Raw genomic sequence first — 71,778 nt, 5'->3', positions numbered from 1 at the left:
GCTGACGGCCATGCTGATATCTACAAAAACAAACGTTTGATAATAGGCGTAAGTCGAAATTCTGAAAATACCAACGAAACATTGAGAAACTCCGCTGTGTGCATAGAAATATCAGCAACTTTGCCCACAATTGGGTTTGTGTATTTTTCGATCGATCCGAGATTTCCTTCATAAAGAGAATGGGCACATGTCCTGGCTATGAAGGTCTGAAATTTAAAGAAAGATTATTCTGATATTATATAATCTGCTTTCCTATTATTTCATTTTCACATTGATATAATTTTTCATTCGACGAAAATCTCAAACGTAATAATGTTCGCTCTTAAAATGGTTTGTAACCATGGCAAAATAAAAATCCATTCTTAGAAAACACTTTTTGGTATCCATGGTGGCAGTGATAATAAGAATTTTTCAACTTGCCAGTTCAGTCAATTGATTTATCAGATTAGATGCATATGCTTCAATGTGGGAATATTTGAAAAACGACGCCAAAATCTTTGCTCGTAGAGGACACCTGAATATCGAAGGAATACAAATAAACAAGAATATTCTGCTTACGGATCCGCTACTATTGAAATCGATGCTCGCGTTTCAAGCTCTTTGAAAAATGCTCGAACGGCTTTTTCGTAACTTGGAAACGTGCGTTGGTAAACATCCAGATCTTCATTCAGAACGTCTCTTCTTGATTCACCGAGAAGTTCATATGCTACAAAAAACTCTGCAAAAAACCTAGTTTGGCTGAAACAGTTATTCCTGATGACCTTCTAAGTAGAGGCCGGGCTCTGGAATAAGCTCATTTTCCACCTGTAACCGAGTAAATAGCCGCATCAAATACGTGCGATGGTCTGCAATATCCTGAACCTCCGTAGGTGTGACAAAGTTTCTACAGCTTCGTACAAACATCAAGTGCATACTCTGAAAATTAGTTTGAAATTACCATACACATCAGAGGCCTCATACCGTCAGAATCGATTCCGGAGAACTGAAATATTCATTTGAAAAGAAAAATATATTTAACGTCTCAATAAAAAAACTTACTTTTCGTCCCATCCCTCACATGAACTTCTAAATGTTTGGTTGAACTCTTCAGATTTGTATTGCTCCGGGTCAAAATACTTTTTTATCATAGTTTTCATGTTTTTTAATGGCTTGTCCACTTCCTGAAACGTAATAACTCAACCGGACTTGTCGGGCGTTTCGGGGCAAGAAAACACCAAGTGGCTACAAAAATACCTCAGTCAGTATTGAAGAGCGGATAGGTTCCACGTCGTCATGGTATTGGTGCTGGCTATCAAATGAGTTCTTAGAAAAAACACTCCGTTTTTTAGAATTTCTTGGCTTGGTTTTCTCTGTTCGCATTGTATCAACAGGGATTTTATCGATTGGAAACCCATTTTTAATCAATAACGATGCTCGAGGTCCTAATTGGCTCAACTCCAACAGCACGTCATCTACTGCAGATGCAGATGGTTAATGAATATTTATGAAAACATACCTTTTGCAAATGTTGTGGAACATTGTGAGAATAACACGATGCACAGAAAGGTCGAGAGTCGTATCATTTATTATGTTCTGAAAAAGAAAATTATCAATCAAACGTTTTTCTCAAAGGTGTAATTCATAATTCCAAGATAGCAATTATACATAGAAGAAAAGTAGAAACAAAGAGAAAATTTTATGAAAATAGATGGAACCGAGAGCAATCCCACGTGATGAGTTACATCAAGTAGAGACCAAGACAACAGAAAGAGAGATAAAAGAGTGAGAGAAACCATGACATGAGAAGACAAATGAGAAGATAAATCAACGCCATGGGGGTCCATTGTAAAATTAGGAACAGAAACTGATTCTACTATGAAACTGGGTTCAGCTCATGCAACATGTTCGTTTGGAATCGGGTAACCATTCAGTTATAGTGTCTCAACTTAAACAACAATTGATAAGTTCCGGTGTAAAGAGTAATAAACAATCAAAACAGAACAGAAAAAAATTAAAAAATTACGCAAAGAATACAAATTGAAACTTATCACCATCGTGAGTGGTACTTGTATAGTTCAGAGTTCTGATGGTGACTGAGTCAATAACATCATAGTACTTTGTCCAAGAATTGATTGCGGGATGCGGGCCGTATAAAATTGAAGCGTATTCTCGCACGATTGCCCAACAATGAAATTTATTCTCAGTGATGAACTTTTTGCCAATTTTCTTTTTCAACTTTTCAGCAATCAATGGTAGAGTTGGTAGGTCATCCAAGGTACTGAAATTTTTACACTTTTTATTTTTCGAAACAAAACAGAAATAAGTCCGAGCAACTTACTTCATTTCAGACCAAATCTTATTTTTCAATTCACTGTAGTCATTGATTAAGCCGAAACTTCTATGCTTAGCTGTAATTATGCATGTATTTGATTATTGTGGGACAGGTTTATTACATGTTTGACTTGCAGAACCACGATGTATCCGTCCGATAACCGTATCAAAATCAAATGAACCTTTATTGAGTGAGCAATGATTATCAATTCCCTCGAAATATAGTTCGTATTCAGGTTCAACACCTTTGGCGATGAACAACTTGTAGGAGTAGCTGAAAACATTGACATCTGTATTAAAATGTACAAATTAAACATAAACTGATAGTTGACGAACTTGGGTAATCCCGTTCTGAGGAGAATGGGTACGACAATAACAGCCGATATTTCCAGGCTTCGCTTGCCAACATATCCTGGTTTGCCCGCGTTGCGCATAATCTGTTCTTTCAGAATCTGATTATGCGCGGACGGCCACGATGCGATCTATAATAAATAAAACTTAACCATCGTCAATTAGTAAGTTTAATAAATTAACATACCAGTGATTCATTAACCCATTTTGCTGTATGTGATGAAATTCGAGTTACTGTGTCTACGATTTCTTTATTCAAACTGTTGATGAACTCAGCGTTTCCATCGAACACTACATTAGCACAAATCCCTGCTGTGAAGGTCTGCAGTTCGTTATAATTCATACTTGTACAGTTATTGAAAATTAAAATTTACCAAATCAATCAATTGGTTCTTCAACAACAGTCCAAATGCCTCAGCGTATTCATTATTGAAAAATGTTGAATAAGCCATTGCACGTAGAAGACAACTAAATATACGAAACCGATTCAGAATATTTTTTAATTTAAAAAACACACCTTGTTTCATTATTCTTTACTTTGATTGATGCTCGACCATTGAGTTCTTTGAAAAGTGCCGGAATAGCTTCCTCGTTACTCGTGAAAGAACGACTGAAAACGTCCAGTTTCTCATTGAGAACTTCTTTCTCATGCTTCTCAAAAACAGCTAGGAGCTCTGCAATATATTGTTCACTCGAACCATCTATAACTGTTTTTTCATTACCCGGTAAATCGATTTCGGGGTCCGAAAATTCCTTATTTTCCACTTGCAATCGTCGGAAAGCCATCATAAAAGCATCGCGATAGTCAACAAATTCTTTTACCTGTGCTGGCGTCATTGTATCATTGCAGTTTTTCACCAAACGAAGATTCAAATACTAAAAAATCTAATTGTAGCAATAAAAATTAGTAAACTCCTACGTTCAGTGTTGATTGCGCCGATCTGAAACATTTGTTTTTTTTTCAATTAATTGAGTATTGACTTTAGATAATCTTACTTTATATCAAACCTGCATGATTTCTTAAAGTTTTCAATAAATACTTTAGATCTCTGCCCATCCGGGTGAATAAAGTTTTCTGCCCGATTAGTGATTTTTCTGACAAAAATATCCAGTTTCTGAAATATAATGTTTCTTCTGTTTTACAGCTATTGGTCCTACCTCAGCAAATTCCGCAATTATTTTATTGGATCTGATTGATGCTCTACCGAGATCAATTCTTGTCTGGATACTCTCCCATAGTTTTTCTGTTCGATTCTTGAAATCTATTAACGCCTTACTTTGCAAATCTAACTTCTCTTCTTCCGATTTTTCAGTAACAAGTGAACCAATAGAAACGAAAGCTTTCATTAAAGTAGGCACTTGCTTTCCTAATAAATCTAAATCAAGCAAACCACCGTCGTTTAATTCAACGGCGTTTTGTAGGGCCTTCACAGCAGTATCAACAAGTTCAGCTTAAAAAATTAAAGTTATAAATTCTAAGTTTGGAACATGATCGTTTTACTTGTTTTAGTGGATTTTGACGTAGAGTATGGACAACATAAGAGTATGAATAAAAACACTGAAGGGAGTAACATATTATGTAGTTGTTAATAGGACTTATTTTTCAATTGATGGTTGGCTGAAAATGGCTGAATTGAGGAGAAGAAACGAATCGAAGAGATGAGTTACATTGAGAAGAAATCGATTAGACAATTACAACGGCAGATGTCACATGAGGGTCCGGAGGGCAGGCCAACCCATTGTGTCCGGATGTATTGAGACAATAAACAGCACAGAGGTTTGATCTGGTAGTAAGCGGGAAAGAGTTTTCGTGGTAGACTAAAAAACTTGAAGGAATGCAAAAAGCAGGAAAGTGGATAGGTCAGAAAGAAACATCAATAAAGAGTTTTAGAAATGAGTAACAATGAGTGGACACCAAGTATGAGGTAACAAGAAAAAGATATAGAGAAATGCTTCACCATTCTAGAAAATCCTGAACGTCTTCACTTGCTTGTTCGAAAATTTTACTTGAAAATTGATGATAGAGGGTTGTCCTCTATGTATTGAACTTCATCTAACAATATTAAAAAAACCGTATGTGAATTACAATTGTCGTTTTTACGTCATTCCAGCGTACAATGTTTTGGCGTACTTTTAAAATTCTTAAGCCCTATGGTGGCTGAATAATATTTTATTTTTTCTTAGATTGTTGGGTTCACTGCTCTGGATTGATCTGATCAATGTAAACATTTGATAAAGAACTTTTATGTTATGTTAGTTACTGTTTCACGTAGTCATTGTGGGCCGGTTCAGCGACTTGCTGATGTGATCTTGAACTTTGTGTAATTTTTTCTCAAAATGTTTAAATTCTGCATTATTCAAAACAAAATATGCAACGTAATAATTACGCAAATCCTAAACAAACAATAAAACGAACGCACGTTTATTCTGTCATCCCATGCGATATTCGGTAATTCAGTGATAGAATGAAAAGATATACACAGAAAAGGGCAAATAAGAATTGAATGTGTCAAATACCTGCGAATCGGCTCATTTTGTCGCTTGATGCTTCATTATTTTATATTCGAATCAAGTCATGGCTTCGGTTTTCATCAGTGCTGCTAAATTGATATTCGTATTTGTTACTTCTGCTACAGTCAACGCGCAGAAAGATGATAGTGATCAGTTGGTAAGAAGTTTACCAAATATGCAGATACTGAATCTTGGATATTATGTTCAGATGATGAATAGAATGTCAAATATTGCTGAGAAATACAGTAATTGGGCTCTAGGAAAATCAGATTATCAAGTTCGAACTCCTAACAGTTACCAGATAACTCAAGTGCAGACACCACCAAGGAGTTATAATACAGGTTTCCAAAATTATTTTTTCCCAATGATTTTTGAACTTCAGCGCCAGTCAAACGGTTTTTTCATCACGTGAGAATCCAACCCCCACCTCCTCAGGCGAAACCAATCAGCTACTCACCAGCTCAACAAGAATCATATTCCCAACATCCGATTGATCATCCAATTTACACTACAACTAGTCCTCCTACTATATTCACCACTCCTTATTCAAATATCCCAAATCCATATACATTGCATTCTCCAAATGTTACCCAATCTCCATATTACTACCAACAAGTTCCACCACCCTCTAGAATTTCTCAACTCCCACCTGAGCACCGTCAAGTATTTCGAACTCCTATCAGGATCCAACCACAGAGAGAAATGATTTCGATGAATCCAAATTTTCCAAGACTGATGGAAACTGAAGTACCGATTCCATCACCTCCGATGTTTCCAACGAACTCGTCCAATTTTCCAAATCATATGACTCATAATTTTGGACCATCGATTTTAAGTCAGCTCCTGAATCCAATTCTACAAGAACCTACTACACCATCTCCACTTATTCAAACTGCTCCCCAAATCTACACAAATCCAAATTTTCCAACCCTGTCACCATTACCATTACCGCCGGTTCAGGAACGAGAACCAACAAAAGAAGAGGTGATGAAAGTGGCAGCGAAGAAACGGTTATTTGGAACGCCACGGTTCCCGATGGACTATCATAGAGGATTCTATCAGGTTTTTGATACAAAACAAGATTAGAAGTTTTCACTTTCTGTTTTCAGGTCTCAGGAATGAGTTGTATGTCGGGCTGGTGTGGAAATGAGTGTTGTGAGGTAAGAAGGCAGTTCTCACCTCCAACAACTACAATTCAGGCGACTGCAATACCAGGTATAGGAACATTTGTTTTGATAGGTTACCAGAGACAAAAGAGGTGTCTATTTTAGGCTCACCAGGACCACCACACCCACTAGTCTTAGTCGTTCATCCATCTCCTCCAGTTCAACAACAATGTTCACCCGCCTGTCAACCACACTGCAACCAACAATGTGTTGCAAGATTACAGTATATGCATGAGACCAACTACTACAATCATATCCTGGAACCAACTTGTCGACCTGATTGGTAAGCTAATGAATGTTAAATCAAACTGACATTTTTGTTATAGCATGCCTTCTTGCCATGTTGACTGTCTCATAATTCCACCTCAACAAGTCAGATGCAATAGTTTCAATTGTCAATGCCTAGCAGGATACGTGCAATGTGCAGCTTTTACTTGTTGTATGAGATATCCAGTGAGAAGTTTTTAGATTTGAGATATCCATAACAAGCATTTTTCGTTTCAGAATCTTGCTGCCAGAATGAGAACCAACGTAATGACGAAGTCATCTGAAGAAGAGGTAAACTTCAAAAACTTTCAATGGGAGATCGAAAAAATTAGAAATACACCATTTTTAGGATACTACAACAAGTGATGAAGAGAACGTGATCAATGAAAAAAGAATGTACACTCCAAATCGAGTACGAGCTGAAAAACGGAAACACGGTTGGGGTTATCACGAGAACATCCTCTCGAATCAGATGTTTTCAGACATTGAACATGTCACTCAGTCGCCCAAACCATCATATTGGACGAAGAAACGAGTTGTGGAAGGAAGACCCGTAAGGAAACCCACTACTAATACGACTCTGACTCCATGTCCAACTACAACAACTTCCACAACGACTACGCCAACGCCCACGACTACAACAACAACACCATCAACTACAACTACAACTACAACAACAACTACGACTCCTGTTCCGACAACTGTTCAAACTACAACCACTTCTCCTCCTCCGACAACATCAACAACAACAACATCTACAACAACTACAACACAACTTCCGCCAACGACATCCACCCAAAAAATCATAATGAACTTGACACCAATCTACCCTGATATGTTCATGAAAGCCAATAAGGTTCCGATGATTCCGGCGTATGGAATGTGGGCGATTCCACAAACTTCTCAAGTCACAGAAAGTCCCAGCGATGGTTTTGACAACTCCTTGGCTGGCAAGAAGACATCCTCTACTGAAAAAAGAAATTCAGTCGGTGATATCAGAGGAAGACATGTCATCCGATCAGAGAACTTTTTGGATGTTCTCAGTGAGCTGGCGCAGGTAAAGTATCATATAAGCCACGAGATCTATTTTTTATTCCAGGTAAAAATCAAGGAAGACATCACCGACGACTTCTCACATGCAGCAAACTTCATTGAATTCATGACGGATAGTATCCGTAAACTATGAATCTCAATACATCAACAGCTTCTCTCACTCTTCATCCCGATCGCCTACTTGATTATGCAAACTGTGACCCAGTCACCAGTTGATTCCCACATCTTCTTCTTCATTCAATATTCAGTCGCATGGTCTCTTCGCAATTCATTCGTTTATTTATCTATTAATTCGTTTGCTTTCGGGATTTTTTTTGTTTCTTGTGTCTTGTAGCCTTTGATTAGAATAATAAACTAATTCATAATACTGGTTCATTAATTGGGAGATGTGATTCATTGACTGGAAGCATGCGAAACTTGTACAATTTTTTCGGAACTTGAGTAGAGTGGGCGACGGGATCACAGGATGCAACGTTGCTCTTAGAATATTTTCAGATGTGTGCCATAAAAACTTGATGCATCATGAAGCATTTGATGCAAAATGAAAAGTTGTTTAGCACTCTTTTCTCTTTCTTTTCATATAACTTTTTTACCACCTCCAGTACGGTAGAATACAATAGCCGTTTTACCTCGACATCTGAAAACTCGATTCTTTAGCTGACATTCTTTGCTTCTCTCACTGTTTTTTTTGTTTTCCGTTTGGTTATGAGATTTATTGTAAACAGTAGTTTATAGCTGTTTTTCTTTACTCATTTACCAGATGCCCGTTTTATTTCGAGATACTCTCTTCTTCTTCAAAAAACATCCGAGATCCTAAAATAACAATTACAATTTTTTTCCGCCCAATGTTGCGAGAGTATCACACACTCGTATCTCTTTATCTACTACTCCTGAGACAATTGTCAAAATGAAAAAGCAAAATGAAACGCTCACCGCTGGTGGTCCCTCGCGTACTCGCTCTTCCTCTACATTTTCATTATAGTGCACATACACGATTTGATTTCTGTCTGTGTCTACTTGAAGATGCGTGTGAACAGACGTTCTTTCGTCTCCACTCCTCACTGCTCCACTTCTCGTCCTATCTCATATCTCTTATCAGATAATCGGACACTACTCATCACCTCCTCTCTTCTCGTGGTCCCGTGTCCCTCCGTCCCCATCTCGGATCAGTCTGAGACCTGACCTGACATTTTGAAAAAAGAAGATACTTAGATCTTCATTCATTTCAAAAGTTTGCAACACTTCCTACCAAATGACTTATTATTACTATTTGTTCGCACAAGAAGATGAATGATGAATGAGGAGAGGAAACGGCGATTCATTTATTTAGTAGGTCAGTTTAAACGGCGGGAAATTCAAAAAAAGAACACCGGGAAAATTACACGTTGTGTGTGCATGCATGCAAGCTTCACTTTTTTGACTATTTCGTTTTTTCATTGTGTGTGTTGCCCTTCTTTTTCCTAGTTTCACCTCCCGATTTTCACATGGTCGACAGATGGTTTTGTTATGCACAATGCATTGACAAACATGGTATCCGGAGGAAGATAGACGCGTTATTCGGGGCAGCTGGGTGGAGAAGAGGTTAAAAGGTTATCTCTTTTTATTAGGAATGTCAAGTGGGGCTTATTAGATTAGTATGAGTTATCAATTGCGCTCTACCGAAATTCTAGTCAGTCTTTTTTTAGTGTTTCTCACGAACGCTGTCAATTACTTTTAAACCTCCCATTCCGGAATTCCTCGTCAATCCACAAAGTTTCATAAATCAAACCGAAAACCTACCATTTTAAATTTCCCCTCTCTTTCTCTCTCTAGGACACTTATATATGTTTTCACTGTTTTTCAACCGATACCGCAAATCTCATTATCCACACATTTCTCTCTGATCTAATCTAATTCATCATTTTTGTCCCATCTGGTGTGCAGTTTTCCGGTGACCGTCTTCGGGAGACAGGAAAAGGACATGCTCTTTCTTCGGTCTGTTTTCTTTTCATCGCACCAATTAATTTCATTTGCCTTATGCCTTTTTGACACAAGAGGGGGGAAATGGTGACAAGATGGTGGCGAATTTCCGTCTATGTTTAGACTATTTCGATTTACTTGCCCCTCAGTTTTAAAAAGCGCGCTCTACCGAAATCTCGCTGCCCATTGGAAGACGGGTTGATCAACGCTGTAAATTGGAATTTCTGATTTTTCCAACTTGGCATTTCACAAGCGTATTTGGTGTTTTAAGTTGTAAAATTCGAATACAAGTTTGTATTTTTGGTTAAAAATGACCAGTTTTACAAGTTTTACACATGCAATCTTGGTTCTGACTCTATTTTTCTCTACCTTTTTTTCCTGAAAACCGAAAACCGATACGTTCGATGTCTACCTTTCCCCTCTGCTTGTCTCCCTTCTAAAGTGTCCAGTTTCTGTTGAAATCTCTTCGTTTTTCATCTCTCAAACAAAAGTTCAGAGTAGGTCAAAAGAGCCGCCAAAGAAGATAATAAAGTCCCCAAAATACCTGGAGACCCTTTCTACCTGAAGAAGTCAGTTGTCATTTATCAGTGAAACAAGCAAAAGAACGTTGTTCTGGAGTGACACTTGGACTAATTGCCACACACACATTGCCCAACTCTTTTTCTCATTTCTTTTCCCTCCAAAACCTATTTCTTCATTTTTCTTTTTCTCACATTTATATGCTTTTCGGCCTCTTTTTTTCTACTCTTTTCTACTTCGTCTCCAATGAAAAATCAAACCAAAACCAAATTGAAGAAGAGTCTTATTGTGGTGCGTCAAATAAATAAACAGGTTCCTCCTCCCTCTCGGAGCACTCCATTTGAGTATTATCCACTTCCCCCTTTTTCGACACCTTTCTGTGTTTTGAGATCTCCAATTGGGTGGGGTTGAGAGAAGGATGAGTGTCAGATTTATAGCTTTGTTTTCTTTATTTTTCTTATTATTTTACTCTCGTGCTCCTACTCTACTCTATTACAAAAATATTGGGAAATTGGTTTTTGGTTGATTTTTTGGTGGCGGTGCGTGCCGAAAGCAGTCAGATAAAATAGGAGGTTCTTAAAAGAATGTATATGAGGAATTGGAGTATGGAATCTTTTTTTTAATTCTGAGCAACTATCTTGACCTCGATTTGATGTTAGTTGACAGTTGCCGCACTCGGTGCTCTTACAATAAATATGTTTTCCGATAAGAAAAACAACAAAATTTGGAACTTTTGATTTTTTTAATAGCCAGTTGAGGTTGTTTTATGATTTTTTGTCGTTAAAAGCGCAGCAATGCTTTTACGAATTCGCTCGAACGAAGTTCTCTGAAAAGAAATCTCGATTTCCTCTTTTTCTGATCTCCTTCTAGTTTTTTTTTCATTGGAGCACAGTTTTTAAGATTTTGTCGCTAATTTCTTTGATTTTGAAATTGAGTTTCAGAAAATTTCATAACTCTGAGAGCTTGTAGATGCTCAGTACCAATTATCCAATCTTGCCAACTTAATTTTTTATACTTCGAATGGTTGCAGCCATTTTCCAGACAAATTCTCGCGAATTCTTCACGAATTTTCCTGGAACTATTTAAACAATTCTTATTTTATTATAGTCACATCATGCCCCACTTTTCCCATTTTTTCCAAGTTGCTAAACCTTCAAACCTTCTCGAAATATAGTTCGACCTCTCTAAGCTGATAAGCAATATTGACACATTCCAACATTTCCATTTTTGCTCTCCCTACCAACCCCATTCTAGCCCATGTGTCCCTCTCTCTCTCTTAAAAGGTTTGTGGTGTTCCCTCTATTTGCTCTTGTCTCATCCTGAATAGCAAAGTAGTGAGAAATAAGAATCCCTAGTCTAATCCCTACACTCACTTATAAACCAAAACCGAAACAAGAAAGGAGAAGCAGCAATAAACATTTTATTGGAGCATCTTTTCGAGCTCCTCTTCTCTTCTTCTCCCGTTTTGGCATAACAGTTTACCTACTTTTCCTTTCCTCTCTACGTTACCTCCCGTGCCGACTGTATTATGAGTGTAAATACGGACCAAGTAGTGTGACGAACTCTCTCGAATGCATAGAAGTATCGAGTTGACTCTTCTACATTACCACCACTTTCAATCTTCCGTTTGGTATCTATTTTAACCTTCTTCTTACACAACATCTTCGTCTTATTGTGTCATTTTATTATTTGTTCGTTGGAGGTTTTGAACATCATCTCAAAGAGCGAGAAAAGATTCATCCCCCTATAATTACTTTTGTTTCCGATGCGATCATGTTCCCACAATTTTCCTGAATTTATATCCGACGTCTTCTATCCCTCTGAATTGAAACTGAAGAACCAGGAAACACGAAAAAAGTGGAACATTTTATGCTATAATTTGAAGAAAAACTACTCGGTGTGAAATAAAACATCTCTCCTTCATCCACCTTCCTGTCATTTCGTTTCTCGTCACATCTCAGGTTTTCTTAACGACGATTTGATAGGATTAGGGGTTTCAAGTCTACCTTTCAAAGTACTCTCTTCTCATATTCTTACCGTATTACTCTTATATCCAACTTTTGAATTCAAACTAACAGAACTTTTCTAAAGGTAACATGTCGCTGGGATTCTCCTGGATCCGCAGGAGATTCAGCTACTACGAAGACCGGCAGCAGTTTACGGAGTGTGCAAATGATACAGAACCAACTATTCGATTACAAGGTTTGTTTAGATAATTTATTATTATGGGCGGATAAAATATACTGATATAGTGGTATGGGCGTTATCAGTTCTTGAGAGTTCATTATGTTTTTATTTGTTTTTTATTTGATTTTTTGTCTCTTCGCAAAATTTTATCTTTGAATTTCCGAAAAATCATAAAATATAGATTCAAGGATGATTTCTCGATGAAAAACTCGATATCTTTGTGATGACTCTGAAAAAACTTCAAGATAAATTTTCGTTTTTTAAAAAGCGAATTCTAACATCGTGAGAAACTCAACATTGAGATTGATTCAGTTTGACATTTTTACTGGATTTTCATTTCAAAACATATTTAGATCCCGATCCGTAAAGTATTACTCTACTTTTTTCAAACACGTTTCATACTCAAACCGTTAGCAAACCCAAGTGACCCAGCTATGTAAATCCACCGTTCTTCGTTTTGTATGTTCTTAAGATTTTCCGAACTTTGAGATCTTCTTTTTTTGTTTCATTTTTCTTTTCTCATCAAACATCAGTATTACAAGACCAATTTTCGCATTTATACCTACTAATACCCATGAGAAATGAAACTTTCAATTTCCAAGTCCGATCATCATTTCTCGGCACGAAGAATTGTTTTGTTTGTTTTATACCCTCTTAACCTGGCTCTCGTGCAACGTGTCGAGGCGCATGTTTACTACAGTTTCCTTTTTTTTGAGATGACACACTGAATCATTTGCTTTTCTGATTTTCATTCCCCACCTAGCGCTCTTTTTAGATTGAACCCCCCTTGCTTCTCTTCTTTTTCTAATTGTGAGATGATAGTAATGGAACGTGATATTCGAAGAAAAAAAACGACTGTTTGATTTCCAGTGAAAAGCTTGTTCGGTTGAAGAAGAACTTGAAGAACTTTCAAGTGTTCATAAGATTTATGATGTAGTAGTTGATGTAAGAAATAAGAGAAAACGGGAGGGAGAAAGTTTACAAATTATCACTTTATGTTCGTGTTGTTACAATTCAATTTCTCATATTCTTCTCTTTTCTTTTCTATTTGCAAAACTATATCCAAACTAAATCTAATTTTTCGAAACATGTCTTGTTTGGTTTCCCGTCTTCCTAAATTTTAAAATTTTAGTCCGAAACCTCTTTTAAATTCTTTGCAAACTATTGTTCGCTTAGTATTATGTTTCAGTTTCCAAGTACACACAAAACTTTTTCCGAATTTCGGAATTTCAATTTTAAAATAGTTCCCCCCAATATAATAATTCAACAAAAGTTGACCTCAAACGTCAGCCATGCGCACTCATCGATGCCATCCGTATAGTTATTATTATTATGATTTTATTATGATGTCCATCATTCCGAAACCCTTTTGATGTTGTTGTCTCTCCTCCCTTTTACGGTCGTTTCACGCATGCAGCGGTAATAATTTCGGATTACGGATTCTTATGTCATCTGAATTCATAATTCAGTCATAAACTTCAAAAGATTTGAATGTTTGTGTATTTTTGACCAGACACACTAAATGAAAACTTTTGTCTGAAAGCTTACCAGACACCCTTTGGATTATTATAGTATTAACTTTTATATAACTTTCCCATTAAATAATCTACACAACTTCTGCTTTTTTCCATCGTAATTCTCAAGAAAAGAAAGCGAAAAACAAGTGTAAATGAGTTCGTAATCTAAACAAATTGAGTGGACTAAAGGACAACTACTACTACAACCTCCCATCCAGAAAATGTCATTTGTCAGTTTTCGATCGCATCTTTTTCCTTCTTCCCTCCTATTGCCTTTTCTTGGAATCCTTGAATACCCATCAATGTTCTTTTAGCCGAAAGAATACATATTCCTTCTCCCTTCTGCTCACTTCACTGCTTTTTTGTTCTCCTCCAATACTCAGGCCTCAAAGTGTCAAATATTAGAAGCCACAATTACACCACACAATGTGTGCGCGGGAAGAGCATCCTGCGACTAGTGTTATCCAATAATCTATAGCTCATTTGTATTGAAAATATGAATATTTGTTATCTGCTCTTCTGTGGCTGAGGTGGCGATGGCGGCAGGTGAAAAGGGGGAGAAAGTCGGCATTATCCAGTGAATCTCTGAAAGATTCATTGTTCTCATTTTCATGATTTTGGAACGGAGATTGGTTTTTTCATAGCAATTATGTTTCAAATTGTTTTTTTTTGTGAAATTCTGAACAAAAGCTGGGAGACTTGAGCCGGAACTACAAAAACTGTGTTTAAGATTGTTGAGGTTCTGAAATTTATAGAGAATAGATTGGAAAAACTTCGACTTTCTACTTTTCCTCAACTATTCAGAGAGATTTTGATTACAAAATTGTCAATTGCGGAACTAAATATTTGAAAAAAACGATTCAAGCTCTAACGTTCGCACAGAATAATTAAGCACACAGATTTGCAGCTGAAAATTTTTAGGAATTCTTATGATTCATAGCCGTTTCAGTTTTTGAAACGGTCAAATCTTTCATTACTTCGTTTTAATACTATGGCTTCTGAATCACCAACATTCGAAAAACTAACTGGAAAATATTTATAGCACTAATCACTTGAACTCACATCAAAATTTCCAGATTTTGACACTTTCTCCTTCCGATCCTTGTTTACAATGAAAGTAGTAAATAATATATTTATTAAATTGTTTTTCTTCTCCTGCCTTCTTCTTCTTCCTCTCCTTGATCTACTCAATTTCATGTGTTGGCACCATCTCTCCCCCTGGATGTGTGTATTTCCTACGCGACAGTTGCGTGAGATGTGCGTGTGATGATATCCGAGAATTAGGTGGATAAGAGAGATCAACTGAAAATCAATAGACGCAGAGTGAGTATCGGAAAAAGAAGCCACACCGGGAGGACTCTCTCACACGGATGCCGGTTGAAATGATATAACCGCGCTCCTTCTGGATTTTGATTTATTTTTCAACTCAATTCGATCGACTCGACTCGTCTGTAGTTTTTTGATCCACTATTCTTCAATTTTATATCAGATTGACTTATCACACGTTCCCAGAATACTCTGATATTGTAGTTGCGCTTCAGCTGAAAGCCCTTGCAGAGCGTAGTGATGGCTGAAAACGGTTTTTTTGCTTACCTCAAAATTGAAATCTTGCAAAAATGGTCTCACGTTCCGATAACTTTCCCAAGAAGCAAACTGAGAAAACAAACAATACCATGTTTTTTTCTTATGTTTAGACTCTGGATCATAGAATAAAGTTCACAGTCTCATAATCTCTTCTCAACTTGAAAATATACCATTATCCAGTTCACTTTTCTCAAGATTTACTCACGTAAAAGTGTACTTGAGGCCGGCCGGAAAAACCACTGAGCTCCTTCTCTCATTCCGTTCACTTTTCCATCACTTGCACTTGTCTCGTTCCACTTGTCATTCATTTTCTCTTCTTTGCACTGATAACTATTCAATTTATATATTTCTTCAGTTTTCCTGCTGTTCTCATTTCGTATTATTCTCGTTTTCTTGACCGATGACAACCTCTATTTCATGACAAATAGTTATGTGAAACATAAATGATTATGGGCAAATCTATAAAAGCAGCGCATTCACATTCTCAGTGTCTGTCCTTCATCTTCTTTTCGGAATCCGTTATTTCTTTCTCTTTTTGTATTCCATGATAATCTCATCAACAGAAGAGAAAAACGGGGATGAACTGTCAGGAGATATTGTACTAAACACTTAATGTTCTCCCCCTCTCCATTCTTCTTTATCTTTATCTTCTCACCTCACTGAATATCTAATTATGGACTGTACTATATGAGTTAGTTACTTTCTGGTTGGATAGGTCAATTTTCTATTTCGAAAGTAATCTTTTCAAAGTAAATAGTCATGAAAAGCACATAAAGTAAATAGGGTGATTCCTTTTGGAAGGATGGTGTGAATAAATTTCAAATCTGACTGGCCTAGAAAATCAAGTTCAAACTAGTCCATTGCATTTTATACTAGTTGATAAGAAGGATTTCAAAGTTTCAGTTGCTTTACAATCATGTTACTGAAATTTTTGTCAGATTGTCAGAACCCAGTGTCTCCTATATTTTTTGGGGCTTTTATCTCCGGAGTTCCCATTTGAACCGACCAATTCAAAACTACTCATGCAACTTTTGTATCAGTCCCCTATTATGATTTTCGATGTATGCGACCATAACCTTTCTTGACTCATTTCCCCTCTACGCCCTGTTGACCTCTTACCCTCTCAAGCTGTATCAATTACCTTTTACCACCAAAACTGACCATTGCTTCTTTTTGGTCTTTTCCCATTTCCACCAGAATTTCCAAAAAGGAATTGATTTTTGTCTCTGGTGTTCCCATACTTTTACTTCAATTGTTTCAACCTTCTCTCTCGAGTATTCTTCTTGTCCTCCCATCATGACCTTTTGTCTTTCTTCTTGTTTCTTGCATACACGCCGAACACATGTCCGGTTGTAATTAGGGGTAGAAGGGGAGGGAGTTCTTGTAGGTTAAGAGGTTTTGGAAACAAGAAGAATGAGTTCATATTCGTATTTCCAGTCAAATGGTTCTCCTCCAAAACGTACTATAGTCCATTCAACCCCTTTCATATTCAATCAAAACCGCCAATTCACAATACTGACACCGATTGGTTTTATTTTTTTTTCCCTTTTGAATATATTTTTTCTGTTCTGTTTCGGTCCATGCAGCTTGTGAGTTTTTTCCTCCAAATCAAAATTTATATAAAATAAATTTTTAGTGGCAGCTGATGGTCAAAACAATGAATCTGATAGGTAATAAGAAACCACAAAACGCAAAATATATAAATTTGAATTTTCGTCTTGTGTGGTGTGGGGTGGTCACTCTCTATTTTCTTGTGGTCATTTGAAATAGATCGTTTTGTAAACATACATATAATCGCAACAATGAAAAGAGACTAGACGGGTGGGCAGGCGAAAAGCTGCCCTTTTCTCAGAATAGCACTTTTTGATTTTTGGAATAAAAATTGTCCGAGAATGGTTTAAACGATGGTTTTCCTTGAGTTATTTTACAAATAATTTCTTGAGTTTCGGTTTGAACTATTGGAAAACTTTTCTGATTATTCCATGATTCACATAGTGAAAGTTTTGTACCAGTTCCTTTTTTGAAAGCCTGGTCACAGATTTTCAAGCTTTCACTTACCTAGCTTTCCTTTTTTAGACCATTTTGAGAATTTAGTATCCCAACTCGCTGAAAAACTTGGGCACCTGAACATACGGTCAGGACAAACCCATAGATATATCAATTGATCTCTAGACGTTCTGACATACATACACACAGCCAGAAAGCTTTTGAAAACTAGGACATAGGGGCTCACCGACACACACCTATATTTATTTTTACCTGAAAACACAACAGGATTCTAGAGTTACATGGGAACTTGTGACTTACCGAGCGTACTCGTTCAAAACAACACCGAACTAACTGAAAAATCATTCCCATTTCGCTTCGCAACTATTTTTTATGTTGCTTTATCAACGCTATCCTTCTTCTCCGTTTTTATCACATTCTCTGCCTGTATACTTCCTTTTGTTACACGAATCTCCATTAATCACCATTTACTTTCTCCATCATAAGAGGGAGGTCTCTATTTCTCTTTCACGTTCACTCTCAATTTGGACCTCTCACTCTTTTGAGTATCCATTTCTGGTGTTGTGTTAGTCATGCAAACCTCTAGTATTACCTGTCAATCGAGAAGAAGAGGTTGAAGCTGTGCTCCATGGGAAGAACATTTCCGTCTTCTTCGATCTCTTATAATATTATTATTCTCATTCTTATTCCCTTCTTACCAACTATTATGTCGAACCAACTATTCGCTGTGATTTTAAGATATTGTGCAAATGCATGGGTGAAATTTAATGGTAGGTATTTGAATCTTCTTCTTCTCCTGGAACCACTTGATGACTCCGCAAAAATCATGTGCGGCGTAGAGATGAGCCCCGTGCAATTTTACAAACTATCAAATCCATCTTATTATGACATATCATCATGCATCTTGTTCGTATAGCTCTCATAGCAAAATGTGTACTTCTTTGTGTTGTGTTGGTTATATTTTTGATTCTAACCAGAAGGGAAAAGCTCCGAGAATAAGAAGAAGAACTTGTTCCATTTCTATTTGTAGTCTTCTTGAATTTTTAAATTCGGTTTGTCAACAAAAGCTGCAAGTCATTTTTCTTAAAAAAGCACTGGAGACTACCAACACACAACAAAATGTTTTTTGTTGCATTTTTTGTTTATTCTCACTTATTTCTGCCAATTCCCACTCTTATCATCGTTCGCTTTTTTTCTGATTGTAGCCTTCATAATATCCATTTTCTCTATCAATTTGTGTAATCAGAGGGAGAAAAAAGAGAAATTAGAAAAGCGAGTGAAGGAAGAGTACGATGAGAAAATGTTGACAAATGGGATGTCATGTTCTTATCTGATTTATTATCACCACTCAATGGACTTTTGCTTCTTTTTAACCCCTTCTCATCGTTCGAAATCTAATAGAGACGAGGTTGCAACACAACTCTCTGAGGGATGTGTAATAATTACGAGTGGAATGAAGATTTTGAAGATGCGAATTTTTGGGGTCAGCTCCCTCCACACAAAATGACTCAATCAAAATGAGAACAAGTGTGTGTAGTTAGGAAAAAAAAGAAGATAAAGATGCATGAAACATTTTTTTGAAATTTAATGATTAGCATGGAGGGAAAGTTTTTGAGTCTTCTGGGCTAGATGTCTGATAGATTATCTAATTAGAATTGTGAGTAGAAAATTCCTAGGTTCTCAAGTCTGTCATCGATGCCTAAAGTAGTCAAAGCTTGATCAGTTTTCTCTGGTGGACAGTTAGGCGAAAATTTTGCTCAGCTCTTGCCCAAATCAAGCTTTCAATTCTGACCAGACAGCTTGATCTTACTGTAACGGTTTAGCACCTCGAACCCACTTTCAGATCTGTTAGAAGTGTTCACAGAATGATTATGAGTTCTGTGATCAAACCGTGTTCATATTCTCTTAAATCTTGAACTTTTGAAGTGCGTCTCCCCACTACCTATCAAACCAAAATACATTTTTCATATCAGTCCTTGAATCGACCGAAAGTCAGAACAAAACTTGTTTTTTTTTCTCTCAATTCCAATATTTATTAGTATCCATTTTTTCTTATAATTTTGTGTCGGCTAATCTTCAAACGTACAATTAGATACTACGAATATTTTCTTTTTTCCACTCTCTCTCTTCTTGACCAGCTCTCAAATTTCGTCTCTCTGAATCTCTTGCAAAAACTCATTTCGTCCCATTAGTTGTCTCGTTTCTAAGAGTGTGAAGGAGGGTAAAAAAGAAGAGAAAAGAGAACAACTGATCCCTAATCTAAATGACCATTTTGTGCTGCTCCCGGGCGACGACAACGACACTCTCTTTCACTACTTTAACACCACTCACCTACCTACTTTCCCTCCCGGCAGAAAAAAATAACTAAAAACTTAAGACTTGTTGTTTAAACACAAATAAACATAGGCTCTTTCTGTGTTGGCATACTTGTTTTTAAGTGCTTTTACCTTAATATTGTAGCCAATATTATTAGTTTGCTTGTGACCATCAGATGTGTGGAGCCGAATGATTTCATTCTGGAATACATCCGTCCCGTGTGAAACAATAGGGAACGTTTTCGTGCGTAAAACTTTTCGTGGTAATCGGATTAGTTTACATGCCCACCACTTCCGACAACAAATCATCATAACCGTTTTGCCGTTCGTTTCTCACCCAAAGGTGTTCCAAATGTGTAATGATTTCTAGTTTTTGTTTTTGTTTCTGTAACTGTTTATTGCTTTTTTGTTCTGTACACTGTATACTTATCAAATCAAATTTCAGGCTATCGGCAACGAGATCGTGAGCATGAAGTAGATCCTCGAATGACTCAAAGTATGATATCAGAAAGAATACAACGATCACAGTCTCCAGTTGATGTGAGCTTAGCACTTAGTGAAGATTCGACAATCACAATTACAGAATTGAATAATCGGTGAGTTGTTTTAAAATACAATTAGAATTAGAAACTTCAAGTTGGTTCAAAATGTACTAGTAAGATTTTTGACTTGACTTTGTAGTTTTCGAGACAAGAACCAGAAAAATTTGAAACTGATTTATGTTTACAAATGCTCTAGCGTTTCACCTTCTTTCGAAGATCAACGTTCTGCCAGTCTCTGGGTCTTATCTCTTTATCTCTATGCACAGTAACCTGTGATTTTTGTGACCAGACGCAAATAATTGGATCTCTAGTTTTCGAAACATCACTCTCACCACTATTTTTATTTCAGAAACGGTTCTGCATTCAACGCCAATTCCATCAATGCTACACCTGTTATGAGAAGACGTCGAAGTCAAATGAGTGGAGTACGACAAAGAAATTATCGAATATTAGATCAGAATGAATCGAAATTCATCCTCCAACAACAGAGTGCAGCGGCCATTGAAGAGAAGAAAGGAACGTTGCTGAGGAGGAAGAGCAGCAAAAAATTAATTGAACCGTGAGTCAGACCATTCTTATTCTTCCTAAAGAAGAACTATTTTGTAGTGTGCCAATGATCATCACCCCTCCGGTACTGATGCCTCGAACGCAGTGCTGTGCGGTTTGCAACAAAGAAAAAAGGTAATCCTTTTGTTCGTCTCTTTTTGCCATTTGCTCCCCAATCCATTTCTCACAATTCCACACTTTTTGACGTTCTTTTTGCTTCCCGAATACCGCTAAAGTAGACGAAGAACAGGTGGAAAAAATGGACGATGCATACGTAATTCGACTTGTAATTAGAGACTTAGACGCAAAGCTTTAGAATATGTTTGACTGATTCGAATCGACATGTATACATTAAGTGGAGAAGGAGGAGTAGAGAATTGGTCTTCTCGAAGCTTCTGTGGTTTTTGGTGTATGTTGCTAAAACAATGCCGTTCTTGTCATCGATATAAGAATTGTCTCCTTTATTTCATAGAATCTGAAACTGAATCATTTTCCTGAATCATGAAAAGATAAATGGCGTGCGTAGGAGTCTCCATTCTCCGTTATTTTTTCCAATTTGTATATAGTCGCACACTTTAGAAGAACCTTTTCTTTTTCTTCTGACCCTTCAATCTTTTCAATTCATCTTGTGCGCGACATGAATGCAAAATTTATCTTAGCGCCCATCCTAACTCAACTCAAGGTTCTCTCCCCTTGACAATAGCAACACACACCTAATTTTCTTCAAATCTCTTTACCTCATCTCGCACTTTTTACCACCTTGTAAAGGGATTTTAGTCTCATTGACAACAAAATTGTTTGCTTTCTCTCATATTTTGTGTATATCTATTTCTCTTCTTCCTCTATTCGAACACTTGAGATCGGTGACGAAACTGTTGAAAAAAGTGCGTTGCGTCCGCAATGTGTTCTTTCTCTCTCGAAAGTGACCATGTATCTTCATGTTATTCAATAGCATGTGTTCGTTTCTCGTCATTTCAACAACTAGGTGCACATTTACCTCCCATCCGATTTCAATTGGTTTCATGTAATCAGGTCGCAAGAATAGCGGAGAAAAAGAGATAAGAGGAGGAAGGGAGGGGTTTATAATTTCGCACCTATGGTGTTTCTCTGTTTCACCTTTTCCGTTTTACTATTTGATTCTCAAGGTTAAAATGGTCACTTGCATCCATTTTATTCTCTCGTTATATAGGGCGTCGTTTAGATAATTAGAGCAACTCAAATGCAGCTAGGAGACGAAACATTTTGCTTGAAAAATAGCTTTTTGACGTAATTCTGAGATTATGAACAAATCTGAAAATACCTGGAGGTGTCGTTTTTGTACAAATCTTGTAGTTTTTGGCGATGGGCAACTTCTATAAAAATTTAGGAAGTCCATTCACCGAGACTCATTTTGATATGTACCAAACCCGATACAGTATCTTACCGGCCTCTCTCTGGTCCAAAACGAAACCTTTCAGTCTGCATGTTGAGACCTATCCTGGTTCACAACAATTTCAGAATAAACAATTCTCGTTCACACCGTTTTCAACTCTCTCAGTTCTGATCTTATATTGTGACCAATATACCGTCACATAGCTATAACAAATAACACCTTGTGTATTCCCATTCCGAACGGGTACATAATTTCCGGTCATTGCGCTTCTTCGGTTTCCGGAGTATATCAAAAAGATCTGAGAATACAGATAGCATCTTCCCTCCAACTGAGATATATCTCTAGTATATGCCTTCTCACTTCTAATAACCACAGAGGCTTCTAGTTGCTTCTTATCACACTCCCCGACAAATTGCCATTCCATTCTCTCATTCTGTTCATATCGTTTTGTACTGGAACCTTCATAAAAACCCGTTTTACAACCTTCTCATTTGCCCTTTTTGTCTTTCAACACCTCCCTTTTGTTTGTTCAATTTCTCTCAGTTTCTTCTTGACCCTCACATGATTTTGTGATGCTCAACAACTGTAATCCGTTCGTCTAGAACCGGTTTACTTCTTGCAACTGACCCATTTTGTGATTTTCACAAGCCGCTTAGTGCTTGTGCATATACCAGTTAGTTGGAATATGATGTAGAACATCATTCTTTTTTTGAATGTCATGTGTCTCTTTTTTCTCGATTTCAATTAGACATTATGTCCTTTTGAAGGTCTATCCTCTGATTTGTAATTTGAAGTTTGATGACCTAGATCTTTTTAACTCTTACAACTATAATTACATCCAATTTGCGAACACAAGGTGATGTGGACACTCTTCAAATCTTTTCTTACACTTTTTGCATTTCCATCGACTACACACTTTCAAAAAGTCTTTAGTCTAGGTCAGTCCGGAAATGAGAGAAGACACGAATACAATATTTCACAGTTCTCCTCCACCTTGCCACTTGCAAAAAAGGGAAAACCGTAATAATTTTTGGCAACTTTCTCTCTCTCTTCTCTTTCTGCAACTACTCATCGTCCATCATCCGATTCTTTTCTCTTCATTGTTCTGTTTTTTGTTGATAATACGAGAGAAAGAGAGAAGCATCGACGTCTTCTTTCTGAAGAGGACACGATATATACCACCGCCACCTTTTAGCTAGCCCTTCTCATTGTAGCAATTATTATTGTTATAGTAGTGTTAATAATGATTGGTATTATACTAATAGTTTTCTTTTCACTCTAATTAGTTGTATATTTAGAGTGTCCATCGTAGATTTACTTTTTCTTCTTCGTTTGCTGGGGAGTCTACTGCCCACCCTCGTATCCGTTTATTCATCTCAGTACTACGAAAGTAATTTATTCAGTTATCTTTTGAAAAGAAGACTACTTCTTATTTGTTGTATTCTTTTCTAGGTGACTTCTTCTATTGTACTGTTGCTTACGGTACTAGATCCACCTTGACCATTCTGAGCACAGTAGCTTGTTGGACAATTTGGTGAATCCTAGAAATTTATGAATAATGCTATACATATTTTTCAAAACGCATTCCTCCATTCTTCTTCTCTCATTTATTCAATTGGACCTCCACTTTTGAATAAACAATGACATGATAATCGCATGATTTCGGAAGAAAGGTTGAGCTCCCCACACATTTCGAAACATTCCTTCTTTTGTGGGCAAACATTAGAAGAAATGAGCATGTTTCTGTTGCGTGTCCGATCACTGCACACAGTGTTTCTTTGAAAAAAGCCTACTTTCCGCGCGGAAAGAGTTACCTCTGTGTTGCTCTTTTTCCGGTTAGATTTATAGTTAGAGAAGTTTATACGGCAGAGAGGGAATGATACATTGAACTCTCAACCATCTCTTTTCTTATTTAAAATAATGATTTACTAGACTGTACCTTGTTCCTTTCTCCCATCCTCCCTCGCAAAAAAATCAGAAAAATTGTAGTGATCGAGAAAAAAAGTACTTGAGTCTGATCCACTAAAACACAAAAATGACAAGTTGTTTCGGCGAGTTCACAGTTTTTTTCTTTGTCTTTATCTATTCTTATCCGTCACCCCACTAGTTTTGAGTTTTCCATCCAAACATTTGTTTTCCTCTGCCATCATCTCTTTTACTCTTCACCGAATTCAATAGATCACATTAAAGAGATGCCATTCAAACCGCCCGTTCCCTCATTTCACATGATTTGACCTTTCTGTCCGTCGTGGTTCTTTTCGTGAAGAGCCCTTTTTTCGGTCCCGACAATTCATCTTTTTCTTGTGCTGAAGGACGATTTCTTCAGATCTTGAAAGCCGAAAATTGCCGACTTTTTGTTCCGTACTTTTCTTCTCACAATACATCTCTCCACCTCTTATGCATCGTCAGTTTTTCGGTTTTGGCTTCTATTTCTATATCCGATTCTCTGTTGGTGTGGTGTATTGGTTTGAGGACATAATGTGGCGCCGTTATGTTCCAGTAGTTGGATGTAAAAGTATATAGAGAAGGGGGCAACATAATTTGTCTGGGTGAAAGTGCAAACCGAACAGTTCATATTTGTTCTAGGCTTTTCCGCATCGTCGCCTTTTGTTCGCTTTTCGAGCCTCACTTTCATTTTCCATGAACTCATTTGTCAGATGCTCAATGAGACATTTTTGGGGGAATGGATGGGTCGAAGAGGGCCACTCCGACTCATTTTCACAAAACTAACTTCAAGATATTCGACGGAAATGAAACTGAGCTTCTTAATTTTGAAAACATAATATTCCTTCGTTGCTAGGTGAAACTCCAATTCTTTTCTATTCTCGGAGAATAGTTTCCCACGGAAAACTGGCTATGTATTTTCCTTTTTCTCCATCTTTTTTTCTTAGTATTTTTTTTGTTTCTTTTACTCTCACCCTGACACTTTTTGCTTCTTCTCGAATTTCAAGACACTTTGTTGATGCTCTTTTTATTTCCAGAAGGTCATGAATATCAAGTTTCCTCCTCCCTTCTCTTTTTCTGATACTAGTTGGGAGGATGTTTGACAATTTAGCAATTTGTCCTCTATTCGAAGATTTGTTATCTCGTTTTCCTTTTTCCTCCTTCTTCTCCTTCTCATTAAGTTGAACATCTTCTCCTTTTCTCTTCTTCGTAATAATTAGCCACATCATTGCGACAAACCGCCACCGCAAATAAATCGAATTCCCGTTCTTCTACCTCATTTGCAATTCAATTCGATCTGGGTGTGTATTCCAATATTCCCAAAAAAAACGATATGCAACATATAGACATTTTTCGTCGTTTCTTGAGAAATGGAAAATTGTTCGTTTAGTGAAAGAAGGCGGAAAAACATGAACACATCAGAACAATTCAGAGAAAAACCTAATTATTAGGCCTGTCCTCAATGAAAGAGATGTTCCTCCATCCATCTAAAGTCGTTACGAAAAAGAGAAAAAGAAGAAAAAAGAACACAATTTTCTTTTCGTTTTGTTCTTGCGGATTTTCCTGGAAAAGTCCCGGAAAAAGAAAACAAAACATATATTTCCTAACTGAATCGTCACCCAACTTCCGTTTCTTCCAATCTCGCAGGAGCTTTTCTTTCTGAATCCGTTTTCTTTTCTCCCCGTTTCCATCCTTCACATCACTTTCCAATACCCCGTAATTTGGTGATTTATTATGACACCGCAACGACTCTTTTCCTACACTCCCGGCGACTCTTTTTGCACTTTTTCCCCATTGGCTCTTCCCATTTTCTTCATTTTCTTATTCTTACAGCAGTGGCTACGTAGTGACAACAAGAACACAATCGTATCCTCTCGAAGCAATGTCGGCGGTTTCAACCGATCGGACAACGGATGAGGTTTGTTACTTTTTCTATTTTTGATCTATTCAATAATTTTTTGAGGATTAACAATTTATTCAAGTTTCAGGAAACCGCCCGCCTTTCCTTCGTTTCCTCTTCCACTGGTTACAGTAGTGCAAGATCCTCTCTGCGGAGCTCTGACGGCGGAGATGAAACAAACAACAACACTAACTCGGCTGGAAATCGAGATAGCGCTATCTCAACAACATTTTCCTTGTCATCTCAATCATCTGCTCGACGATCGGCTCTTCTTACGAAAGGATCACTGACGCATTTGGATCGAATTGCTATTGAACTTTTGGACACCGAAAGAACATATGTAGAGGATTTGAATGCAGTGATCAAAGGATACATGGACTTTTTAGTTGAGGACCGGGAACGGCTCAAAGTTACACTCGATGCAATTTCTTCTCTATTCGGGTGTATCGAACGGATTTTCGCGTTCAACAAACAGCTGTACAATCAACTTGATTTAGCAGATTTGGATTGTGTCAAAGTGAGTTTTTGAAGGGAAAGGTCATCTGTATATACAATGTTTCCGGTTCATTTCAGATGAGCAGATGCTTTGTGGACAACTATGGAAAGTTCGAAGATTACATTGAATATTGCACAAATTACCATCGCATGATGTCCACACTTTATCAATTACAACAACAACCTCTGGTGGCAAGAGCACTTCTTGAAAGACAACAAGCACTGAATCACTCACTGCAACTCTCAGCATATCTGTTGAAACCAGTTCAACGAATTCTGAAATACCATCTGTTCTTGGAGAATATTTTGAAAAATATGCCAACAACAACTCATCCAGAAGAACTGAATCAAGTGAAGAGAGCTCATGAAGTGATGACGTCACAGGCGGCAAGAATCAATGATGAGAAGAAGAAAGCAGAACATATTGAAAGAGTCGGACAGTTACAGTCGACACTTCAGAAATGGAAAGCCGATGAGGTTAGTTTCAGTTTTTTCTGACTTCAACATATAATTTTTATTCAGATCCAAATCAGTAATTTGTCTGCATATGGAGATTTATTATTGGAAGCATCTTTCCGCCAAGCTGGTTCCAAAACCACTCGTCTATTGTTCCTTTTCGAAGAAATGTTGCTAATTGTGAAACAGCGGGGATCAAACTATGTTTGTAAAGATTACATTATGGTTGGTTATTGGATTTTATTCTCGGAATTCTCTCATTATTTAATTGCGTTCAATTTCCAGTGTTCCAACTTGATGCTTAACGAATGGATTTGTCCAGAAGAACCATTGAGTTTCCAAGTGTTATCATTCGATAATCCACGTGCTCAATATGTGTTTTTGGCATCTTCAATGGAACAGAAAAGGACATGGATGCAAGAATTGAAACGAATGATGTTGGATCATTACTCTATTGAAATTCCTGAAAAGACAAAACAATTAATGTTGAGTATTGATAACACAAAAGTTGTTCCATTCGGTAGACCAGAATTCGCTGAGGTTTCAATGAAGAATCATAAGAAAGTTCCAAAATATTTGGAGAAGAGAAGAAAGTCTGTTGACGCTAAGGAGGAAAGCAGTAGGAGACGAAGTTTGTCAGCATCTCGACTTCTCGGAGGCAGTAAAACTTCCATCTCGGAGCCAATCAGGGAAGAACAGAAATGCACTTGTCATATGAATGGTGGAATTTATAATGGAGGGAACCCAACTACATCAAGATCTGTAGTAAGTGATAAATTCATTCTTGAATCGAATGCACAAAGACTAAAATACTAGTTTTTCAGTTAGCATTCTTCTTTTCCTTTTATTTATAAAATTAACTCCTTCTCATACAATTTCTAACTAATCTAGACGCATAAAATGCTAACCCATCAAGAATCTCATCCAACTTTACCGGAATCTAACTTCTACCGTCCACCAGTGTGTCGCACTCAATCCGCAGCAACCATTGACCTCAACCAGGTAACTTTATAGTTCTTCTTTTCTAACAATCCTATTAATTTTTGAAAGACATTTCTTCTTTTCTTAACTCGATTCAAACTCTTAGGTTGCAAAATCAGAAATCAAACCGAACTATAAAGCGAGCAGGCTAGAATACTCTTTACCTTTTCAGGTCAATATCACGGAGCCAAGTACAGCGGCTGTTCTCTCATCGAGAAGTCGGTACCAACAAGCCAGAAACCGTCGACTCCCACCCCGTCATAATCAAGAGGTACTATTCTGGAAATGTCCAAAAACTCAAAAATAGTTTTTTTTTCAGTCTCGATCAACATCTAGTCGTCGTTTGGGCGACGATGAAATTGATAGAACTTTCGATCAGCTCTACGAGGAATTGGTGTCTTATGGTGACTCTGCAAAGGTTCGTTGTTCAATAGACATGTGCTTTTTGAAATAAACTACAGTGCCATGTAAGGCACTAAGGTGTGAGTCATACACCAATATTAGGTCTATCCTCTTTTCTATAAAAGTTGTCTTCTTACCTATCAAGACTTGAAATTTTAAAGTGAGAAACGCCTCTTGCAAGTACGACAAAAATTGTTGCATATCGAAGTTCCCTGAATGATTTTTCCCTTTTTGCTCATCATTATCAGAAAAATACTCGGTTTGCAGCAGCAGACGTCAGCGACAAACACACAAAACCACAGACAACGCCTTAGGTCGGAGGCTCCTCCGAGTACCGTAACCACAATTACAGTATCTGCGACTCCTGCGACAGCGACGCTTTCAGTGGCGGAATGTGCGGTTAGTGATGGGTAAAATGTGTAATTACATCAATAATTGTTGCTTCAGAATACACGACTCCGCTCAAAATCTCTAACTCGTCTGGATGAATATGAGGCTGAGCCGATTTGTTTGAAACCGTAAGCAGCAGCAGACATAGAAAGATATTGTAAGATAATAGGATTTCAGAAGTATTGAAAGACGGTATTCGAAAGTAGATCAATTGAAAAAAAGATCAAGAAAATATCAAGTAAATCAAGAGCCAGAAGCTGCTGATGTGTTACGTCCGAGTGTGGGAAGATTCTCGTTAACGGATCATGAGATTATTATTCATGGAGAGGTTGGTTCGACTTGATAATCAAAGAAAACTATTTGGTATTTAATTAAATTTTTGAAGCAAGATCAAGTTGACAAATTGTAAGAAGGTTTTGATAGCATTCAAGTTTTCATGTTTCCTGAATCCTTTTTACAACTACAGGTTTTCCCTAACATCCTTTCTTGCTGGTTCTGAACTAGAATTTGTAATAATTTGGAACTAGCTGGCTATGCTAACCTTATTAGAAAAGTGGCATAAAGGTTGCAAATCTGATATCACTTGTTGGTTTTTTCGACTTCCGATTGAAGAAAGCATAATTTGAATTTTAAAAATGCAGATACTGAAAAACCTGAAAAGCCTGATATTTCAAAAAATGATGACTACAAAATAAGACAAAGATTCTCAGTTTTAGGAGCCGTACAAACGGAATTCTGGACGCCAACGTACTCCACTAACAGCCCAACAAGCAGCCGAACTCGACGACTACTTCCCATCATCCTCCTCAATGAACTCAGCTCCGCAATCATGCTCCAGCAGTGCAACTCCATCATTGATGTCTATAATCCGACAGTATGAAAATGCATAATGTTTTGAATATTGGAAGAATCATCACCGCACTCATTGTTTAAGCATAAAATTTCTTATCTCCAAACCGCAAACTCGGCGGTGAAGCGACCAAAAATGTGTAAACAGATTCCGAAATAGAACAAAGAGAAAAAATAATAGTTCGAAAACATATAAAGTATAATTGTCTTAATATAAAAGAGAAAACATACCGTGACTCCCGAACCTTCTTTCACATGTGATGAAACCCCCATTCTTCCCTTCTCAAATTATCTCTGTCCTGGCTTCTTTACTCTAAAATGTTCCATAACAAACCGTTTCTTCTGTTCGCACTTTACTCTTACCGGTGCTTCTTTTCTCACTCTGCATTATTATTATTATGATGTCGAATCATTCTTGCTCTCTTCTTTATTCATAATGAATATTTATTATTATTATTTTTTCAAATTTTATAAAAAGACCCAGATAAAAAATATGAGAAATTATCAATGAGATCTGGGCAATAAAAGATAAGAGACATAATTAGCTAAAAGCGAGTAATTTCACAGTGGTTCAGACAATCGGTGAATATTAGAACATCTTTTAAATGTGTTGCTCTAAATATCTGGTATGTTACTTTCCTAACAAATCCATTTTTTGGCATTTTTCAATTTTTCAATTTTCCAATATTAAAAAGACATTGAAAATCAGTTAAATAACAAAACAAGTTATCAATACGACTTGTTACAAGTGTTATTCCAATAATCTTGAATGGCCTTTCTTTTCATTTCTATTTGCTTATGATACACCGCCACGATTTCGGCAGCTTGATAACGTAGAGGTCGTTCCAATGCAGGGTTCCTTTCTATCATTATGTTCATCGTTCTCACATGTTCTTGTATCTGAAAGTAACTCATTTATTGTTGCTCTCCGCCCCCATCGTTATACAGTAATCTTATCAATTTGGTACTCTCACCCCTAGACGTCTCTAGACGGTTTGAAACACTTTCAGTTCTACTTTCCGATGCATTTCACTGTCTAGAAGTGATAAAGATGCAACATCAGACAACACTTCCGGGCGTATGTTGTTAAAAGAATGTATTGAAATTTCCAACCAACTTTGAGACTTTATTTCCTTGTCAACTGATAGCAATAAATACATTTCGAAATACCACAATTTAGAGGAAATGTCGAATTTAGTGCTCATCGCTAGTCGTTTATCTATTGGTCAATCGAAAATGTCATGTGAGAAAACGATAGTTATTATAAACAAAACCGGAAGATCGAACCACAAGAATGCACATTAACCTTCCCCCAACTAACCTGTGATAGAATTCGAACACGGTGTTCATTCATAATTTCGTTGCGGGCAAGAAGCACATGGAGCTCCTGAAAATCAGAAATTACGTTGGGAAACAAAAAAAGGAAATCGGATTATCAGTTTGTTATTTTGATTTCGTTTGTTTTTCCGTCTTACGAATACAATGTTTTTAAACTTGTATCAGATCAGAAAGTGATTATCAACATGTGTTTGTATTAAACGTATCAAATTTTTTGAAATTCTGAAATACTTTTCTAACTGCGAAGGATAACTGTGGGTGAGTTAAGTAAGGTTGAACATCACTCTGACACAGGGGTGCAAAACGCAAGGTCGCTTAAACGCGCTCCGTCGCTCAGCGGTTGGCACGGTGCCAAAAACTGACTTGGCTGAGTGCTGCCAAGTTCAAGTTTAGCGTGTGTTTGTTGTATATTTTGATGAAAAACGCGACGCACACGCATCGCGACTCGGCCGGTAATTTCAAAACTTTTCGTTGCGGACCTTACGCCTCGCACCCCTGTGCTCTGATACTCAGTTTGCAGAGTTATAAAGGTCTGACATGAAACAGGAAAATCATGGCATTTACATGCTCCATTTAAACATTCAAAAGTTACATAATGATTGATGGAACGACACGTGTATTTGTACCGTAGTCCTAACTCTTATTTTCAGTGTTATGAAAGTTTGAAAGCACCTCCAACAATCAAAAACTATATGAAACGTCCACAAACCTCTTCTAAATCTTCAGTTTTTCTCTTGATTTTCTCTCTACACCTTCTTGCGGCCTCAGTGTTTCTCAATCGTTTCTTCTCATCTTCTGATCCCTGAAACATAAATATTTAATTCAAATATTCCTCTCCTCCTTGTACCATTTCTACTCTTTCATCATTTGAAGAATTTATCACATTTGGTGAAAATTGGTTAAGTCCTAATAAAGATTGTTTGAATAATTGTTCAAATTGTAATAATTGTTCTGCTTTTGGCGATTCATCTTCAGATTCTTCTGATTCTAAACTACCAGCAGATCTAGGAGCTGCTATGTTTAGTTGTGAAAAACCAAACGATGGGGATAATAATACAGTCGGTGGTGTCATCTTTATACATTTAGGTGAAGGTTCACCAGATGGATTGTCATAATCTCCAAAAGGAGAGGAATAAGAGGAGGAGGAGGATCCAGCCCCAGAACAATCCGACATTCTTGTGCTTATCTGAAGAGGAAATCATGGAATATGTTGAGAAAATAGAATAACGAGGTATACGGTAGAGCGTGTCATTTGGGTTGAACTTCCTGAGTTAATGTTACCCTTAAAATATTTCTACAGTCTTTCATAAAGTGTTGACTACAAAATAGGGAGGGAGCGTCAAGAGGAAAAACGATAAGCAATGAGTAACTTGCGGTTGTTTGAGGTAATAAATGATAAGAGAGGAGAAAATGATGATCGGTTGGGTGGAGCCTTGTTTAAATGTAGATAACACTGTTTTATATTGCGAAAAAATTGGGATTCGCCGGAAAAGTAGTACAGTTGGAGGGAGTAGCTGATTCACTGATTGTTATCTCGTATTGCTCATCTTTGAGAAGAAAGGAAATGATTCATTGAAGTGTATTGGGTGAATGCTTCTCACTTTTGATAAAAATTATTTTGGTTGATTCTAGGTGTGGTCATAGTTTCCGCTTTGTCCTGTTCTGGGTTTTAACATGATGCACACAAGTGGAATATTATGACGTGAATTGTGTGATTATGTGACCGTGAATCAAGTGAAACTTATCGTGATATTATTCTTAATATTTCAAAACCAATATGGGAGTCAACGACGAGCAAGAATCAAAAGCAAAAGAAAATGCAAACTTGAAACCATTAATAACCGCATGTGTACTCTGACAATCAGCCAACAGTGAAAATCTAGAAGCATCTGAAAAATCAGAACAAAATGTGGATGACAAGAAAATCATGAGTTTTAACCACAATTTTCAAAAAAGTGACACGATAAGCTGTGTCATAGTCATCTGGGAAATGAATAAATGATTAGGTGACGAGTCAGTTCAATTAGTTTTTAAAATGAGTCAGTCGAAATTTAGAGTCTGGATCACTCGAGAAGAGGATATGAGAGAATGAGTTTGGAGAAAAAACAGATATTCATAATTAGGGCGAAAGGGCGTGTGTCTTCTTCTTCTTCTTCTTCTTCGTTTTATTTCTTCTTTTTTCAAAGAAAACGAAAGGACGGATTCCTCGAAAGGAACTTTTCAAAGAACTCTTTAAAAAAGGTGATTCAGTCGAATTATGAAAACCCATATCACTTTTTATATTCATTGTTTTATCTCATATTCTTGGGGTTTGTCACCGAGTAAAATGACATCATATCAGGAATTGGGGTAGTATTCAGGCCCCTGACTCAGCTGATAACACAAATGAAACACAAAATCTAGAAATCATGAAAAGATAAAAAGGGTGGTATGAGTGGATAACTATAGGGCAATATGACCTTTCTGTGATCCGTGTGTAGGTGGGATTGGTTTCTGAGAATACATATTTTAATAAGACTTTAATTGCTGTTTTTCTCGGCTGAAAATGAGAATAAGTGTGACTGGACGAAAAGTAAAGTTCATAAATGCTAGAAAGAGGTGGAAAGAACATTCTGTCTGGGATGTGTTATCCGGAAAAAGACGAAAAATTGGAGAGCTACTGAAAAACAACTTTTATTTGTGTGAGTATGCCCCCGTACCGCAAGGAACACATTTCGTATAAATGGAAGGCTTCTATTGTTTTAGAAAAAGATGAATTGAATGTCACCGGGATAAAAAACTGGAAGAGGAGGAGAAAAAGCAGATCAAGTAAATCTAGAATTACATCAAAACAACAGATAGATTAGACGAAACCCTAGACGTTCGGTTTTGATCTACATTAATTCCAAGTCATTTTTGAGGGAGACTAGATTATTAGATTTTTGATTTGTATTCAGAAGATAAAATTCATTCAAAGTCTTAGTGATTTTTGAGGTATTAGCAAATTAGTTGAAAAATAAACTTTAGAACAAAGAAATGATTTCGAGAAGAAAATCCTGAGAATGATATAAAGAAGAGAAAGTTCAAAGCATTTTAAGAAATATGCCCTTTGGATGTTCTTCGAAAATGTCATTTAATTACTTTTGTTTCAAATTAATGTGAAACGGTTTTGAATAATATGGCGTATTTATCAATTGGGAGTTTTAGCAAAGTATACTGTAGACCTTACCTGATAATTCAACATAGATTTTCTTTTTTTCAATTTTCAGATTTCAAACATTTCCATCTATGTAAAGTTTTCAAGACCGTACTCACCTGCAATTCGTTGATCTGAGTGAAACTGATTCCACCCGCATCAATCTCCTGTTGAATCATCATCTCTCCCATCGCATCAACGAAATCGTCCTGCTCGTTTTCTTGCTCGTCAACGTCGTCGTCGTCTTTATCCTCATCCTCTTCGATGATTGTATTCAGAGACATATCGTATGGATCCATTGGAACGAAATCTCCGAATGGGTAGTAGTTATTTGAATTTGCTCCACGAGCAGCTTGACAATAACCGCAAGATGGGTCCCCACAGCTGCAGTTCATGTTCATATTCATGTCTAGAAGTGCCTCTGAAATATAGTCGATGTGGTTTTGATGCGAAGGGGTTGTGCATGATACGGTGTGCAGTGAAAATGACATCAAGAGTGCGTGAAGAGTTTCAGATGAGTATAAATTATCAAAAACCTGTGAATGTTGTAGTCGGAGCGAGACTCAAATGCCAAATCAATTTCAGTTACGTTTTCGAAAATAAGAAGTTTGACATTCAATGGGTGGTGTGTGGTTTTCAAGATCATCATTACCTGAAAACAGATGTCAAACAACACGGTGTTCAGTTTTCATTCTTTTCGGTCACTGTTTGGTTTCGCTTATCAGATCTTTCATAGCAATTGTGCGTTTGAAGCTTTTTGAATTTTTGTTAACTGGGAAAAGAACCTTAAGTCTTAAAGTGGACATAGAAAAAAAACCCAACATTTCACTGATTATAACAATGTGTCTGAGAAAAAGAAACACATTGAGTTCAATGATCTTAACAACGAACAAGATGAGTAGGCGGCAACTCTATGGATCTGAAAATTTGTCTGTAAATTTAGGAGTGAACTCCCAAAACTCCATCCAAATCTAGTCTCAACCAATTACTTCGTAATCAATCATCATATTTGTTATCCCCCAGCCGTACCTAAACTTTTATATCTTATATCCCTAATTCGAAAGCATTCTTATCAAACCATTTCTCTTAATTCGTCGCAACTTATTTCATCGATCAAAGATTCTTCATGAGATACCTAATGTTTATTCGTCGTGATTATTTATTTACTACGTGCCACTACCCGCCTTTCTATACTATTTCACAACTTCACCGCGAATCGAAGATCAATAATTCCCCCACTATCATCATATTGGTGAGAGTTGTTATCAGTAAACTATAAACTTCTCGGGTAAAAAGCGGGTCGCTTATGAAATCAGCAGAAAAGAAAATGAATTGATCTGGAAGACGATCTGGAAAATTGGTAAAATGAAGTGAATGATGATGATCGAGGCTGATGTGAATCATATATATAGTTCCTAATGACGTCCATCTGACTCATTTTTTCCAGGTTCAGATCATCATAGTCATCGACATCAATGTCATGATTCATACTGCACACTTGCAAACTCCGAATTGATGGTCAATATACGAAGACAGTTATCAGCAAATGTATTCTTCAAGTACATTTATTTAGTCATTGATAACTAAGACGATGACATTTTCAGTTAATGTTTCGGTCATATATAAACAACTAAAAGCATGGAAAAGATTTTCGAACACGATGAGACAGAATGTTAAGTACATTTTTGAGTCACTGTCTAGAAGCCTAGACGTTTAAGAAGTGAAGAAATTGATTTCAAAAAAAATCTGTCTGTCTGTCTCTTTGTTGAATGCGCTATTGAAAAAGTCGCAAATGATCATCATAAGCTCGAAGGAGACTACGGTGAGCCCAACTAGGAATACATACTGTTGCCGGAATGGCAGAGAATTTATGCTGGATACAATGTCGATGTGGCTCAGCGATTTTTTTAAACATGTTATTTGGACTTTATTAAAGCAACTTGCCACATGCAAGAAATAGAATCGCGAAGTATCAAAATCCTGATAGTTCCAGATGAATGGTGATTCTGTCAAAATTGCAATTGCTTGTTCGAACGAAACCCCAGTCTTACGACTCTGAGTGCTTTGACGAGATAATAATAATATTCAGGACTTTGACTCCAATGTTCTTCTGGGTTCTATTCGTTCCAACCCAGTCGACATAAAGTTAGATCTTTTTGAATTTTTTAAAATTTCGTTGGCCGAATTCGATTAATCTGAAAAGAAAAAATTCCAAGGTCACTTGGGCATTATTCTTTGACTTATGAATTTGATATTAGAAAATAATTAAACACTCTAAATGTTGATGGTGTGCTCTAATTTGCATCAGTTCCTTATAATACAAAAAGCTCAACAATCGAAAATATCCATAACAGACATCGATCCCGTATCTCCGCCCTGGCCATAGGTGAAAATCTAAACATCAGTGTTGATACTGATAGACTGATAGACCAAATCAGTGCACGTGACCAACTAGTACTACCTACTTTGTGATTCTCATTTCAAATATCTCTATCAAATCATGTCAAACGATTTATCGACTGCCAAGACGATGTCCATCAATTCTGTCTTCTTTTTCTCCATCTTCTTCTCGCGCATCAACTATTTCCTCACTTTGAGTGGGAAACCTATTTTCGTTGAAGGAGAAGAAGAACTGTCTTATTTTGTTGTTTTTTAGATCTCTTGGTTGGTTACCACTTGTTTCTTTCCTCTATTTTTCTATTGATTTTCCTTCCACTTGAATCTTCTATGTTTTCTTGATATTTCTATGATTCTCTTTGAATCGAACTTGAATTTATCAAAAACCAAACCATCATTTGCATTTTTCTTTGGATTTCAAAGGGGTTGGATTAAACATTTTTGTACCCAAACGAATAACGTCACACATGTGGTTTTTCAATGAAATCACTACGTCAGAGAGCTAAAATTATACGACAAAAGTCTTGCGGGATCCAAATCCAGAAACCCGTTTTTAGTTTATATCATTAGAAGAAATGGAACAAGTTGTGATATCATTTCATCCGGATAGCGGCTAACGGCTAGCTAGCTTCGCCTGATCGAATGCCAAAGTTCAGTGAACCGACCCCTAACTCACTGAAATGAAAAAAAATTAGAACAACAAAATAGTGTAGGCGGTTAAGGGGTATAACCAGCGACTAAATTGAAAAGAACTTCTTCGTCTTCTTGACCTGATTGAATATTACGTCGTCGTCGTCATTTCGCTAAGAAGAAAGGGAATTCCGGGTACCCGTTTTGAATTAACAGCATTTTTATATTTTATGGGAACCATTTAAAAATGTCGAATTGAAAACAGCTTCTTGTTATCAAAATGGCCCAAATTGGTTGGAATAGCGTTATTTTTGTTTTGGGTATGGGTGCATTTCCATGAAAATAGGGGGTCTCAAAGAATAATAGAATTACTACATATTATTCAATGGAATGGCGTCTGTTCCATTTGTCACATACACAATTTCCAATGGGATTCCTCTGAAAAACGGAGACTGTATATAGTGTTGTGTAGCCTTGAACATGTCAGTCATAAATTTCAAATCATTTGTTATTCTTCTGTGATGATCTTTATCCAATCTTCTTTATTATCGCATTAGTTCAAGAATCACGATCATTTCAAAAAGTGTTTCTTTTTTCTCTTTTTCTACCACTTGACCAGATGTTTTTCAAGGCCATCCATCCATCATCTGACTCTCTACTCGTTTTCTTCCACTTTTCTTTTCTCTTTTTGTCGGAAGAATTGAAAAAGGAATAGGCTTAAAATTCCAAAGAGAGAAAGAACATATTTCCGTCTCAGTGTGGTCCAAAATGTTGTTTGGTTCGCCCTCTCCGCCACCCTCTCGTCATACAATTTTCAAATTAATTTTTCTCATTTTGTCCGTCTTCAAAAATGTTTGCACTTGCAAAATTTACAATTCAGAAGACCTCGCCTCTTTCCAATTTTTCAATTCTCTCTCCCTGACATCTGCCTTTTATCTCATCTTCTCCTCTCTTCTGAATTCTTTTCCGAACCCATCTCGATTCCAGACACGACTCCAAATATGTCGGCGTCGTCGTCTTCAACTACCACTACAACGACGACGTCCACAATGACAAACACGGCGACAACGCAGCAAGGAACGTCATCTAATCGACGCACCCCATCGTCTACATCGTCTTCATCGTGTCTCATCAAGTGCTTCCTTATGGAACGGGTAGGTTGTTCTTCTCTCTAATAATGTGAACCTAGCGGTCACATTGACTCCGCCCCCATCCCCCAGTTGGAAGATCGACAAGGGAAAACACCATGTTTTGTGTGTCGCTAAAATTATTCTCTGAGCATTTTCATAATGAGAGTGCCTGTATCCAACTATGTAGTATTTATGTTAATTGAATATTTAAAGCAAAAGGTGAGCAGTTGTAGATCAAAATTTTTCTTCCGGGTGGCGCCAGATTGTTTATTGAAACTTTTTTCAGCATTGGCGACACCTTTTGTTCTCCTTATCACTTCATACCCTTATCTACATTCTTCTTCATATGTGTTTCCCTGCCAGAGATCTTGCTCAAGCCTTCCTTGCCGATATCCTCATTCTTCTTCTTGCTGCATTTGGAACTGCTCGAAAACTGCCTCTTCTTATCTTCCCAAGTGTTATCGTTAAGGTGCAAACTATTTCCTTTTTCTGCTGAAATTCAAGTTTCTCTCTTGTTCCAGTTCATTTGTTTCTCGCTGTGTGCTGGTGTTGCCATGTTGTCCTTAAGTGAGACGAGTATCAATATGAAAACAAAAGAGGCGAGGATGGAATTCAGACGACAGAGAAATTATCCCGAAGTTGTAAATATCACTTTCGAAGATCATCCGACAGTTTGTATCTGGATTCACGCAATGGCTGTTGTGGTTGCGCTGGATTTGAATATCGGATTGAAAGCGTTTTACAGCTCATTCGATTGCATGAAAAAACCTGTTGTAGAGGAAGAGGTAGGGTTTGGATTTTTTTGTGAAAATGCAAATTTTGAAGAGGAAAGAAACCTTGGAGGGATCTGAAAGCTCTAGTAGTTCACAAGCTTACTGTGAGGCTATGTTTTGTAAACGCGCCTACGAAATTTGAATGAAAAATCTTTGTTTTTTTTCTAAAAATTTTGGTGAAGCAAAAGTTAAATGAAACTTAAGAATCAGATTTTACCATTTTTAAATCTTTGCAATTATCTTTGAAAAGACTATCCAGTGGCAGCAACACAACGCCCTTATATTTTTTGATCGTCTAAACTTTCCACTTATTCCAGAAACCCCCATCATACACTGTTTGCGTAACGAATTCCTCTCAATCAGCACTTCCACCCACTTATGAAGAAGCGTTAGAAGCCCGAAAAAACATGCAATCTCAAATTGTTCCGTCAAGGAAGAATCAACGAAATTCTGGTATTTTCGTTGTGTAGTTGCACTCCCAGATAATCCGACAATGATGTCCAAAACGACACTGATAATAATTTTTCTTGTTTTTTATATATGTGAATCTTAATATTTTAATAAAATGATCTCAGTTTTTATTACATTTTTTCGTTTTTGTTGAATGAAATTGAATTGAGAAAATTGGAGTCAGTTTGAAGAGAAAATAAAATATATAAGAAAACCAAACATACCAATAATCTCTAACAATAACTACAAAGCAATTCAAATTTATGTTCGTTTTTACTGCTCACTGGGCACTGCATGAAGACGTGAGCTCAGAATCAAAGAGATCGAATCAAGAAGCGTAACCCTCGCTTTCTTTTCCATGTCTAGGCTCGTTTTCTACTCTTCATTATGTCACTTTTTCTCAGAATCAAAGTTCTTCGAGCCGTCTCGAACCTATTCTTAATGAGATTCAACTTTAAAAGTGGAAGCCTCGCTTGTGAAATATGGAAACATTGCTCAAGTAGACACGAAATCTCGAGGTTCTCACTTTAGTCAATTTGCACTCTGCTTCGCAACAACGCCTTCTTCTTTCTCTTTTCCATCTTCGTGGGAATTCCCATAACGTGCATGATGTCGGCGAAATTTCTTTCGTTGGATTGGCTAACAACGTGTCAATAACACAAATCAGAATACTCGACCACTTATGAGAGACTTGTGGCGGAACTAAATATTTATTCTTGTTTTCTTTTTCTAATTTATATTTTCTTCTTGCCTGTTTTAAATGTGTTAGTTATAGAGAGTTGAACTTTTACGACAGCAAACTAAATTTGCCTTCTGGCGGGGAGAAAGCAGGTGCTAAAATGAGTATTCGGATAATTCTCACTAAGGGTTTGAATTCGTTCTTGTGATGTTTGTTTGCTCATTTTCGGTAGAATCGTTGGGTTTTTATTCTTTTTATTTCATCCGTTTAAGTCAAATTGCAGACAGTGAAGCGAATCATAATAACTATTTTTGACTCCAAATTTGGAATCAATATTATCAGTTGGAAAACACTGTCGGATGTCTTTTAATTTGTTTCAATGATCTCGAAGCACAGACTTTTTTACAGTTTAATTCCCGATCTGCAAAACGTATTTTTTAATTGCAAGATCATTTTAAGTCTAATGGATGGGTTCTTCAGCTAGTTTCCCAAACTACTTTTTGAAAACGAATAGTTGTCATACATCTAAATCAAAGCAGGTTTTTTTTCCAGTACTCATTCTGCTTCTTCGCGTGATTCAGTTCCGTGCTGCACGAACCCCATTTTATGTTTCAACCCATAACTATCCACGTTTTTCTTTTCTCCCATTTCAAAAATTAAAACATGCTCGTTTTTGTCATTTCAAAACTCACAAAAAACAGAATACGGACAGACATATTTATGATCATTGCGTGTCACACATTCTTTTCACGTACAAGGTTTTCAGATAAAGGTCGTTGTATACGTGACAATATGTTCATTTGAATTCAAAAATAGGAGATATAGATCTTATTCTCTCGGGGTTCTGAATCCCCTAGGAGCCTTGTGAAACAGACCTTTCAGATCATGTTATCACCTGTCTCTATTTCATTACTTTATTTTATTATTAGTATGACGCATTTCCTTCTTTACATCGATTAAATCCTTCTTTTTCATGTTTTTCCTTCTTTTTTTCAAGAATGAAAGAGATTCTCGACTCCATCGTGTGCTCCTGCCGCCACCACAATTATTGTTTTGTCGCTTCATTTCTTCGTCTTTTCTCTTCTTCGTTGTCGCCTATTACCCGTGTATTCATGACAAGCCATCTAATCTCTATTCACCTCGATTCATGACTGATTCCTTCTTCTTCTTCGTTTTCCATATACCTTCTCTTCTCGCCGTCTTAATCAGTAAACCAAATTCAATTCGTTTTGCTCTTATTCATCCAGCAGCTCCAATTCTTTTCTCCTTATGCCAGGTGTGTGTACATACTTACATACATTCGCTTATCTGTCTCTCTTTTGGCTATACGCATGGCGAGCTTGATTACCGGTTGCTATGTCTCGAGGTACTCCTCCACTCTCTCTCTCTCTTTCTTCTTGTTGAGCCTTTTTCACTCCTTCTTCTTTTTCTTTTTTCTTCATTTCATCAGTCATTCCTCTATTCTTCTAGGTCTCTGTTTCTTTATTAGAGAGAGCACCTAATTTCTCCTATCTTATCCTTCCGCCTTACCTTTTTCATTAATCTCATATTGTTGCTGTTTCCGTTTTTCTCCTTCCTTCATCTTCATAAATCAAAGTTTGCAAAATAATTTTTTTGCTTCTGGCGTCAGTGGTCTTGTGAATTCAGAAGCACGTGAATGCGACATATTGAGTTATGCGTAGAAATGTCAGTTTTATTACTGTTTCAATCCTTCAAATTTACGAGTCTTTTGAGCATTTGTTCTCGTATTTGTAGAGGTCGTCTCATAACAAATGAGGTTTAAATTAATTGCGGCATAGAGGGTAAGTTTTGAGGAAAAATTAACTAGGGCGACAGATAGAAATGTCATCTTAATTTTGTAGGATTCCGTTTTGAGAAGTCTAGAGTTTTGGAAATGAAACTCCAGAGGATGAATTCCACGACCGGAGAAGCTTGAGCTTACGCTTCTGTTTTCCAGCAATTTATTTCAGACAGGAGGAGTGCATGTTGCCGGTCTTAGTACTACCTCATAAACGAATCACATTTGCTTAAAATGAAAAATGGTTGATCGCTATGATTCTAGACGTATTGGGCACGGACTAGACATACAAGAACTCCCCAGATGTTGAGAGTCTCGCAAACGATTCTATCGCTTTTTTCCGAACTCTGAGAATGTCCCCAAGTGGTTCAAGAACTTTGACAGAAATTTGATTCCGGTATACTAAAATCTCCAGTACTTGTTTTCCATTAAAATGTTTTTCAAACTTGTTCGAAATTTTCCGTAGTATGACCAACATCACATTTTTCAAGATTCCAAACACCAACATGAATCAGAATGAGTCACGCAACCAGAACCGATGAGCTTCCTATCGATTGGAGCTTGTCCAAACCCCGAATTATTATTTGTCTCCACTCTCTCTCTTCTTCTTCTCTCTCTATCCCTTGACACCTTGGAAGATATTTTCAATCGGTACATTTTCTTCTTCTTCTTTTGTTTTTCGAGTTAACCCAGAAGAAGGGATCCACGTTGTTTCTACTTCTCCATCTGCTTCTGCGCCTTGCTCCAATCCTTCTTTGTGCTCTCATTATTCTCTTGTTTGCTCTTTGAGGTTGCTCCTGGGGTCCGATGTAAACTTCTTAATGAAAGGGGCAAGTATTCCAGTCTTTCAGAATATATGTATATATCACGGCCTCTTGGATAACATGTTTTGCGAAGTTGCCGTTGAGCCGATGGGAGTTCTATTCTCTCTATACGTTTCAGTCAGTCTGTCTTGTTTCTAATTGTGGTTAACTTGGTAGATTCCTTCCTTTGTCTGCCAAATGCCACGTCACTTCTGAAATTTCTGAAGCTTCTTTTGCCTCCTAATACCTCTTTTTTCTCGATGTAAACAATCTTTTCGAGTCACGTGATTTCAAATTTTCAACTTTTTGTTTCCGTTTTTTCTGTTCTCGTTCTACTGGGTGACAGCTGAAACAAAAAGATCATGGAGGCGGTTTCCCCCTATTCTCTAGTAGTCTTCCTTGCCATTCAAACCCTCAATCCCCCTCTCAACCCATTTATAATGACTACTGTAATCCTCAAAAACAGAGTGAGAGCTCTCTTCTCTCGAGCCATCGTCGTCGTCGTCGATACCTTGCTATAGAAGAAGGATTATATCTCACAAATCTGCTACAAAAATTGTGCCAAAGAACGTCTCTGATTCATATAGAAATCTGATTTCGAAATCGTATATTGATCGTGTTGTGCTCCGATAAATTGATCTCCTCTATTCTATTCTGTCTTCAGAAGTTCTGGTCAGGTATATGCAACTTATAGAAGGAAATAACTTTTCATGTAGTCGTACCATGTGGTTCGCTGCTAGAAACAACTCAATTACACGTCACCTTGTGTTCATTTATTGAATTTTTTAGTTTGAGCCTGGTTATTTGATGATGATCAGAGCTCAATTTGTATAGTGTACGAAAGTAGCTTGAAACTTTTCAAGCCAGTCCGTTTCCGTTTATCGTAATTTTAATCTCATTGTCTAGAGATTTATGTGATTGCCTAATGAGCACTTTAATGGAAAAAAATGTTGGGTTTCTGGCGCACCTCAGACGCCGCGAGCTTTCTGAATTCTGCACCCTATTTTCAAATGAATGTCCCTTGCTCTCTGACGAAACACAGAGTTTCCCATAAAATGAACTTATCGGTTCCAATTAAATCCAAACTGAAAATTTCAACCTATCTTCGTTTCTAATTGCCTCATAAAACGGCATCGTGAACTCTATTTCCCAATTGTCATACTATCCAGAATTGAATTCTCTTTCTCCTTTTCTATTTTGTTCGCCGTCTTTGTCGCCCACGTCGTTGTTTGCCATTTCTTCTTCCTTCCCAATGTCATATTCTCATTCCTTAATCTTATTCTCACAATCAACGTCCAGAGTTACCTGTCCACTTTTTCCCTTTTTTCATTCGGTGACTCTCTCTCACGTCTCCAAGGAGAAAACACGACATCAACCCACACGATATTCGAGAGGAATTTCCGCTTCTGTATTTTCTATTTTTTCGTTTTTTTTTCTGCTGGTCGAGTCGAGTCGATTGTCTTCCAGATCTTGGGTGTCTGTCGTATAGTATTCAATTTTTCTAGAAGGATACTTCTGTTAGACTTCAATGTATTCTCGATCATCTTTCAACTACATTCCATCTCAATTTCCACTACATTCATCTCCCAAAAACAAATATTTTTGTACTTCTTTTGTAGCCACGCCTACTTTCCCATTTATTGTTTTCTTATTGTTATTAAAATCCATTTTCTCTTGTTGATTCATCCAATCCAATCTCTTCATAATTGTTCCCATGATATGTTTCGCAACCCTTCTGATAACTCTGTAAACCGATTTTCGTTCAATCACTCATGTGACGCAAAGCTTTTCTCGGGGAACGTGTTGCTCCAGAAGCCAGCGCGTGGTTTCTCTCTCTCCCACACCCAAATTTTTGTCCAGAGAATTATTTGTTTGATTTTTCAAACAGAAAACTGATTCTACTCGACGTACAAGAAGAACATGTTCATATTGTTTGAATGTTCATGTACATTATTTTTTCACCTGTTTTTTGATCTTTCATTCTGTGTCCAGATGCTGACCAGACAGCGTTCAGAATACATCTGTAATTGGCACCGAGAGTATTTTCAAAAATACTGATAACACTTAACGAGACAAGTACTTTTGAGGGAACTGTAGTAGTGTTCCAGATGTTTTTGACTTTTCCTGTCCCACGTAACACTTATAGATTGTATTGTCTGGTTGCACTATCTCTGCTGATTCCCTGTCGTAACCAGCTACAATACAATTTTTTTGGCGCCCTCCATCAAAATCTGGTGTCTTGTGACGCACTCACTCACACACTCACATCTATATATTCTCCACCCACTTCTTCTTCTTCTTTGCCTTCTGCTCTATTGAGATTTGCTCTTACTGGGAGTGTAGGTTGTCGCTTTTCGACGAAGACTCCGAAGCTAATCCCTTTCGAACAATACAGGTATTTTGTCGTTTCATCTTTGGCTCCGCGCGGCCATGCTGGGATAAGTGCATTGGTACGAAGAGATGAGATTAACTACTCGGCTTTCTACTTTTACTCGCAATCTTTCAAATCTCAGAATTTTCATTTTCAACTCTCTCATTCTTGTTTTGCTTCTACCTAATTCCCTCTTTTTTCCAGTTATGGGCTCATGCCAGAGCAGTGAGAACTCGGAAGGTAACGCCAGGAACAAAGAGATTGAGAAACAGTTGAATGCGGATAAAAGAGCTGGAAGTAGTATTGTCAAACTGTTACTTCTGGGAGCAGGAGAATGTGGAAAGTCTACTGTACTCAAGCAGATGCAGTATGTTTGAAATAAAAACGGTTTCAGATTCAAACTAATCATAAATTGGTTCAGAATCCTTCACAGCAACGGATTCACGGAAGAAGAAGTAAACGAAAAACGAGCGATTGTCTACAATAATACCGTGTCAGCCATGTGTACTATATTGAGAGCTATGGATGGTGTACTTCATTTACCGTTGGAAAATGGTCAGAAGGAAGCAGAGAAGGCAATTGTGATGAAAGTACAAGAGAATGGAGAAGAAGGAGAAGCTCTCACGGAGGAGGTTTCAAAGGCAATTCAATCTTTATGGGCTGATCCGGGAGTGAAGAAAGCGTTTGAGATGCGTAGTGAATATCAATTGCCGGATTCTGCAAAATAGTGAGTGAAAAGAGAAATTAGACTTCATAACTCTAGAAATTCATGTTTTAGGAAGAAACTGTTCAGAAAGCTTTTGAAGGTTCAGAGCAGCGACTTTTGAGCATTAAAATAGAATCAACAGCTTCTTATAGTCTTGACACTGTAGCATGTAGATCAAACTGAGTCCCATCATCAGTTAACTTTTCATGTGCATTCTCCTGTGACGTAGCATCGTTGGGCTCATGTACCCTTGTCCAATCCCTGATCAAGTCGACCCAACGCCTGTGTAGTCAGAACGATTTATAGCGCTACCTAGCTCTATCTATCAATGCTCATTATTACTCAAAATTGTTAAGCTCCGGAGAAAAATAATCCGTGCCGGCCGGCTATATATCTCTCCTAGCTTCTGTCAGCCATATACAAATTCTGTAATCCTAGAATGTAGACTAACTTTGTACTCTCTGATTTTTCTGCCTGAGAAAGTGGGCTTGTCTCGCCAACAAGGATCGAAGAACATGTTGTACTTTTAAAAATTGATTAGGTTCTGAGGGGACAAACGGTTATCCAATTTGGCATAGAGAGCTTCCGAGAATCGAGACCGATCTAACAGATTCTGAAAATCTGTCTCAACACAACACTTCTAATTTTCAGTTTCCTTGACAATTGCCAACGTATATCTGAGCCGGGATACCGACCAAACGATCAGGATATTCTCTACTCTCGAGTGGCAACAACTGGTGTCGTAGAAGTGAAATTCAAAATTAAGGAACTCGACTTCCGGTTCGTTTTTCTCTTTTTTTTCACTTTCCCAGAGCAACAAACAAAATTGGTGGTGGTGGTGGTTCTAACCAATCTCCATGGCAACATTCTATATTTTTTTATGATGATGACAATTGAATTTGGATTGAAAAGGAAAGAAAAGAAGGGATAGAAAACTAGAAAAGAGAAAATCCTCGAGGGAAAAAACTGGAGATTAGGAATGAAGAGAACTTCTTTTTGATGAAGAATCTAATTTCAGTGTATTCGATGTGGGAGGTCAAAGGTCCGAGAGAAGGAAGTGGATTCATTGTTTCGATAATGTCGAGTCGATTATTTTTATTACTGCCATTTCTGAATACGATCAAGTTTTATTCGAAGACGAAACAACGGTGAGTTTGAGATGAATCACTTTACGATGATGACGTTACTCGACCTCCTACTCAACCTCATTCCATTTATTTTAATTTTATTTCTATCTATTTTCAGAACCGAATGATAGAATCAATGCAGCTTTTCAACTCTATTTGTAATTCAACCTGGTTCCTTTCAACCGCAATGATTCTTTTCATGAATAAAAAGGATTTGTTCATGGAAAAGATTCAACGAGTCAACATTACGACTGCGTTCCCAGATTATGAGGGCGGTCAGAACTATGAAGAAGCAGTCAATTTTATTAAACAAAAATTTGCGGAGCTCAATTTAAATCCAGACAAAAAGACAATTTATATGCATGAGACATGTGCTACAGACACTAATCAGGTATGTCTGAAGCAAAACGAATATAAAAACATCAATTGATTTCAGGTACAACTTGTCATTTCAAGTGTTATTGATACAATTATTCAGAAGAATTTACAAAAGGCCGGAATGATGTAATCATGTATTTATTCTCTAAAAAATTGTATTGCACTTTTAATTTTCTTATCCTGCTCCCACACACGCCTACCAGTCATAATTACTTAGGATCCGATTCTCAAATTGGAATTCTCCAACGTTTCACTTCAATACGATAGTTCCTGTTACTGGAACAGGGCATGATTTTTGCGATTCTCAATACTATGGCTGCCTTTTGGTTCAAGGTAGACACTCAAACTATGTCGATTTACACGAAGTCCATTTTCGCGAATAGGCCATAGTCAGCCACCGTATCCAATCTCAAAAATCAGACCCATCCCTTTCATCTTCCGATACTCCTTCTTACCCGATTTCTTCCTTGATCTCCTCCGTTTTCTTTGTAACTCAATGCTTTTAATATCAATCTACTGTATCACGTGGCGCTCTTTTTTCTTATTTTCATGGATTTTTCTTCCAACTTATACTACAAACACGATAGAATCTGTGTTTCCCACACTCCCCCTATACTCAATAACTTTGATATTCTCATAGTTAATCAGCAGTTCCCTCGATGACTCTTTTATTTTTCTTCACCATTTTTTTGTCTCTGAGTTTTGATTTATTGTGTAAATGACGAATGCTGTAAAACATGCTTCATAAATAGAAACGAACAAGTGAATTGAATAAAATACATACAAATTCTATACATAATAACAAACAGAGCCAATTAATCTCTGGTACACAAATTGCTCAATGCTTTCCCATCCCCCATTCCAGACACTGAAGATGTCGGAAATGAATGCATCAAAGGACGAGATTGACTCATCTTTTATCCATTTTCTATTCTTTCATTGGTTCTGATTCTGGAGATTTGCATTGTTTTCTCTATTTATTCATTGCAGGAAGTTAATTTTCAAAGATTAAATCTTTTTAGCATCGTTATTTTGGCTACTGCAAGGGTCTAATTTTGAGTAAGGGAACTGAAATTACAGTAATGGAGAATTAATATCAGTGAATCCAAAAGCCGTCTAATGTTTTCGAACCCTGAAATCTGAACTATATGATATACTACATACTAGTGTTTGCACGTATACTATTCAGTTACAAACAAACAACGAAATACCAAATCCAAGGCCATTAATTTACAAGACACACTAACTTCGTTTCATTTACGTCGGAACGCCTTTTTCTCCGTATTACTTGTTAGTTATATGAAGGTTAAAAGTTGCGAATCTTGATGAACACCCTGCGAAATGGCTAGCACTGAACGGTACGTTGAACACTCAAGACCGTTTGATTCGATGGAAAAAAGGAAAATGAAGATAATTTGATTATGTGTGCGTATACTAGTTGAAAACGAAAAACAAAATAAAAAAGTAATTGGAGGAGAGGTTGATGGTAAAGTTATGGAGATCAATTTATCAAAATGGATTTGAAAAAAAAGTGTATGACTTCAGTAAAACACAACAAATTAGTTATATAAAGCGATGCACACATGAACGCAACTTTGATTTGCTGTTAGAAAATTCGCTGAGCACCGACTCTCAATTACCGATTGTGATACAGAGCCTATATTTAGTAGCAAGTTCAACTTTCAAACTTGTGCTACGCAAGATGAGCTTTTGTGTCCTACCATGGTTTTCCAAGCTTATGGGGTTATTCAGGTCGTGTAAAAGTGTATTTTAATACATTTTTTCCTTAATCACTAACGGTGAAAAATTTATTTTTTTACAAGTTTTTCTTCCATTTCTCTACATTTCTCCCCCATTTTTTTTACATTTTTTCCACATAAGCATAAAAAAGTGCAAAAAAAAGGGAAAACGCTGTTAGACCAACGATAAACTGAGATTTGTAAAAAATAGTTTCTCGACGCTCGTGAATAAGGAAAGATGTATTAAAATACATTTTTACATGACCTGAATAACCCCATTACCAGTTCAATGAAATATTTATAATTCGGTCCGAAACTTGAAATTTGTCACTGTATGCTTATGATCTGATACCTGTAAACTATTCAAGACGAATAATTCGATTCTTTAAGAGATATATTTCCAAAAAGGTGTTGCTCATAGTTTCCAACAAGTCGATATCAAAAATGACTGTATCTATAACATTTTTTCGAACGGTGGAATACTTTTCCGTAATGGTTTGAAAACTTAGCCTGTGAATATTTTCAATTCCAAATAAAATTGGAAACAATTTATGTTCGAATTTCTAGGAATACATTCTTATTTGCTCAAAAAGAACAAAATTGAGCTGTGTGAACTTTGAGAATCTAAAGCATTGTTTTCATATCCATACTCATCTTCCAGAAAATTAATTTGAGACACTCGCTTTTTGGATGCTCAATCAGAACTTTTTGTCAGAAGAAACTAGAAACTTGATACGATTAAACAATAACAAAACGGATCTAACCGTAAAACGCATAACGTTGCAGTGCGTATGTCAGCAGAAAAGAAGAGAACTTTCAATAACAAACAATTTGAAACTCTTTTCTCTCAATTGTTTCTAGTTGATGGTTATCAGTTGGGGGAAAACCAACGAAAGAAGAACTGGTACTGTTCCTCTTGTCCTCCACGATACGCGTGTCTACCCGGGTACCGGCCAGCACTCTCTTCCACCTATTCCTCTCTCGTAGATCACAAAAAATATTGAGAGAGAACGAGAAAACTGTTCGGAGTGAGGGAGGAACACTGTGAGGTGAGAGCTCATTGTTTATTTGTTTGTCCAATTTCTGCTCTCTCCGTTCACTTTTTTCATCTTTCCCGTTCATCTGGCTCCCAGTCTCTCGTGCCCATTACGATCCTGGCTCTGGCTTTCTCTTCGCAAATATTTTGTTTGCAACTTGTTGTTTCTCTTTCTCTCTCCCACTCAAACAACTTTTTGATAGAGATAGACAGGGAACGGTATACCAGCAGCTGACCGTTCGTTTCATTTCCCCAATCCGCTTTGATCACTTTCACCTCGGTTTTTATTCACTTCTGACCGATAATCCGCTCGTTTCGGCAGCTAGGAGTTTGTTTTGCAAGTTGTTTGAAAAAAAACTGTCGGACTTCGACTGGTTGGTTTCTCGAGTTTTCTACTTTTCGGTGCCCGGGAGAGTCAAGAGGTTAGCATTGCAACATTTCGAAACTCGCGACTGGCTCACATTGCTCACTTCCTAATCCTACCTGACTCATTCGTCCCGATTTCTCTCATTATTTTCCATCATCACATCATCCCATTTTGACCTTTTGCACTCCATCTGTTTCTTTTTTCGGAAAGTACTTCCCTGTCTGTCCGATGCAACAAGTGCGTTTGCACTGTTCTCGCCCCTCGGACACTCTCCCATTCGCATGTTATTTTCGAAATGTTTCATTCCCTCTACAATCTCTTCTTGTTTTTATTTTCGAACATTTTCCCACTACAGTATGCCTCTCTTCAAAAACGAACGAAAAGCATCCGGTAGTAGCATCTTCTTGTCCGAATGAAGGGGGGTCATAGACCCTTACTGTTGATTGTTTTGTTTACGGAGAGGAACAGTTTTTCGACGAAACTGAAACTTTGAAGCGACCGGTTTGATTTGGTTTTCGAGTGTATTTGTAGAGGAGTGGAGGTCAGCGGTGATGGGTCTAAACCACCGTTCTAGATGCATATCTTTTAGTTCATTTCGAAAAAGCTGATCAGTACGAGATACCAAGTTTATTCTGTTTATTTCATAATTCAGTTTGTTTTTCGATATTTTCAACCTAGATTTTGACACCGATTCTTTCAGTATAAATACGAACACCTGTACCCGATTTCCAATTTCTAAGAACCGCTCTTCTTTCTAATACTTTTTCGACATACTCAGTTTACACATAACTTTGTGTCTCTTCGAATTACTGTAGATTTAGATTTCAATGTAGGCAAGCAACAATATGTATTCTTCACGTCCTCAATTTTCCCGTCTTCATTGAAGAGACCCTCCCACGAACACCGGCGCCCGATGTATGTGTGGCGCGAGAACACTTACTAATAGGGTTACACATAGTTACTCTAGTAAATCATTTCTCCGAAACGGATGAACAAACTGACACGGTGAAGATGTTTCTCTCTTTCGACAACATACCTAAATAATGTTTTTACCGTTTTGATCAAAATAAGGAAGGATGTGAATGGGAGGAAAAGATGTTGGCTGGGGGATTTGCAGATGCAAATGGAGTGGTGGACTTCACGAGCGAGTTCGCTAAAATGTACTTGAATAATTTTTTGTCCAAAATCATCTTGAGAACGTAGATGTAGACCATCGAAGTCGATCCGTTTCTAAGAGCCAGCACAATTTCGAGCCTTTCAAGTTCTAACGGCTTCATCTCCTTAACTTTAAACAGTCCGAAGCAGTTGTTAACAAAAAAAAATTAAGTCACAGACCTAATCGATACATTATGAAAGATCAAAAGTGATGGACTCAACCGCTTTGTCATTCTTTCCAAGCTAGTAATCTTTTCAACATAATTTTAAAAAATTTTCTGGTTTCTTTAATTTGATATTTTCAAACATAGAAATTTACATTTCAGTGTATACGTAGATGAAACTCTTCGCCGTTATTCTATTTTTTTGAACGCGTTCGCAGAATTGCTCTCCCTTATTGGTAGATGATCAGTCACTGAACTCTCTGTGCAAATCCCAAAGCCTATAATCTGAAAAATTCAAAATCTGGACTTACATGGTGAATCAAAAAGAACATCGTCAACAACATACGTCTTTGTGGGGGTACAGATGTGTTCTTGTTTCAATAAACAAAAATAAAAACGAAACAAACTGAAAATCCCCAACCAAAGTTTACGGATAAGCAGAATAGCTTACGATTTTAAGCCAAACAGCTGACAGATCAGATACATTTTGGAAGAGGGAACGATGCACTTATCCCAAATTGACCTACGTCTTCCTGTATTCATCCTCTCCATAATATTATCATTACTATCACCATCTTCATAGCTTATCTCGATTAGTTATTTTTTGGAAGAGGAGGAACCAACTAGTTAGAGTATTCAGGATTGCGCAACTATCATTCTTGTGTGTCGTGTGCGGCCTTCAGACGCCTTCTAGAGGATTCTTGTGTTCAATCGTTGTTCAATCTTGATATATCTATATCGCATCAGATCCACAATCATCATACGAATGCCAGTCTTCGAATGGCAAATGTTTTGTTTCTGTTTGTTCTATCCTGTATCTTGGTGGATCTTTTCTGTATCTTACTATCTGGAAAACGGGGGTAAACACATATTATTCTCCTTTCCCGTTTCGAACTGTCTTCTCCTTTTTTCTCCACCCGTTAATCATGTGTTCATCAAAATTTGACCTGACGACCCTCCGGCCTTCACTAATTTGTTTGGGTTTCGTCTCGAAGACTCCTCCCCTTTTACTAAGAAGTTACTTCTTTTTTCTTCTTTTTTTTTTACAATTCTCACTTTTCTCTTTTCGACCCCTATTCCTCTTAGAGTGACCACTCTATGTATAGTTATGACAACAATCCTCGACATGTATAATTGACCTCCTTTAATGTTTTCTTCTTCTTCTTCTGTTTTTTTGTCATTGAAAACAGAACGGAGCTTCAGTCAACCATACTATCTGTTTTTTTCTATAAACCTTGCGCAACATTTCTCATCGTATTGAATAATAAAATCTCGATAAGCGAAAAGACGACATGAACGGCAGTTAAGTTTTTATTGGAGTAGATTCCAATCGCCCCCCGAGATGCGAAAAATATATACTGGAAGATGTCGGGCGATTCATTTGGAAGTAGGTCTACTTGTTGCTTATTTCATAAATTTTATTAAAAATTCGATTCTGTTTCGTTTGCAAGAAAAGGTATCCCCATTCTTACATTCTCGTATAATCTTTTTGAGGTACTGTAATCAAGTAAAACGTAATCTAATTGACCCAATTTTAACCTGTTTGGTTTATTATTTTATATTTTTGCGATTGGCAGTTTTCGAGTACAACCCTTATCAAGTAAGAAAGAAGAAACGGATGACTTGAATTGATCTGACATGTTCCGACGGCATCAGTACTTCTCCGTTTTTGCAGAAATAATTGAGAACCGTGGGTGGTTAGAACGCTGAGATCAAAGTTTGCATTAAGTATAACTAGAGACATCACAGTGATTGAGATTATTATTTTGCAATCTCGGCTACTGTATGATTATTATTCTACAATTATGACTCACTGACGTAGTATCAGATGACCAGTCCTGTCGGCTCCTAATTCATCACCCAAAACTTCCTCCTTCTAGACTTCCACTATCTTCCACTATCTTCTTCCTACGCACTCTTCCTGTTATTTCTTTTTACTTTCAGTACTAGGTCAAACATACTGAAACTAGGTATTTTTGATAATTCAACACACAAAACACCAGGTTTTGCTTGACACCGGCAGGTACCGAACAACACAAAACAACTCAAATTTGCATTACTGTCTTGTCTGCTCTTCTTCTCGAGGGATGATAAGTTCCGGATGCTCACTCCCAGTCATTCCAACTTTTTTGTAAACTTGACTTAGTGTGATATGTTTTTTTTGTTGGTCGGAATAGTTTGCTGTTTTTGTTCCAGACAGATTCCTAGTTTGCATTTCAATTTGAAACCAGATATTTGAGTGTTGTTGTTGTTTTCCACGAAAATAAATTTGAGTCAACACTTTCACTTGTTTAGAATAAACATTTCGGTCTGGAACTGATAACTGATATGGTTGCGAACTTCCCTTCAAAAATAATTTCTAGACAGGAAGGAGCTGTGATAGTGTTTCATGTTCTTACCTAGTCAGTTTGGAGTCTTTGACACTTACAAGGGAACCTTTTTCATATCAGGGTTGAGAATTGGCTGAAACTTCGCACATATATACTTTCGACCCTGCTCTATCACATGCCGTTCTCAAAAGCTGCGCAATACGGCTCGTTGGCGAGAAAATTGGGTCTGAAAATTTCTGAAAATCGCCGTGTCAAATTTCACGCGTGACGCCCCTTTCTTAATTCCCCTTTTCTCAATTAAAAATATGAACATCGGTGGTCCAGTGGTAGTGAGGGGGAGTCGGGGTAGGAAAGGTGTGGGTTCGATCCCGCCCACGCCGAATATTTTTTTGCTTTTTTTATTATGAATTTTTGAGGTGCAATTATAGGGTCTGCATCGCGTTTTTTGAGATTTGAAGAGTGTAATACTTATTTTTATGAGTATAGAAAGAAATTGGGACCACAAAAACGAAATTTTTTTTTCGAAGATTTCCACACTTTTTGATCATCAAGTAATGGCCATTAATTATTCGAGAACAATGTTGTTTTGGAAAAACACATTTCGAGGAAAGAGTGTCATAAGAAAATTTCTTCAAAAAGCTTAATGTATTTCATAATTTTTTCATGTCGAAAAAATACTGAACTCTTTTGGAAAAGTTGCTTCTCCAAAGTTTTTAAATTAATGGCCATTACTTGGAGATCAAAAAGTATGGAAATCTTCGAAAAAAAATTTTCGTTTTTGTGGTCCCAATTTCTTTCTATACTCATAAAAATCAGTATTACACTCTTCAAATCTCAAAAAACGCGATGCAGACCCTATAATTGCACCTCAAAAATTCATAATAAAAAAAGCAAAAAAATATTCGGCGTGGGCGGGATCGAACCCACACCTTTCCTACCCCGACTCCCCCTCACTACCACTGGACCACCGATGTTCATATTTTTAATTGAGAAAAGGGGAATTAAGAAAGGGGCGTCACGCGTGAAATTTGACACGGCGATTTTCAGAAATTTTCAGACCCAATTTTCTCGCCAACGAGCCGTATTGCGCAGCTTTTGAGAACGGCATGTGATAGAGCAGGGTCGAAAGTATATATGTGCGAAGTTTCAGCCAATTCTCAACCCTGATATGAAAAAGGTTCCCTTGTTAGGGTTACTGTACCATTCTAAAAACTATCCCCCAGCTAACACATTTCAGTTTATTTAGTCTTCCGGATACTGTTACCTGACACAAAACGAAAATGTTGTGAAGTGTTCCATCCATGTCCGTTTTTTATTATCCACTTTTTCTCTCTCTATTTGTTGTTGTTTTGTGTACCGTTTGAATAGGAGAAGAAAAAGAAGAAAACCGAAACGAACAGTGTCTCTGAAATTCAGTGCAATCCGCATAGTCTGTCTGCAGCTGCTCCTCCCACTTTCCTCGATGTGTTCGTTTCGTTTTTTCTCTCTTTCTACAGTCCTCTGCAAATAAACAAAAATACGTCAGGTCTGATTCCTCGATTCTTGATGATCTTTCCTAGATTCTCATTGTGTCTGAGCTCTCCCATAAAGAGCCGGCCACAACAAAATGCAAAAATTCGGACTGTTTTGGGGTGTGCTCCTCCTTTCTCTAAGCCACATGTCTACGGTGTTCCAATTTAGAAGCACACGAAACACAATAAGCACTTTTGGGTGCTTCATGTCCCCAACTTATCTTTCAGTTTGTGTGAAATTTCTAATCACTTTTCTCCATCACTTTCAGCCATTACTCATCCTATAGCAACACAGTAAAGTGTTCCAAGTTCTTCCGAGATTCCAGTCTTGCTTTCAGTTTTCCAAATATTTGCTTATACTCAGGTACACACACAACAACAATAAACAATTTTTCTGTGTGTTGAGAGTTCCGTCTGCTTTCCGGATTCAGGAGAGCTCTCTTTACCGTTAGAGAGAAGAGCTCTCATTTCGCCTTTTTTGTTCATGGTGGTCTGAACCTATATAATCTCATGTTTCTGTCAGGGCTTTTCGGTCATTTGAGACATGGCATTTTTCAAACTTTTCAATGTTTCAACTCAAAAATTTCTCAACTTTGCTACTTGATCGTTTCTGTTGGGAGCCGTCCAAAATAACTATTTGACTCCCTCTTACCCGTTTGAGCTGTCGAAACAGTTCTCGTTTGATACGGATCAACTAAAGCTGGGCTCCGTGGATTCACTACTTTTACAATTTTTTGGATCTTTCTCACCAGAATGTTCGAGAAGTCACAAAACAGTTACTTATCAGTTAATTCCAGAGAAACCTCATCAACTTCTCTCCCCTCTTTTCTCCCCTTTATTCACTTCTTACTTTCGTTTTTTGGAAACATTCACTGACTGAATTACCAGTTCTTCTCCTTCTCACTCTATAGTCTTCCCCTTTTCGAGAGTGTGAATTCCCGGTCTTTGCCTCCTCTTCTTCGAGATATATCGGCAGACACACCTTTACTGGAACCATTGGGAAATGACATAGTGATCAGCATGTTACTACATTCGCATTGTCTTTTCCATTTCTTGACAGTTTTCGTTTCGATACTTCTTCCCATTTTTTTGAATTCGAAATTCCTTTTTAATCCAAGTTTTTGTTTCAGAATGGTGGCGGATGTGTTACGTCAGCATAGTCAGTTGACTCCAGTATATCGCATGTTTCCACCGGTTCCAATTTTTTCGCGGGTGCCGGTACCGACAAAGTTCAAAGAAAGTAGGTCATTAAGACCGCTAGAAATTCTCTACAATCAGTTTTAGATCCAAAGAAAATATATTATTGTCAAAGATGCCTCAATCATGATACTCCGAGGCCTCGTAAGAACCATAAGGTAACTCTGAATCTTTTTTCTTTCTCTTCAATAAATCAAAATTAATTTCAGTGTGAATGCCCATATGCAGATTGTACATGTGATAAGTGCGGGTTGGTTGAAAAACGCAGAATATTGAACATTCGACTTCAAAACTATAATACGGTAGAAAATGACTTTGATGGCCCATCACCGATAGATGATGATGGAGATTCGAAGACTAAAGGAGGTTAGTTCATGATCCCCTTTTCTAAAGTTGATTTCTGGATAGTGTACTAACTCAGAAAGCCAGTCCCTTGATCTCTCTCCCAAATTGTTTTCAAATTTTAATCCAAAAACCAAAAAATTGTATTTCGTACATGCGAGTCCACCACTAAAAATCCAAATTTTTGTTTCGAGATAATTGAAAATACAAGTTTTCTCTCTAAGCCAAGCACTTTATGTTATTCCAAGATCACGAGCTTAAGTGAGTCAGAAAAAATAGGGGGAGAAGGAGAAACTTGTAGCAAAACGAGACATTATGAAGAAAATGTATTACTTGTTAGATATCAAAACAATTGAATCCAATTTTCATTTCTCACTTGTGACTAATGTGAACATTGAAACACAACAATAAATAGTTGGATTCATAGACATGATTCAGTTTGGATTCAAAGATTTAAAGTAGAAAAAAGAGAAAAATCACAAGGGTTCGAGAGATCACCTTATGGGCATAGAACTAATAAAATTTTATTGGATGAGCTCTGGGAAAGCAATGAGGAAGTTGGTTTTGGTTGCCTAGCTCCGACTGTGAGCCAGAAGATGCCATTTTTGATCTACAAGCCTTGAAATCGTTGCTTTCTAGTTTCAATCTAACGACAACTCCAGGAAAAACAAACGTTTCTCATTTTTGAATATTGTTTCCCAGACTGGATTAAATTAGCCACCAAACAGGATTTCATGAGCATTGAACTCGGCTCATTTCCTATACCTCAAACCTCATGTTTCTATTATAAACACTTTCAGTCCCTCCACTGAATTCTCATACTTTTATTTTCTGGAGTTTATCCTCTTCCAAAAAACGAAAATTGTCGTCGTTCCATTCCTTCTTCCCATTTTTTTTCTTTTTTTTCTGGCTGAAATGTTTTCACGAGACTCACAAGTAATTGGCAAACATGTTGAGCAACGTTTCTCTTCTTTTCTGCTGACGACGTCGTCGTTGTCCGCCAAGAGCTTTTACTTGAAAACAAATAATTTGGAATGCATGAGGTGTCGAGACTCGAACGCAAATATGCGTGCGCTCCGTTTTTCCTGCTCACTTTTCTTCATTGGAATGGAATGAAGAAAAGTTTCAGCGATCAGGAACGACATAAATTAGGCTGAGTCGAAAACAAGATATATCTTTTTATTTCTGGAGGAAAACAAATAGTAGCAAGGAAACACAAAACATGATATAATGAATGATGAGTGTTACACAGGAAGAAAGAAGATATTTTTTAGAAGGAAACTGAGAAATTGCAGCTAATTGAGGATGAAACAACTGAAGCAACAGGAAATGTTCTGAACGGATCATGTTGTCCGTTCATAATTTTCTAGTTATTATCAGTAAATTTGAAACGGCGTTGCGTTTGAAAAGCTGAAATTGAGAGGATTCAGATTCTGGCCATCCATCGTGACCGGTAGATAACTAAACTAAGGCATAAGAATTTTCATTTTTCTTCCTGCTATCTTCGTTCCGAGATACGATTTTACGAAATTCTTAATCAGCCCCCAACTTTCCGGTCGAAATCCAGATCCCTGTCTCATATTGCTAGTTATCAAAATTTGAATTTCAATTCAGAATCTCCATATTTTTGATAAAAGTTCATTCATCCTCTGAACTAGGACTCTCTCCCCTTTGACCTCAAGCTTCTACACTAGCGTATCGATGTAATCTGATACTTCTCTTCTCTCATTGTTTATCAATTTATTATACTCATTATAATGTCACAACTCTTCTTTTTATTCATTTACACTCAATATGATTCCTCTCTTCTTTTTCCCCAAACCTATCTTCTATTCGTATTCAAAACCCAAATGTCGAATCGTTCCGAGAAGACGTGAGTTTGTTTTTAACTTCAATCAGTTCCTCTTATGAATCAGTTAGTCAGTTACAGTCTACACTTATCTCCACGAGTCGCTGACTCGAGACAGATTGTTATCTGACGTTCTGAAATTATAACATTCCCTAATTGTTCTAGTTCCCCGCTTCCTGTTTGGCTCAGTAATCTGATATTGAAGAAAAGGAAAAGTCAGAGATGACTTATAGCAAATGTGTGTTATGTTTTTTGTCAAGTCTGTCTGATATCCAACACACAAACAGTCACTTATTTCTTTGATAGCTCGCAGATCGCTTTGAATGCAAGAAACCCAATTTAGTTCCTGTTCGGGTATTGCAGAAAAGCAGCGGTTAGTCTGGTGGTTACTCAATTCCAGGAAATAACTAGCAAATAGTCATAAGAGTTGCATATCGCTAAGCCCCCCTTACCGGAAGGAAACAAAAAGTATTGAGGAGTGTCGTCGGGTGTGAAACTATATAGTTGATTTGTTCGTCACTCATTGTTGTTTACGACGTGGCACTTTGTGCAAAACGAGAATAGAGTTCTCGACTCTTTTTTTGAAGTATTCAATTGGATGGACAACAAATACAGCTGCCTGGAAAAGAGAGAAAAAGAAGGAGTTCGAGAATTGTTTGTTGCTCGAAACGTTTGACACTACATTGACTTGGTGGTCAAAAGTAAATAACAACAACAATTATTATTATTTATTATTATTATTACACATGTGTGACACTTTTTGCTCCGCATTGTGTCCGGACATGTTTGAATACTCGAAGATTGTGAATCTGAAACGAAAACGAGCATGAGGAAAACAGAAGATGTGCATTTCTGTGATGATCTTAAATTAGTATGGCTGAAGAGAAAAGTAAAGTAATGTTTGTTTGTTTGTTTGTTGAGCAAGCAACTCGATATTTTCTGTTCTAGACAACACTAGAATAAGGTGTGAGAGACAAACCGAACGGATACATATTTAGCAAGTTTTTCAAAGAAAAATGTGTATATTGTTTGGGAAGAAGAGGAGAGAAGATGCTGGGAAATTGTTATTAGTTTTGGAGAAAAAAGTTTTATTTTGCTACTTGGATTAGTAAGAATGGGCTGAAAATAGATTTTGGACGATTTTTTAGAAGTTCTACAATTCGCTTTTCGAGTTCTGGAAAACCATAAGACTGTAACAATGAGAGCTATTGAAAAGTTTGAGTAGAGCGCGAAGGGATGAGAAGCAGATAACGAAAATGAAAAGTTTGAGTAGAGCGCCTTTGCTTTCTTTTCGCTTCATTTGTAGGTTTTTCAGAACCGCGCTCCACCGAAACTTTTCAGACTTTTCTTCTGTCTACGTTAGAACCGTTCCGTACTGGAAAAAATTGTGGGGGAATCCTTTCATTTCAATTTTATACCAATGATCATATGCACCTCATAATACGCATATCCGAATTTCAGTGAGGTCAAATTTGTCATCTTGCCGCCGTCCCATCAAAAAGGAATTAAATCCCGGATGAGGGATTAAACACTTTATTGTTTCAACATTTGAAAGTTTCAACATCCGTCAGATACCCCTGAGTCACGAGTAGTGGAAGTCTAGACTTCTTTTGATAACAACTGGAAATCTGATACTCCAAAACAATACTAATCCAGAGAATTGAGAGTTTACATTTTTGAAACGATGAGTGTTCAGTTTATAAACAATAGGAGTTTCTCATTTCTTCATTTAAAAAAACTGTTTCCTGTTTCACTCAGACATCTAAATCTTCGTGGGAATGTTTTCCAATCCTTGTTTTGACGCACTTAATCGAACATGACTGAGAAACATGATGTGTGGAAATAATGACATTCTGAATCACAGAAGTTTTCTTCCCCAACTCTTTTCGTGACATCATCCAGTCTTCTTTTCCAGAAGAAAAGCTCTTACGCTCATGCTCATTGACCCCTCCTTGTCTCCTTTCATATAACTTCTCATATTGCGAAAAAGTTGCCTACTTTTCATACAAAAAAATGGGGAAAAATGTTCCGTTGTTTATCTGAATCTCACTTACACTGCCCAGTCGCCGTTATATACAAATTTCTTATGTTCTAAATACTCCCCGGCTGAAAAAAAAGAATTGTTGTTGTTTTTTGTATTTAGTAGTGTCTGTGTTGCGTGATAGAATTCTCGCTCCCGATTTTTGCTAGTCTGGAAATGGCTCCTAATCGAGTTTCAACAAGAAATACATTTCGTACATGAAAGTTTGTGTATGTTGTCTAGGATTTTGAAATCTTGGCGAAATTGAATAATTGAATGAGAAATCGCATTTTGGGCGAAGGAGTTGTTCAAGTACTACGTTCGGATTCTAGTTTTCTGATTGTCGTTTTCTAAGTTTTCGGATTTGATCTGAGAGAGAATTACGAATGATCAACTGAGATAGGTATGACTATTAATCTGAAGATTCTGAATCGATCGAGATATTAGCCGAGCAAATTCGTTACAACTGCGCCCCGCCGCAAACGAGAGAGTATCGGCGAGAGACGCAGATTTTTTTCTCGCGCCATCAATTATTTTCACAGTTTTTGACCTATTTTCACTATTTTTTCGAAAGTTTTTATGTAATTTGTTCTTAAAAACAGCGAAAATAGGTCAAAAATGGTAAAAATATTTGTTCGCGCGAGAAAAAACCTGCGTCTCTCACCGATACTCTCTCGTTTGCGGTGGGGCGCAGTTGTAAGAGGGGGTGGGCCGCTAATAAGAAGAGTCCTTTTAGCTTTTTACAGTACGGTACTACCAAAATTTGGAGAGGCGATTCAAAATGCTGACGTCTTCTGATTTCTAGACACATCACATTCCAATCAAAACTACAGTACTCCTCCACCCTAGATTCTATTTTTAGTCTCAATCTATGCACTTCCTATTTCCTTTTTCCCTTCCCCTGGATTCGAAATTGAAATCTCCCATACATTCTACATCCTCTCTACATTCCCCCTTCCTTTTTTCTTCTCATAATCAAAAAATGGAATAATTTCGAGACTGCGATCTCTCACTAATTCGAAGTTGTTTACTGTTGATGGTTGAAATTCGAATGAGAATATGGTCTCTCCCGGGACTTTTGGAGAGAACGTTCCGTACCACTCACTACCATTCTGTTTCAGTCAGTACCAATTCTCTTCCAATTATTCATGTTTTTACCCCTTCTCTCATCCCTCTTAATTGGACAATAACAATGATGATCTCCTGTAATATTTGCTCATAAAAACAATATTCCCAAAACGGAACTCTTGTGTACCTGGTAGCACCATTCTGTTTTCTTTTTTTGCAACCACCAAGTGATGACCAGACCAAAACAATAAATATATGAACCAGATGTATTTCGGTATATTTTCGTGAAAGTCAACTCAAATCCCATCTAGAAATGGGAAAAAGTAATCATTATTATTACTTTTCTCGACGACTACAAATCTCCTCTCACAAAAGGAAATATCGCGGTACCAATCCACTATATACATTTTGTATAGACATATTCGATGTATCATTTAACGTAATCCCAACGACTTCATCTGAAACAATAACTCTTTCGAGTTGGTTTAATCTCATTCTGGATTAGTTTGGAAACGAAAGAAGCACGGAGGAAAAGAGCATAGTACTGATTCTATTGAACTTGAATAGGAATGAGATGATGTCGTTTTGTCACCTAAATGTTGCATGTGGGTGTGACTGATGAGAAGAAGCTTCCAGCGTGTTTCTTTTGTTTCCATTGAATTTATGATGATGTGCGGGTTTCGAAATTTCTGGAGGCACGTTTTTGTTAAAAATGGGAAAATATCCAAGTTTCTGGGGGATGGTTTTCCGGAAAGAAATTGCTATGACTGAAGCGCTGAAGACGTCGGATTCTGAATCTGTCAGCAGAGTTACAGCCTTGGAAGGTTTGAGTTTTTTTTTCGAGATGAATAGTTACAACAAGTACTGTAACTCGGGTTGTTTTGCCCCTAGCAAAAATTTAGAAACCACTTCAGAATCCAACTTTCCTCATGTAACTGTCACCTAAAATCTGAAATCCTTTAAAAAAACCATTCTTCCATGAAATTGGGGCATACCCAAGAGTAAAACTTCTCAACCCATGAGTCCCGAGTCAACATGAGACTGCCCTTCTGAATCCCTCAACTCATACAATACTCTACTTTCCAGACATGAAAGTTCACGAACCATTTGTCTTTTGTCTTGAAAAAAGTATTGCTTTAGTCATTCCTCCTCTCCCCCTCCAACTACCACCAACCATTTCGTGTGAATGACTGACCCCCCTATTCATTCCACACATACATTTCCAGCAAACCTTTCGTCTTCCAACTCATAACAAAAGAGCCCTGAGGCTTCAAACTACCGAACATGAAAAACATGTTTGACAAGTTTTTGGTGCCAAATCCGCTTCCTGTGTATACTACTAAACTTCGGGGGGTCTTTTCCTTCGTTCGTTTCTTCTTCTTTTTCTGGTGGCCACACACACATGCATGTTTCGAAAAACACTTTGGAAACTTGTCAACTTTTTGTGTTCCGTTGAGCGAGCACGTCTTCTCTCCTGCTTCTTGCAGTCCGGTCCGTCCGTTCCGACGTTGACGAATTGAAAACGAAAACAAATCTGGAATTGAATGCTCTCAAGGATTTCAATATTGTTTAGCGAGCGATGGAAAAACCTAGAAGGAAAAACTTTCTTTTCTTTCGCCGTCATACAATATGAATAATATAATGATTATAAAAGAAAAGTTGAGACTTTTCCACAGAATATATTATATATATTGTTCATTCATTTTGTCCACCGCCCAGATATTTTTCATCCAGACACATTTTCCATCTAGATGGATTATAAGAAGTGACTATAAGACAATACAAATGTGTTCTGGTGTTTTGAACGTTCCGTCTCAAATTGTGAAAAATAGAAAAAGTAACAGGAAAACCTTTTGTAATGACGAATTTTTCGTTTTGACTGAGTCTGAAAATCTGAAAATGGGAACGTTTGACGTGTTTAGACAATGGATTAGAATCACAATTACAATCGTTGGTGCTGAGAAAAAATTTCGAGTAGTTTTATGTATTTGACTGACTCAAGGTATTCACGGAAGTTATGTTGGAAACCATTCATACACTGCCTGAAAACTGAAAAACGAACGGGTTTCGTTTATTTTTCAATGAAAACAAAAATGATTTGCATTCCTTGGAAAATTCGTGATATGATTAGTCAGGTTTCCTGTCGGAATCTGGTTAATGTATCGAGTTAAACTTCTAAAGTAGTTAGTCTGGAGCTTTTTGGAAAATCTGAAAATCTGAAAATCCTGGCGAAATCCCGTGACAAGATACAGAAACTCTTCGTTAACCCTCTTTGATGTCGAGACAATCCGATTTTATAAATGACACAATCTTTTTAAGAATCCTAAGTATCCATTTCACCTATCAGCAGACTTCTCAACCACTTTCTTCGAATCTTCGCTAGTCTAGAAGTCCTTTCTTGTCGCCATACATATAGTTAAATTGTTGTTATCTTGTTAGCCATGTCTCGAAATTTAAATCCAAATGCATCGATTCCAAGTAGTCTTCTCTCTTTTGACTCGCACCCCCTAATCCATGTACAAGTACAACCTACAGTACCACCTTCTGATCTCTTTCTCTTTCCATATCACACCTCCAATATCCAGTTGTTTTGATATCGAAAGGACATACTGAAAGTGTCGCCATGTTCTTGGATTAAGAAGGAAACGAGACATAAAAATGAAGTTTTCGAACGTCGTTGTCGCCCGTTTCCCAGTCTAATAGGTGTTTTTAATAAGGAAATGAACATAAATGTTATCCGGGATTTGATATATACTGGAAAGAAATCAGTGGTAAACAGGCCTCTGACAACTGAAACAACATGAGTTATCTATCTGTAATCCTTGATGGTTTTTGGTTTAATTACCATTATAATATAATCTTCCACGAGTTACTCGTTGCTCACTGATCGGCTTCTGTTTTGAAACTTTTGAAACTAAACAAGACGGTTCACTCCTCGTTTTCAGACAAGGATTATCTTTGATTCTATCTATTATTTTCTTTTGAAAACTCTTTTTTTTCCCACTGATCATGGATCCCTTGTCTTCTTCTCTTTTCTTCCAACTTGTCCTGTCTACCTGCCACTTCTAGGCTCTCGGTTTCGTCTCTCCTCCTAAGCTCCGCCCCTTTTCAGCTCGTGTCGAAAAGTGAGAGGAATGAATGAGAGAGTGTTAATTTGAAAGAGAGACTACCCGACAAATAAAGATCAAAACATTCAAAATAGTATAAAGTGGGCGTGGCCTAGTCGGATATGAGAGCAGCGAAGGGGGAGGAGAAACAGAGCGAGAGACCTCCCCGCGGCGCTATTTCGAAAAACAACCTCCCCCTAGCACACACGTTCGTCCGTTCATTGCGAGGAGCTCATTGTGGGTCCCTTTGTCCCAATACACAGTTTTTTACTTTTACTTTGTTATCTCTTTTCTCCTTCTCGTACTTTGTACCTCTTTCGTAAGTAACTGAAATCCTAAACTCGCTTACTCCTCAGCCATGACACAAATCGGTCTCTACCCTGCTGCGCTTACCAAGCCATTCGAACTGTCGTTGTCAGCCATCAAGTCTGTATTGGAACCTGAGAATCCATCATATTCAAGTACTAACTCACCCATAGTTTCATATCTTCTGATTCTCATTTTTCCAATTTTCAGAACGTGTTCCAAACTGTCAAAAATGCGGACAACACGGACGCAAGTCTCGACTGAAGGGACATAAGAGGTAGGTGTAACCCTCTAGACTTGACTCTATAATAATTCCCTGTATTTCAGAAACTGCCCATTCCGCGAGTGCCCATGTGCAAAGGTACGTGTCTAATAAGCAAAGATCTTGTAGAGTTTCCGTTTCTGAATACTAAAAAACCGAGTGGTAGAGAGTGTAATTTGAGAATTGTGTTTTTCGTAACTCTGAACTGGTAGTGGTATGGGGAAGAGAAGAAGAAAAAACACCGTTTGTCCTGGCTTCCATCTACTATCCAATTCTATTCTAAATTCACAACATTTTCCTTTAGTCTCTCTACTTTTTGATTATTTTGAAACAAGAAACAAACTGCTAGAGAGTGCTCACGGGATTAAATGAGAAGCACGCGCGATGAGCAAAAAGTATAAGAGCGCATGTTTCACTTATTAAAACTAATGAGATGTTTCTCCCCTTTTTGACGGAAAAGGGAGTGTGCTCTTTTGCACATTTCTGCTACTCTGTGTTGTAGACCGACTGATGAGAGCGATCTTAAAGGGGAAGTGTTTTTATGTTTTCATGTATATATGTTGTCAGAGGGTTTCAGAAGAAAAGTAGAACTAGCAAAAAAGAACTCAACGATCGCTTTTCGAGACACCATTCGCAGACAATCGAACCCCCTAATTTTCTGAGAAAGCTCTTGCCGTCAATGATTGTTGGTTGACAAGTCAGACAGGAGACTTGAGATAACTTAATTTCGCAACATGGAATTTCGTTTCCCCTTCTTCGTCGCTTATTTGCTTGCAAATCGGCGGTGTTCATTTTGATTATTCATCAAAACACTTTCTTGTTCACGCCTCCGAACCGAATTTCCAGCGTGCTCATTCCTAGCTATGAGTCAGCGAAGTTTCAGTGATCTTTGTGCCAAATCCTGAAACTTTTAGACATGTCTCAGACATGTTCTCTGACCACGCGATAAGAAAAGAGAAGAAGAAGAAACACACTAAAGAGTGTCGGACTCGAAAATTGGAAACATGTTTTGCTGCTCAGCTGACTCTGACCCGTCCGGAAAAATTGTGTCCGCTAGTCTCAAATGTTTGGTTTATATAAAAAAATATACGAATCATCATCATCATTTCCCATCTTGGAAGCATTGCATCAGTAAACAAAACTTTCTTTATCGCAGCCTGGAAAACTGATTCATTACACAAAATTTCCAGAGTGCTAAATTGTTTATCGCGTTGGCTTTTCCTAAGAAAATGCTAAGTTTTCTAGAAATAAGTTGTGTCTCGAAGTCAAGAGTATCTTATTTCATTCGAAATCAACACAGCTGATTATGTACTTCTCTTTATTACCGTTCAGCTGTTCCATGTTTTGAACATATTTCCTTAATTGGAACATTTATGTTGGCCACACAGCTGAATTCATATCACAATTTCTCGGAAAGGTGTCGCATTGAAAGCTCGTCATCAATGAGCTCTTTCGCCGCGCCAAAAGAAAAAGAAAGAGAAAAACAAAAAGTACACGGCGAATTATCCAGAAGGTCATACAAAGAATACCAAATTATCATCACACCTTTTCCATGTTTTTGACGTTGATGCGTGGGCTACTGGATATCTGATTCGGATACTGTAGCACTCAAAACATTTCAACATTTTGTTTTGATTACTGTAGGCTGACAACAACAACTGTAAAATTTGATCAGCTTGTTCTATCCTACTCTTCCTCGTAGTCGTCTACTTTTTTTCACGGAACATAAACACTTTTTGATGTTTTCGACATTTGAGCGAAGGCAATGGTCCTCTCGATGAGAAACGAGGATTAGATTGTGTGGTGACCTCCTTCTCTCACATGTTCCATGCGTTTCCTTCAGACAGCTCAGAATTTTTTGGTTGTTTTTCTTGGAGAGAAAAGGGGGAGACGAAGAGGAATGTGTAAAGTCAGCAAATGAAGGATTGGATTGTACTCGTACTAGGATTTAGACTAAGATTTGGGTATCTAGATCAATACAATTCGAATGCACTCTTAAGTCAGAAAACAGCAACAAAATTCAGAATACAAAAAAGAAAATCTACGTCTTCTGTACTATTATTATTGTATCTTCAATATTTTCAGTGTGCAGTTGTTACCGAGCGCCAGAAGCTCATGGCCGATCAGATCAAGATCCGTCGCCGCCAAAGAAAGGATACATTGATGAACTTCACCAGAGAACATATCACTCAGACAATCAACGCCGCCACCGCATTCTCAAACAGTCAAAACAGTCTTCAGAATCTGCACTCACTACTTTGTAAGTGGCTAGCGAACCCAATGGATCTCTTCCTTACCTCAAACGTTTAGTGTTTTCAGACGGATCCATCAAGACATCACCTCAACCATTGCTCTCTTCGCCAACCTCTTCCGATGCTTCATCGTACAGTCCATCTCTTCCATTCTCTCCATCACTTCCAAGCTTCATGTCAACATCATCTGGTAGTTCACCGACATCACAGACTCCTACAACCATTCCACTCACCCCAACTGCCCCATTAATGGCACCACTTCCAATGAGTACTGGATTCCATCTGAATCCCCTGCTGGGACTCACAAACCAAACACAGGACGCAGCTATGTTACTCCAAACCATTCTGGATCAGTACAGACTTCTTGAGGAGGCAGCAAGTATGTCGATTTCATCAAGTCCTTCAAAAGATGAAGATAGCGGTGATGAGGATAGTGATGGAATGAATTCAAACGCCATCATTGATGTCTGCACAGTCTGATCTTTATCTTTTTCCCCTACCTTTTTTGCTGTATAATTCGAGGACTTTCACAATTTCTTGTCATAATTTCTCTGTCCCGTGCTTCTATTCATACCTGTGTCCTCTCCTTCCAGACTACCCACGTTTCAATCCTACACCTCGATTGTGATTATTCAGCACATTGTGATTCATTGTGGATTCTCTCTCTCTCTCTCTTCTATTTCCTCCTCCCCCACTGAAACCTATCCAGTTGTATGTCTACCTCATGACATGACTTGATTCCATCTGTTCGATTACCTCTATTTCTTTCTATCTACCTCTTTCCTGACTCGACCTCTTCCTCTCCTCCTTTCCTCTTCTTTCAAAAAACCATCCACAACCCCGAACATCTCCGTAGCCCCAACTATCACCCCGAGTGTTTCAGTTCATTTCTTCCGTTTTCCAATTCCCAATCACCCCGATTACTATTTATTTTGTCTTCCCATCCCCCCTATCCTTCCCCGTGTCTGTGAATATTTGGCTAACAACCATAATAGAAATCTTCAAGAACTACTGGCCGTTTTGCCTAGAACTCTTTCACTCTATTCAGTTTCTTTCACATATCTACAGTAGTACTTCCTCTCTTTCAACCCTCCACTCGTTCTTCTGCCAAATCAGCCGGAGTTCATAACAAAGCGTCAACTTTCCACTCTTTTCTATCCCATCATTTCATCAAATTATTGTATGCTGAAAAATTGTGAAAAAAATAAATTCTGAATTATGTCTGAGAAAGTTTTTTCCTCGTTCTAAAACTGCTCTCCATTCAAAAAAGAAAACAATAGGTTTCCGTTTCAATGACAGACGGCAATTACGGCAAGACCAACAACTGTGATTCAGATTTCAAAACGTTGGAGAAATTGCAGCTTCCACGAAGACTTCTAATGACCCGGAAAGAGAGAAGCTGAGTCAGTTCCAGATATCTGAAGACAGACAGGGATTCAATTTCTGGGCGAGTCGGGGAACAGCTGAAACATCTAAAACATCAACCACTTTGTCTGAAAGTACAGTACCATCTCTCTTTGGCTTCAAAAAAACGTTAGTTTCTCTTCAGTCCGAAAAGTGCAGATGACCTAGGTGTTTCTCTCATGTATCACACTTGCTGTAAGTTTTCCTTCGAGTTATATTTTGTTTTTTCCTAAGATCCTTGCTCCATGGAACGGGAAAAGAGAGCAAGTGGATATGTTCGTGTATAAAAAAGAGAGAAGGAAATTCTCGGAAATCTCGCCACTTAATTCTTGTTTTCGAGAAGACATCGTCGTGCCACGTCTTCTTGTTCTCCACTTCCTTCTGAATACTTATCCATTTACGTTATGTACAATACATTGCCACATACATCTCTCCTCTTGACAAGACTCCGCCCATTTTCAGTGGATATTTTGTTGTTGCTGCTAACTTCTGGCGGGGAGCTTAGTAGATCTAATCAGCCGCCGGTATTGCAAGGATTCGGAATGATGACGGGTTATGAGGAAACAATATTTCCTTGCTCGTTCCTTTTTGCAAACATGTTTTTGATCCTTGGTATAATCGGAAATCTGTCTGACTGTGCGAACACACATCTCAAGAGAGGATGAAAGGAGTAGAACGAAAATCACATCGAAAGAGAATTTTTGAACCTTGAATTCTGATTGGGAACAGAACAGAGAAACTGCAACTTTGGATGTACTTATTCGGCTTAGACAGCAGGATTGTTTTTGTTTTCTTAAAACATGTCTCATCAATCTTATGATGCTCAAAGCTAGCTCATGATCCTTTGTTTCACTCTTCTCATATCATCCTAACTGTACTTTAACACATCAAAACAGTTGTCAGAAATCTCTTGTGTTGCTAAACGATCAGATTCCATCACACGATTGTGTTCCAGAACTTTCTCTGGATTACCGAATCCGTTCCCGATGACGTCTTGTCAATTTTCACAAATGTGCCAAAAACAGATAGCGTGACGTTTTGAGTCAAAACACATACACACTCTCTGAATAGGTTTTCAGAATAATTTTTTTTGGGAACGTGCTTGAAGAAAAGGACGTCGAATCTTTGAAAGTGCGATCAATTGATTTGTGTTATTTTGGAGTAGCTGAAAATCCTTCTGGAAAACAAGTCGTATACTGAAAAGCGTATTAGGTTCGTTTCAGAGTTTTAAGATCTTTGAGATGTCTCAATCATTCCATGAATTTGGAGGAACCTCTCTGGAATGCGAAATAATGAATGTCTCATCCAAAAACATCCGAGAATCTCAATTTCCGGATTGTTCTTATTTCACTTTTCCCTCTTCGTTTTGCTTCCTTTCTTCAACGATCATCCCTGGAAAAAAAGGTTTTTTGAATAAGATCTCGAATAATAGCAATTAGCATTCGATGTAGGGGAGAAGAAGACTGCTGCATCCGAACGTGTATACGTGTGTGTGTATGCATTCATTCAAAATTTCAGTTGTCGTACACATTTTTTCATTGAAAACAATATATATAAAATAATTCTGAAAAATTCTTTTTTCCAGGGACTCGGTGAGTTGTCAGAAGAGGAGAATTACAAAGATGAATTGAGGTGACTAAGCCAATAACACAATTCCAGATTGTTATGTAGTCATAGTTTAGAAGGAGATGAAGCATGTTTTGACTAGTTGCCATTGCTATACAGAATCCCAACAATAGGCTATCATTCTGGAATTATGATATCTCAATCTGTTTTCTGCTTGCTTTGGAGAAATGACTGACTTGGAGGTTTAATGGAACAGAGAACCGGGGGAGGCTCTCAACACGGAAGTGTTCGTGAATAATTTGAATGCGTCAATCCAATGGATTACATCTTTATTTTCGAAAGTGGGAAGTGTTGAAAGTGATTCTGGAAATTAATAGTGCAGGTGTACTGTCTTCTAAAAATGTTTTTCATATTTGAGGGGGAAACGATAATCATACAGGTCTTGTGACGCTGGTTATCCTGATATTCACAATTTTGAGGGGATCTCGAATTTTGTATCGTGTAAGAAAAGAATTTGTGCACGCGGGAAGAGAAAGGTTATCCAGAGAAGTTTTACACTCTTGCTCCTATGAGTTCTTTCCCTCGCACAGGTTTTCACCTAGAACTGTCAAAGACTCATCTCTCAAAGTATATGGAAGATATCAGAAACGGTTCAACTACAGAAATGTTTATTCTGGAAACACCTTCGATTTTTGTATTTCCAGTCTGTTTTCAGACTTGTTTCT

The 71,778-nt window shown here is 37.5% G+C and overlaps 8 protein-coding genes across 8 annotated transcripts in view; 5 read left to right on the top strand and 3 right to left on the bottom strand.

Annotated features, from left to right (window-relative positions):
* GCK72_017729 (uncharacterized protein) overlaps window positions 1-1,136 on the bottom strand; it is a gene marked incomplete at both ends in the record, with an annotated part of 4,277 nt that extends 3,141 nt beyond the window's left edge. The window contains 7 exons of the mRNA XM_053732228.1: window positions 1-20; window positions 72-206; window positions 421-514; window positions 559-718; window positions 762-915; window positions 961-982; window positions 1,039-1,136. The exon at window positions 1-20 is cut by the window's left edge and continues 126 nt beyond it. Of these exons, the coding sequence (XP_053581141.1) occupies window positions 1-20; window positions 72-206; window positions 421-514; window positions 559-718; window positions 762-915; window positions 961-982; window positions 1,039-1,136 (683 nt within the window). The remainder of the gene's footprint in view (window positions 21-71; window positions 207-420; window positions 515-558; window positions 719-761; window positions 916-960; window positions 983-1,038) is intronic.
* Window positions 1,137-1,998: 862 nt separating this feature from the next.
* GCK72_017728 (uncharacterized protein) lies at window positions 1,999-4,235 on the bottom strand (the record flags this gene model as incomplete). Its single annotated transcript, XM_003112747.2, has 12 exons — window positions 1,999-2,257; window positions 2,318-2,387; window positions 2,433-2,584; window positions 2,647-2,792; window positions 2,849-2,983; window positions 3,036-3,129; window positions 3,179-3,335; window positions 3,384-3,537; window positions 3,581-3,602; window positions 3,658-3,776; window positions 3,820-4,112; window positions 4,163-4,235. The coding sequence occupies 12 exons, from the start codon at window positions 4,233-4,235 to the stop codon at window positions 1,999-2,001; spliced, it is 1,674 nt and encodes a 557-aa protein (XP_003112795.2).
* A 13,902-nt stretch (window positions 4,236-18,137) lies between these two features.
* GCK72_017727 (uncharacterized protein) lies at window positions 18,138-29,664 on the top strand (the record flags this gene model as incomplete). The annotated part of the gene is made up of 16 exons (XM_053732227.1): window positions 18,138-18,201; window positions 20,192-20,342; window positions 20,638-20,847; window positions 20,895-20,969; window positions 25,984-26,068; window positions 26,139-26,567; window positions 26,624-27,022; window positions 27,068-27,226; window positions 27,287-27,766; window positions 27,893-28,003; window positions 28,155-28,253; window positions 28,302-28,400; window positions 28,652-28,783; window positions 28,832-28,902; window positions 28,952-29,102; window positions 29,491-29,664. The coding sequence occupies 16 exons, from the start codon at window positions 18,138-18,140 to the stop codon at window positions 29,662-29,664; spliced, it is 2,889 nt and encodes a 962-aa protein (XP_053581140.1).
* Window positions 29,665-30,352: 688 nt separating this feature from the next.
* On the bottom strand, window positions 30,353-38,295 carry GCK72_017726 (uncharacterized protein; the record flags this gene model as incomplete). The annotated part of the gene is made up of 6 exons (XM_053732226.1): window positions 30,353-30,523; window positions 30,945-31,010; window positions 31,671-31,763; window positions 31,809-32,147; window positions 34,256-34,557; window positions 38,136-38,295. 6 exons carry the CDS (start codon window positions 38,293-38,295, stop codon window positions 30,353-30,355), a joined length of 1,131 nt encoding a protein of 376 aa, XP_053581139.1.
* Window positions 38,165-39,536, top strand: GCK72_017725 (uncharacterized protein; the record flags this gene model as incomplete). The annotated part of the gene is made up of 4 exons (XM_003112611.2): window positions 38,165-38,317; window positions 38,580-38,762; window positions 38,815-39,078; window positions 39,384-39,536. The coding sequence occupies 4 exons, from the start codon at window positions 38,165-38,167 to the stop codon at window positions 39,534-39,536; spliced, it is 753 nt and encodes a 250-aa protein (XP_003112659.2).
* Window positions 39,537-45,373: 5,837 nt separating this feature from the next.
* Window positions 45,374-47,508, top strand: GCK72_017724 (uncharacterized protein; the record flags this gene model as incomplete). The annotated part of the gene is made up of 6 exons (XM_003112690.2): window positions 45,374-45,534; window positions 45,589-45,894; window positions 46,525-46,653; window positions 46,892-47,021; window positions 47,119-47,391; window positions 47,437-47,508. The coding sequence occupies 6 exons, from the start codon at window positions 45,374-45,376 to the stop codon at window positions 47,506-47,508; spliced, it is 1,071 nt and encodes a 356-aa protein (XP_003112738.1).
* A 9,303-nt stretch (window positions 47,509-56,811) lies between these two features.
* Window positions 56,812-57,248, top strand: GCK72_017723 (uncharacterized protein; the record flags this gene model as incomplete). Its single annotated transcript, XM_003112462.1, has 3 exons — window positions 56,812-56,920; window positions 56,965-57,035; window positions 57,087-57,248. The coding sequence occupies 3 exons, from the start codon at window positions 56,812-56,814 to the stop codon at window positions 57,246-57,248; spliced, it is 342 nt and encodes a 113-aa protein (XP_003112510.1).
* Window positions 57,249-65,621: 8,373 nt separating this feature from the next.
* GCK72_017722 (uncharacterized protein) lies at window positions 65,622-68,563 on the top strand (the record flags this gene model as incomplete). Its single annotated transcript, XM_003112367.2, has 5 exons — window positions 65,622-65,724; window positions 65,780-65,846; window positions 65,897-65,930; window positions 67,917-68,091; window positions 68,151-68,563. 5 exons carry the CDS (start codon window positions 65,622-65,624, stop codon window positions 68,561-68,563), a joined length of 792 nt encoding a protein of 263 aa, XP_003112415.2.
* Between the last annotated feature and the right edge of the window lie 3,215 nt (window positions 68,564-71,778).

This window comes from Caenorhabditis remanei, chromosome V, assembly GCF_010183535.1.
Source record: "Caenorhabditis remanei strain PX506 chromosome V, whole genome shotgun sequence".
NCBI classification, from domain to species: domain Eukaryota; kingdom Metazoa; phylum Nematoda; class Chromadorea; order Rhabditida; family Rhabditidae; genus Caenorhabditis; species Caenorhabditis remanei.
This window is presented reverse-complemented; position numbering and strand designations above follow the sequence as displayed.